A 72089-nucleotide genomic window follows, 5' to 3' on the forward strand; every position below is an offset into this window, starting at 1 on the left:
TATACTTTCCAGATACAGTGAGTTTGGGTTTGATAAGTCATTAGGAATAGAGCATAATGGCCTAAGTGAATTATTAAAAATCTGTTAGTTGTTGTGCTTTCAAGAGCTAGTGTGCTGAACCTTTACTGTTTTAGGTTCACTGGTGGCTACTGGACTATTGGCCTGAGTCATGCTGAACCTTTACTGTTTTAGATTCATCCATGGTTACTAGGCTGCAAGGGTATAGCCAGGCATACTCTTTGTAGTCTAAAGAGTACAATTTCTTTCTGTACATGTTAGAAACATTGGGGCTGTATCAAGCCATGTGATGTCTTCTCCATCTAGACTGATGCTTGTAAAAACATGTATATAGCTTGCTTACAGAGATAATTGCTACTCTAACAATACCTGCAATAGTTTTTGACTGAGCAGCTGAAAATGTTTCACACATTAAGTCTGGGGTGAGGTGGAGCAACAGCTAAAGTGTTGCTATGTGACCACTTTTTAAATGCCAGGTAGATGGGGTGTAGCAATAAGCATTTGTGAGTACAACATGGAATTCACTGGCTACACCCCTGCTGGGCTATTAGCCTAAGAGCCATTTTAAGCTTAGCCAAGTTTACCTCAGATTTACTAAAATATTGCTTGACGTGTCAATACCTCAAAGAATTTTATGGTTATGATATAGGCTTGTACATATCAAGTGTTCACAGGCATTTTTTTTTTTACTGGGAAACCTTGCATATGTCCCATAATTCTGCAAGCAGCACCTTTGTACTCAGGGTCTTTCTGGTTGAGAACTTTGTACTTTTGCTATATGATCTTTACTTCTTTCATTTCACCTTATTTGATTGCTTCCCATAGGCTTCTTTTTAATTTAAAACTTTTAGAACATTCCTAGGTTCCCCTCTAATGCTTTACTGATGAGCTCAAATAAACCCTCCACTTACAGTGGACTAATGAGTCCAAAGAAAGGTGAAGACACACACAGCTATTTAAGTATGAATTATTGTCTTCAGTTCATTAAAAACCTGTGCATAATTGTATATTTCTGGCTCAGTATGACAAAGCATTTTTTTTTGCAAAAATTTTCATACATCTCTTGATGCCTTTAAAATTTTTATACACATTTTTAAGTCTGATCAAGATTTTTTCAGGTAGAGGAATATTTTGTTCTCTTTATTGCAAGAGCTTGGGGCACAATTCCTAGGTTTTAATGGATTCCACAGCTATGAAGTACCAAGTTTGAATGTGATGTTAAAGTCTGAGACAAGGAGTACAAGGGTAAGACATCATTCTGCTCAGCTCATATACCCATATATGGGTTCATAGCTATTAAACTGATAAGGGTTTGGGTGTGGGCAAAATGTTTAAGGTGCTTTTCTTACAGACACAAGGTATAGGGTTTAATTCTTATCTTTATCACTGACTTTATAGTGGCTAGATGTGTAATAATCTGCAGAATGATTGCCTAGTATTTACCTATGAACCTTTACATGTAATTGCAAGCTATCACCAAACCTCATTAACCTCTATAGTTTCTCCCAAATGAAAAACACCTCATAAACTTGAGAATCTATCCTTGACTGGATACTACCGACCATAACAATATTGCTACATCCAGTAGTATGCCTGATAACTTAAGTGATCACTTACCCACTTTTATTCTAAGATACCACAATGACCCCAGCAAATTGACTACCTAAAGCAAAGTTTGCAAACTGAACTAATTCTGCAAAGACATATTTAATGAAATACTAAAACAGTGTGAATGGTCCCATCCTAAAAAATCTTCTATTTCATGAGGTGGTCACTTTCTTCAACTCAGCTTTTCTAAATCTATTTGATCAGCTGGCCCATACCTCTCAACCTCTTACAGCAAGAAATCTGGACAAAGCTATAAATAAAAGTGGAATAAATGCCCAAAAATAGGGACAGTTTTGGCATATTTGTCCACAGAGTCTGCATCAGAAACAACTACATCCTGTACTTCAGCACAGCAGACTGATGTTGACAGCAAATGGTTGTCGACAATGATGCCGTAACTGTCATATTCGTGACACAGCCTGAGGACATTGGCAGACAGCTGCAAAGTATACTTAGCAGAACCTTTAACTCAGAGCAGGTGGATAACTACATGGACTATGACAATGACTTACTCACACACTTAGCAGAATGGGGACATTACATTTGGGGAGATGATATGATGTAGCTCAACACCTTCTTCTTGTACACATCCTGAACTCTTTGATGAAGATACTACTCTTTCAGAGGTGGCAGTACCCACTGTCACACTGTGCACACAGGTGTCAAGTGAAATCATATTTTACTGTTTTCTCCAGAGACATGCAAGTACTTGGCTGCCCAGCACCAAATATTTTGTGACATACTTCTGGCACTGAGAGTCAGATAAAGATAATTAGGGTACTGTAGGATATGTGTGTGGAATTTAGCCAGTATATGGGAATAGTGGAGGCCAGGGACAATGCCTTTGTGACTCTCATGCACAGTGTGGTTGCACACACAGCATCCATGTCAGCCAAAATTTGCACAGTAGTACAGACTTACCAGACACACATTGAGAGTACCACTGTAAGTGGACAAGAGACTTTCCTCATACGTGTTGAGTAGGCCAGAAATCACATGTATGTTAAGAAAGTGCTGAAATCACAGTTGTGAATTCATCCAAGAAGAAGGCAGCCAGGCTTTGTCAGACTTCCACAGTACATAGTAGGAACTCTCTGTCACAGTCATGGTCCCACAGCATTGTTAGGTCAATGTCAAATGATTTCCCTAAATCCAGTTGATCACTTCACTGGAGCAACTTAGCATTAAAATTATATGCCAGCATTCACTCCTGATCTTTGGGACTGTCACGCACTATCACCTTACAAAAATAACTGAGATTTTCATCATCAGTAACACAGAGACAGTATTCACCCAGGAGTCACCTTCAGTGCTGCAGTTCTGCCTTATACCTAAAAAAAATAGTAAACACACAATAGAGGAAAAAAGTACAGGCTTCTTATAGGTTCATAGGTTCATAGGTTCATACTAGGCTATCTGCCCAAGGGCATTTATAAGCCTAGCCCATAGTTATGTGGCTTTCGCCACCCCTTTAGTTTGAATAAAAACTATGCCTATCATTTTGCTGTGCCTCTGTCAAGCAGTGACACTGAAGTAATCCCTGGGGTATATCTGCAATCTCCCATCCATTGGTCAAGATTCCTCTTGAACAAGGCCAGAGAGGTGCTCTGCCTCACATGTACCGGGATTTTGTTCCACAGCATAGGGAGTCTCTGGGTGATGAATCTGTCCCTCCAGCACGTTCTATTTATAACCGTGTCAAGGTTTAAGTCTCCCGCCCTTGTGGTTCTGAGGGATCTAGATTTTTGAGGTGAAGCATATTCATCAAATCTGGGTTTGACATGGCCTTATATGTCAGGCACAGGTCACCTCTGAGCAAGCGGTATGAGACTGAATAGAGCTGGAGTTCTTTCAGTCGGGCAGCATAAGACATATTTTTGAGACCCTTTATCCTTTTGGTGAGGAACTTTTGGGGCCTTTCAAGCTGCAGCAGGTGTCTGGTCAGATACATTCTGAACGGGCATTGTACTCAATCATAGGTCTAATGAGTGATGAGTACAGGGGACGATGACCTCCCTTGATCTAGATGTGAATCCCTTCATGATCAGGTGGGCGATATAGAAGGTTTTCCTAACTACTTTAGCAACATGAGTGTCAAAGCGAAGGCTACTGTCAACCTGGGTCCCCAGATCCCTGATGACTTTTCTGTGCTCAGTGGATTGCCACCTATATGGTAGCTAGGGGTAACCTTGTTTTTCCCGAAGGGTATGACTAGGCATTTTTGGCGTTTAACTTCAGGCCATGGCTCTGGCACCAGTTATCCATTTCTGTGAGGCCCTTCTGGAGGATATCTGTGTCAGATGTGTTTTCGACTATGGCCCAGTTTGCAGTCATCTGCAAACTTTGTCAGCCATAACCCTCCTGTGTTTGCTTGTACTTCAGAAAAGTAGATGCTGAACAAGAGTGGACCCAGGACTGAGCCCTGTGGGACACCACTTGTGACAGGCTTTGAGTCTGACATGGCTCCAGCAACTCTGACCCTGTGGGTTCTGTCACTTAGCCAGTTTGCAACCCATCTTGTGATGTATGGATTTACATTCAAGCTGATGAGTTTTTCGATGATACCTGAGTGGGGTATTGTGTCGAAGGCCTTTGCCAGGTCGAGGTAGGCTGTATGGACTGCCTTTCCCTCATCAATGGCCTTGGTGACTGTCTCGAAAAAGTCAACCGAGTTTAAGAGGCAGGATCTGCCTTTGACAAAGCCAAACTGGGTTGGATCCAAAGTCTGCAAGTTCCCTATGTCTTTATTTATGAGTTCCATTATGATCCTCTCCATGGCTTTGCAGATAAGGCTTGTCAAGCTAATGGGGCGGTAATTTCCAGGGTCTGTGGAGGCACTGCCCTTATGAAGTGGGACTACAGTCGCCGTGCGCCACTCCTTGGGTACGTATCCTGAGGTGAGGCTAAGATTAAACAGCTGTCCTAACTGTGGGTTTAATTCCTCATTGAGTTCGTGAAGCACACAGCCGGGGACACCATCCGGTCCCATGGATGCTGTGTTTTTTGCCTTAGTGAGGGCAGTTCTCACCTGGGCGTTGGAGATGTTTAGGGGGCTACAATCCTCTGGAATAGATATCTCTCCTTTTGGGGGAGGGGAGAAGTTTGCACTGAACCTGTCAGCCAGTATGTTGGCAATGTGTGTAGGTTCAGTAATTTTCACATCATTTTGAACTAATTCTGAGCATATCTGGGAGTTTCCTCCTAGGTTTCTAACATAGCTAAAGAAGGCCTTATGATTCTCTTTAGAGTCCTTGGCGATTTTTCTCTCAAAATTTGCCTTGGATGATTTTATGAGAGCTCTTAGTTTTTTACTTATAATGATCAAAGGTGTCTTACCTTTCAAGGATTTTGCTCTATCTTGTAGTAGCTTCCTCCTTTTGTTGTAGAGCTTGTTTATGGCTGGGGTCCACCAGACTGGACGCTTGCCTTTGGTACAGAGAGTCTTAGTTTTGTTTGGGATTGCCTGATCCATGCAGTCCTGTAGGTGCTGGTAGAAGGCATTTGTTGTTTTAAAGGCAGTAATAATTTTTTTCTGTAGACCTTTACGTCCATCATATTTTGTTTTTAGCGCTGCAGAGAATCAGGGTCACAGTATTGCCCTAAGCAAGTTATCATAACACCTGCTATTCTGCACTGTAAAAATGATGACTGTAAATGCATTATGAAAATAAAGTACTTGATATGCGGTGAAATGTCTGATGTACAGTGTAAATTGAACATCCATCACTAAGCATAGCCCATAATTAAAACCGTATGCATTAAATATTATATGTGTCACGTTGTACTGTTATGAAGTGAATGTCGTGGCTCATAGTTGTGAACTAGATGCCATCTCTTAACATTCACAGCTGTATACCATGCACAAGCTTGCTGAAGGAGTTGCTGTGCTACTGCCATTGTCTGTCCACCATTGCTGTTGTCACTGGTGGGGGAAATGACAGAATGAGCTGCACTGCCATTATCAGTGACTGGCTGTGACAGATGCACAGCAGACTGATGCATGATCATGTTTTGCAGAATACAGCAGTCAGTAAACATTCTGCACGCAGAAGCAGGTTCATACTGAATGGCAGCTCCGGACTAGTCCAGACAAAGGAAACAGGCTATGAGCAGGCTAAACAGTTACTCAGTGATTAGATATGTCTGGGCAGGGTGCTCAGGGTAGTGTTAAAGCATTTCTTGGCTTCTTCCAGGGGGTTATAGACTAGTGTTATCAGCTAAGGTTCAAATAGGTAACCTGTGTTATCTGGAAAACAAAATAAGGGAGGGAACTCATAACAAAAAAGGGAGAGTGACTATCCAGGGCTATCTAAGCCATTCTATAGCTAAAGAAATGATTTTGGTTAGAAATAGTATTAGTAATTTATACTTGCCATCTAAATGACCCTAAGGAATCCTGCCATGCAGTTAGAGGTGGTACAGTGAACTTGTATGCCAAATATGGGAACAGTGGTCACTGTTAGTATGCTGGGTGTAATTATTGGTTATGCACCCCCCTCCCCCCAGAATTACTTACTACCTGATAGCTGATGGAATGCTAGCCCTTCCTGTTGTGGTACCACTATACCTGTGGCTTAGATGGGGCCTTAATAATAATGTGGGTGTAATTTATCACACCAAGTGCTTAGAAAGTTGCATAGGAGGCATGCATGGTACTGGCTGAGTCCTGATGCGACACTGGTAAATAGATGTACTGATCCACATGTGTCGAGAAGAAATGCTGAAGTATTCTCAAAGCAGAAGCCTGTAAGGTACTAGCATGTGCAAGGTTTGTCTCTGGAAGGTGCCCATGACAGTTATAGTGAGGGTTATACATGTCTTGATAACCACAAGTATATGAAAGCCACAAATCCTGCAGTCCCCATTTGTGGACCATACAAACTCATCAAATCCAGTACTATTTCTCTGTCCACAATGAAATGGTCCTAGTTTCGTTGGGTTAGCCTTTGTGTATATATCTTCATCTTCAGCTTCTTAGCTAGAAAACACTGTGAGGTGCACCTGGTTTTGGTGCTACTAAGACAAGTTCTTTAGAATGGGAGACAACTAAAACACCTAAAACAAGCATCTTCATAGATTCCAAATTGTTTGGAAAAGGTCAGACTTGGCTTTTTATAAGCCTTATGCATACAGTACAATTGCCCATCAAAAAGTGACTGTGACTTGCACAAAGTTGAGACGAGCTCCTTACTTGCATAATGCAGTTGCAGATTTTTCACGCATTCCTCATTTACATCTCATTATTTCTCATTTGAATAAGATGTTCTCAAGTTGGTTCAAACCGCTGTGCCTAAGCCTGTCTCTGAAACATACCATTGCCTCGCTTAGGCATTATCAGCACAGATACCCACTATGCCTAAGTGTAATGACTATGAATACTACACATTGTCTTCACTATTCCAGGAGTCTATATTAGAACACCGAACATTCGAAATGTCGAGTGTTCTAATATTGACCCGCTGAAAATATCGAAGAAAGAGAAGACCAAATTTTTTCCTAGAGAAAGAATTTGGTCATCCATTTCTGTTGCTTCGGTATTTTCAGCGCTCTGGTGGAAAGTTACAGGTCGGGTTCAGGTAATTGTGTGATTGTGTGGATGTGTGGGTTAGGGTGGGTTAGGTGAGTTAGGGTTAAGGCACGGGTCAGGTAAGTGTGCGATTGTGTGGACGTGAGAGTTAGGGCGGGGTAGGTGAGTTAGGGTTAGGGCGCGGGTGAGGTGACTGTGTGATAGTGAAGGACCTTAGGGTTAGGGTTTGAGTTAAGGTAAGTGGATAGTTAGTGGTGTATGTATAGTTTAGTGTAGGGTTAGGTGTAAGAATGTAGGTGTATGTGTGTGGATTGCTGTTTGTTTGGTGTGCTTGTGTTGTGTGTATGTGTCTTGGAACAGCAAATTTTTTTCCTAGGAAAAGATTTGCTGTTCTGAATGTTCAATGTTTTGTATTTTCGATTGCTAGGGTTCAATATTAGAACACTCGACATTTTGAATGTTCGGTGTTCTAATATAGACCCCTATTCCAGGACCTACAGTTATGGTTCTTAGGAATTCAATTGGTTACCACAGGATATACAATTGTATTGACATCTGATTCCATCAGTTCCTTGTTTTGCTATTTTAATGACCCCCGCCCATACCACCACTACTAAAAACATAAATAAAATGTTATAAATTCAATGCTGGCAGATACATAAAGTAGCATCCACCTTAAAATAAGCTCAAAGTTATTTATTCATTTAATATTTGTTTACCGGGGAAGTCTGACTGGGCAAATTTGCCCATTTTCAGCCGAGGTCCTAGGAGAAAAGCTCCACATAATAACATGACAGTCAGTATTTTAAACAATAGTGAAACAATCAGAGAAATGATAGTAATAAATCACATAATAACATAGTATCACTGTTCAAGTTAGTAATAAAGCTAACAGGATCACTTACTAACACATATTTTGACAGTTACACTTAGTAACAAGAAATCATTCTGTGGAGAAGTGCCACAGAGGTACAACAGCTTAATATACAATGGAGTAGTGTCTCAGATATACCTGTTTGGTACTGTAAATTGTTAATGTTATACTTATAATCACATGGGATTAGTAAGCAAACAGAGATGCATTGAAAGTGGAGAGTAGGAAGACAGGGTGAGGATAGGAGTAATGTATTCAGTAAGCATAGAGATATAGTGCAAGTGGAGAATAGGAAGAGATTGTGAGGAGAGGAGAAATGAGTTCAGCCTGGTGAGGAGCAGGAGCATAACCAGTTGTCATTTAGGTGGGAGTTTAGCAGTTTTTTTTAAGTGCATTAGGTTTGCTGTGTTTAGTATGTTCTGGGGGTGGAGTTCCATGATTTAGTTATGCAGTTAGAATATAGTGAGTCTCCAAAACCGTTATTGGATTTTGTAACTTCGAATAGTAATTTTTTTTAACATTTTTTTACATTACAGTGACCTTTTCTAAAGTTGGATGTGCTTTAGCTTTCAGGACTGCAGTGTTACTACTACTTTGGTTTCTCAATTGAATCAAGTACTATGAACAAAGCCTGGAATGTGGAAGACAGCATACAGCTTTTGTCCATATTTCTTCAAAACAGTTTATTTATACACTACAAAGAAAACATGCAAACATCTGACAAACAGAGGTGGTCCATGGTATTGCTGTGGTTACAGACCCTCCAAATACATTTGTTTGAATAATTTTGTGTTTTTTTTTATTATTTTGTAAAGTTTTCACTTAAAGAACAATGGCTTTTCTCATTTCAATACTCTGAAGCTCCAAATGTGCTTTCTACAGCTAGGCTAGTTTCAAAATAGCCTAGCATTTAGATTTATACTCCAAAAGAAAATAAGGAGACTATATCTTATTACAGGTACTCCTGACATTTCAGAGGGGCAAAAATGGTATTTCATTGGGAGATGGATTGGCTGCAAGATAAAACAGGGAGAAATAATGTCCCATTGACTCAGACTGCTTCAGATGGCTAGTGCCTGAGGCAGCCTGAGAATTAAAAGTGAAAGAAAGTTATGGATGCAATCAGACAGAGCAGTGCATGGTATTAAAAATACAAAAATTGTTTTATTTTAAGTCAAATACTATTTTAACCAAATATTAATCTGCCTTATGACCTGTGATCCATCTGGTTCAATGTCTACTTCCAGATAACTTTTGCTTGTAGGGTGATATTTTTCCTATATAAAGTAACTTGAGTTACAATTGTATGTCTATGTGTGTGTTTATGTGCTTTTTGTGTCTGTATGCAAGAGAGTGTGCTGGGGTTGCAGACCCGTGAGAGCAGAGAGCTGGAATACATTACTGTGACCAATACTGATGTATCTTTTCATTCATTTGTTCATGATCAAACAGTCAATAAAGTGTCTCTGATTAGTAAACATGTGTGTGTGTGTGTGTGTGTGTGTGTGTGTGTGTGTGTGTGTGTGTGTGTGTGTGTGTGTGTGTGTGTGTGTGCTTACTGAATGCAAGTGAATGCAGTCTGTGTCTGACAATAACAATCTGAAATTCATTACTGTAGCCATTATTTATTCATTTGTACACTTAAGCATTACAAGCACATACCTGAGATGTACACAGTAAGTAAAGTATCTGTAATTGATGGGGACATCTGTTTGCGTGTATGTGGGGTGTGCAATGAGTTGTATCAGATGCATTGGACAACAAGAAGCTAAAATAAAATACTGTAGCCAATATTCATATACCTATTCATTCATTTAATCACAGTCAAACACGTGACGTGTACGTAGTTAATACAATGCATGTAATTGGTAAGCTAATGTGTCTGTGATGTAATGGATTATTTTATGTGAGTGTCTGACAGCAACAATTCTAAATACATTACTGTGGTCATTACATGTTTTTCACTTGAGTATCACAGACATTGGAGGTACACACACTGTCAGTAAAATAGCTCTAATTGGTGGGCCATCTGTGTGTGTGTGTGTGTGTGTGTGTGTGTGTGTGTGTGTGTGTGTGTGTGTGTGTGTGTGTGTGTGTGTGTGAGAAAAAGAGAGAGAGAGAGAGTATGAGTGAATGTGTGAAAATCTCTCACTGAAACTACCTTCCATGAACAAAAGAAAACATTTTTGCAGGGTGCAGTGCCCCTGCACCCCCATGTGGAGAGACACCGCGTACCCTCCAAACTTTTATACAGCAATGCAATATCACACAGCAGTGGAGAAAAAGGCATAATCAAATGTTGATGAATTTAGTTTTGCTGAAAAGCATTTAAATATTTTACAGTCAGCAGAACTAACTACACTGATTTGATAAATTCCTCCTCTCTCTCTCTCTCTCTCTCTCTATATATATATATATATATATATATAGAGAGAGAGAGAGTCAGTAAAGTGAGTGTAATTTCGGTGCTCATGAGTGTGAGCATGTGTGTGTGTGTGTGTGTGTGTGTGTGTGTGTGTGTGTGTGTGTGTGTGTGTGTGTGTGTGTGTGTTCTTGTCTGATAGATATTGCTGTGGCCATCATTTATGTATTCATTTTACAACAATCAGACATCTGAGATGTACACAGTCAATAAAGTGGTTGTAATTGGTGAGCACAAAGGCAGTCTACTAATGAAAACTCCTGACCACCCTGTTGTCATTTGATCACAGTTAAATACTTGTTGATCTGTTTTAACCCACCTTATATGTCAGTAAAACAAGCTGAAATACATTACTTTGAGCCTTCTTATCATTTTTTTATTTTATCCTAGCTGGACATCTGAGGTACAGTATATACAGCATTAAATTGGCTCTAAAGATGGGGTACTGAGACAGTTGTGAATTAAAGCAAGTAATCACAATTGTTGAGTGAACATACTTCAACTAGCTTCCTCAACTTCTTTGCTTTCACTGCCCAGGTTTCTGTACTATAAAGAAGTACTGATCACATCACTGTTTTGTGCACCTTACTTTTCATTTTCTTGGTCCTAGCATAATATAATCCCACAGTATTCCACTTAGCTCCTGACATTCAGTTATTTATTGCAACCCCCTTTGCTTTGAATTCACCAGCTGCCCCTTTTGTCCAAAACCATATTTTCATACTTATGTTTCACAAATTGTCCAATTTCCTACCCTTTCTACTAAAATAGTATTTTTTGTACTTACTTGCAATAAGTAACAAACCATCCCATAAAACTGATGATAAATTTCATTATAGTTTTATTTTCCTACTTTGTGCAGTCACACACACACACACAGACACACACACACACACACACACACACACACACACACACACACACACACACACACACACACACAGTATTTCAGAGTATGGATTAAAATAAGCTGCTATTATAGCAGGTATGGATATGTGGGAAGAAATTAAACAAGCGATAATACATAAACTGTGAAATGGGAAGCTGTTGCTTATGGATATATATTCATAGTTTTATCAGTGTGTACTCACAGCAAGAGGTTCTCCCGTTTAATTCCCGGCTGGAGTGCGGGGAGTACTTTCTGTGTGGAGTCTACATGTCCTCCCCGCGGTTGGGTGGGTGTTTGAAAGACGTACATAAATGGGCATGCCTTTGTTGAAGGTTGAACGTCGAGCTGGCACTTCGGTGTTCGTGAAAATCTACTGCCTATCATTAGCGGACCGGAGTTCCGCTGTGGTGACCCCTAACCGGGAAAAGCCGAAAGACAACAACAACTAGGATAATGACCACTGTGGCCTTTTTAAGCCTATCTATATATCCCAAATCTCTGATAAGTTCTTGATAAGGGTAAGAAGGGGCTTGGGAGATGAAACATTTACAAACAGGGGCCTGGAAGATGAACCATTTACAGGCTGCCTTTGTCTAATACAGACATAGATGCCAAACCAGGGATGAAGTTCCCATTCCCCATCATATTGACCAAGTTGTACTTGAATTTGGTTAGGCAGGAACTCTGCTTCATGTGGATGAGAAACCTGTTCCAGAAAAGGGGTAGTTTCTGGGATACAAACCTGTCTGTCCAGCAGGTCCTGTTTATATCACAGGCAAGGTTTTTAAAACAGGAAATTCTAGGACTGTTTGCTTTGCAGATATGCAGGAGGTCCATTAGAGTGGAGTCTGATGATGCATTGTAGGCCAGGAATAGATCTTCCCTCAACAGTCTGTAGGAAACAGCATGGGATAAGGCTTTGAGGCTGACTGCATAGGACATGTTATGTACATGCTGTATTCTTTTACTGAGGAATCTCTGTGGACATTCCAATTGTTAGTTGTGCCTGGTTAAGTACATGCCAAAGGGGGCAGATAATAATAATACCCATACCCATTTGTTAACCATTTATGCCCATTGGACACATAGTCCTTTATCTGGTGTGGCCCCAGGAGGAATGTCTGGTTAAGTGACTTACTTAGGTTCACACAGTAGGCAATGAGGACTGAAGGAATCAAACCCTGTACCACAGGAACTACAGCTCAAAGCCATAAACCTCTAAGCCAACTTCCAGGCATATTGATAGTAAGATACAAGCAGTGAAAGTGTTTTTTTGTCCCTTTAGTTTTACATACTGGTCAGGCATACTTTGTCAACAAAAGGAGAAGTTTTGGACAATAATTGATAAAGAGTTGAAGGTATTTATCTAGGAGAGGAAGATGGCAACAGTTATTTGGGATAAGCTGAGCCTCCCCAGTAGAGCAAAGTGATTAAGGATAGCCAGATATTAAGTGATATTTTAGACCTATGCAATTAAGCCATCTATATATAACATTTTATTTTATTTATTTAAGATTTGTTGACTGGGAAAGTCCAACTAGGACAGAGCCTATTTTCAGGGGAGGCCCAGGGAAAATTCCAGATGCATACCTTTGGAATGTGGGAATAAACGAGAGAACCCAGAGGAAACCCACACGAATGCAGGGAGGACATGCAGACTCCACAGAGAAGGCAACCCAGCTGAGAATCAAACTGGAGAACCTCTTGATGTGAGGTGACAATGTTAACCTCTGCACCACTGTGCTGCACATAAGCAAAAGGTTAAAATTCAAACTGGAAAGGGATGATGATGAAGCAGGGTGGAGCAAGAAGTAAGGACAGAGTGAGGTTTTGAATTCAGATCCTAAATGAGTATGATAACAGCCATACATATTATATTCATAAAGTTGCAGAAAGTATTCTTTCTAAAAACTAATCCAACACAGGAATGGAAAAATGAGATTTTGTCAGTACTGTTGACTGCAAGAAGGGGTAGAGAAAACAGCCAAGCAGGAGCTGGAATTTACTGCAGAAAACTGGCAAAGTTACCAATGTCTTGGGAACAAATAATTAGAGAAGGAAAAGTAATAGAATGGGATGAGGCCAAGAAGAAATTTGGACTGCAATTTAGACACTGCCTTCCCTACCAAGGATTAATATTAGAATATAGTTAAATAGAAAGGGTTAGGGGAATACTGAGTGAAAGACCTGCTCTGGAAGAGATTTTAGATGAATCTAGAAAAGAAACTGCTATTAAAAAGGAATAATTATTAGTGCATATAAAATATAGAATGGGGACTATAAGAATCAATCAGCGAAGGTTAGAAAGGATTGGAAAGAGAGAATGGAAAAGCAATTTTCAAGGGAACAATGGGAGGACATTTGTATGACTCCCAAATATGCAACAAAGTCAAGAAGGTTTAGGATTTTTGCTTGGAAGTGTTTGCTTAGGTGTTTTATACCCCAAACCTTTCCTCAGGTAGACAGCAAGAGTTGGAGGTATGATGGAATAGAAAGCAGTAACTGGGAACATGTTTTTTGGGAGTGTAATCAGTATGTATATTTTAAACATTTCCTACAGAGCACTCTGTCAGAAATATGGGGTGAGCAAATGGCTATAAATTAGATAATGATTCTTTTGAGCTGCGACACAGGATCTAAATTGTCTAGACATAATAAGGCCTTATTAAGTTTAATTGTATTGGCTGCCAAAAAAAAGCAGTTACTAGAAAATAGAAATAAAAAATGTAAACTAACTTTACTGAAGTTTTGCATATCGTAAAAGAGATAAAAGAGATGGAAGTGGGGTCTTTAGAAAAAAAAGGAGCAAAGTACATAGAAATAAATGGAATTTGTAAGAGCAATACATGCAGAATAATGTTCAGGAGGAGGAGTGAGGTTTAAAGGAAGGCAGGAACCAAACTATTTTTTATAATGTTGGACTGAATGACTGCTTTTATAAAGAGAGAAAATATCTATGTAATGTATTATGTATGTAAATGAAAAAAATTGTATACAGATCTATTAAGTATGTGTGCCTTTGTCATAAGTGGTAATTTAATAAAGGTGTTTAAAAAATACAGAAGCTAATTAAAAGATGCAGACCATAAATCCATCATCAGCATCCTTCCCTGACAACTGTGAAACCAAAATGAAATGAAACAAAAAATATAAGTGCATTCATCCTTTTGCAATAATACCTTAAACTTGATTCTTTTTGATGTTGCATTCTGGTGGCCAGACTGAACGTCGGGTCATTGTGGTGATTAGGTTGGGCATTGGTCAGTTTAGCTTTGATAATACAGAATAGACCCTATTACACAAGTTTATCATGTTCTTGTGTTGCTTATAATTGAATTTACTCACATCAGCAGATATCGGACCATGAAAGTAAAGCCTGGTTGACCAGAATTTAAAGTAGTGTTTTCAACCCCATGTGGCACACATCACAACATTGACCCCACTCAATTTGGATTTGTCAAAGGGAGATCATGCCTGTTAAGTCTGGTGGACTTCTTCAAGACAGTCACCAAGGCCCTTGATGAGGGGAAATCTGTGCATACAGCCTACCTAGGCTTTTGACACTATCCTCTACTCAGGCATAATTGACAAACTCACCCAGCTAGGTATCAACCTGTATACCATTAGATGGGTTGCTAACTGGCTCACTGATAGGACACATAGAGTCAAAATAGGGGAATCCACCTCCAACAGCAGTTCTGTAACCAATGGTGTTCCACAGAGATCAGTCCTGGGACCTCTACTGTTTGGAATCTACTTCTACTCTGAAGTGCAAGCTAAAACTAAAGATCTGTGGCTGACAAAGTTTGCTGATAACTGTCATAGAATCTCCTAACGATGTCAACATCCTATAAGAGGGTCTTGCACAAACAAATGATTGGTGCCACAAAAAATGTGTTATCATCCCTTTCGGTAATAGCAATGTTCCTGATAACTAGCACATTAGTAACAACACCCTAAGTATGCAGTCAGTGGTGAGAGACCTGGGAACACAGGTTGACAGAACCTTACCTTTGATCACCATGTCTCCACAGTGATAGGAAGGGCATTCTACATTGCTCATCTTATAAGTAAGGGCATTGCCTCCAAAAAAAAAAAGTTATAACCTCCTTATACTCTTCCCTCATCAGGCCAATAACTGAGTGCAATACCCCTTATGGTGTGTAGCTTTCCAAGCACCTGCAGCAATTGAAGAGACCATATAGGTTCCTCAGAATGAAAATTCAAGGTCTTTAGCATCTGTCCTCTGAAGATCATTTGAAATCACTGTCACTTTATTCTGTTTCATACAGACTACTCAGAGGTGACCTCTGCCTTGCATATAAGGCAATCTTTGACTCTGCTTTACTGGAAATGTTGCATATCCATAAGTCAAATGGTACACGGGTTACTCACTCTAATGGACATAACTTGGTATGTGACATTGATAGAAACTGCTAGAGGGTCAGATTTGTCTCCCAGGGGTTACTACACCTTTAGAACAGACTCCCGCTTCATGTTAAGCAGAGCATGCAATCTGGACAGTTAGATGGGTAAATGTAAATTCATCCAGGTTCCCACCTATGTCTCTCTTGGGCAGGGGGTGATAGGTGCTGAACATGGAAATAAAGTTTAAACTTGGCTAGGCTTGTAAGGGCCCTAGGGTCATTAGCCTAGTAACCTCCTATGATCCTATATATTGCTGTTATATCATGACCTTTTTTTACTGAGTCAGTTTTAGCAGTCTGTCTATATCTAGAAAGATATAACTGAGTCAAATAAATAAGGTCATGGTGTGTGTGTGTGTGTGTGTGTGTGTGTGTGTGTGTGTGTGTGTGTGTGTGTGTGTGTGTGTGTGTGTGTGTGTGTGTATATTTATATATATATATATATATATATATATATATATATATATATATATATATATATATATATATATATATATATATAAACAAATAGCCAACAGCGATTACAATGTAGCACAACCACCACAATGTGAAGCATAAAAATTTAATACTTTAATAAAAAGTTAAAAGTCCATCATAATAACAGTAAAAACGATGAGCGCTTTTGGGTATTCATTAGATCTAATTCACTCATTTTAGTTAGAATTTTTTAAAGGAATTTTTTTTTTACAGTATATATATATATATATATATATATATATATATATATATATATATATATATATATATATATATATATATATATATATATATATATATATATATGGGTCTACTTCTAAAGACCGAACCGACGATTCCCCGACACAGAAATCACCGACGCCAGAAAACCGACAACACACAAACCCGACAACGCGAAACACCGAACACCATAACACCGACAACGGAACGTAAACAACACACTACACTACATAGCATACACACTAGCCCTGACCCAAACCCTAACCCTAAGGTCCGACACTATCGCACACTTCACCTACCTGCACCCTAACCCTAACTCACTTACCCACCCCTAGCCCAAGCTCCGACACTAACACACACTTCACCTACCTGCACCCTAACCCTAACTCACTTACCCACCCCTAGCCCAAGCTCCGACACTAACGCACACTTCACCTACCTGCACCCTAACCCTAACTCACTTACCTGACCACTCCTACCTCCGTCACTGTCGCACACTTACCGGGTCGCGATCACACATTACCCTTGTCGGTCTTTCCGCTGTCGGCGAATCACCCTGTCGGTATACGTACCTGTCGGTTATCTGGCGTCGGTGATTTCTGTGTCGGGGGATCGGCGGCTCGGTCTTTAGAAGGGGACCCATATATATATATAGGGTCTGTATGTATTAGTTTGCCGAAATTTATTTTCAGTGAACACGTATTCATTGACCACATTCACCAAAAATCACTTACGTGATTCGCTGAATATTCCAAGTGTAAAGATGTAGCTGGCCAACTACACAACTTTGCCCTTTTCTCCACTGTAGTGCGATCTCAGAGTCAGTATATATGGTTGGGGGGTATGGGGGGCAAAGGCCAAACTTGGTTAGGTTCGATTTAGCTAGATGTGGGTCTGTTGTGCTGCGGGACAAGTATTTCTTTGCCCTTGGCTCATTCAGCAAATTATGGAAGGGATTTTCACTGAATAGGGGTCGACAAATAAGTGTTTGCTGAAAATAAATTTGGGTGAAATAATATAGACCCTATATATATATATATATATATATATATATATACACACACACATATGAATAAATATCTATATGTGTGTGTGTGTGTGTGTGTGTGTGTGTGTGTGTGTGTGTGTGTGTGTGTGTGTGTGTGTGTGTGTGTGTGTGTGTGTGTGTGTGTGTGTGTGTGTGTATACATATGTATGTATATATATATATATATATATATATATATATATATATATATATATATATATATATATATATATATAAACATTTATATAAGTTTAGAGCAGCTGGTTGAATGGATAGCAATGTCCACACCTATTTGGTCACCTGAAACAGAAGCTCAGCAGATATGCAGCATCAACATCCTCCGGGTAGGAGAATACTCTCCTTCCTGAGGACTGACCAGTCTCAGAGTTGCTACTTATAATTAACAAAAGGTATAGGATATAGCCTCCCCCCCATGAGCATGCAGCGGGGGCTTGCCCCCTTACCAAAACACTTGGCATTTGGTTTACTCTGCATAGGGATAACTCCCAGAGCATGCACAAAATGTGATGATGTTAGGTATTTTTAGGTAATACAGACTATATCCTGTTCATCGACATTGATGGTCATTCGCTCAGCTGTCCCACAGCCATATATATAGAAAGATAGATAGATATATGTCATAGGTTCATAGGTTCATAGGCTGATACTAGGCTATCTGCCCTAGGGCATTTATAAGCCTAGCCAGAGTGTGTTTGGCTTTCGCCACCCTTTTAGATTAGTTGACTCTGCCTCTGTATAGTAGGTCATAGAAGATAGCCCTTTTGAGGTTAGTTTACTGTGCCTCTGTCTAGTAGGGACATCATGCTGTGCTGCAAAGTAATCCATTTTGATACTGTCATCTGTTTTAAAAGTAGATGTCCAACCCAGTCTCTCTTTCCCATTTTGACACATGGGGTCATGGGGTCATATCAGCAGTGCTGATCATCTACACACTATCTTCATACCACCAGGTAGCTAGCCATGCCATGGTTGTTGTTCCATACCACAGACACAGACTTGCACACTAAAATCGACAACCAATTGTTTGTGTCCAGTTCACCTACTGCCATGTCCTTGGAATGTTGGAGCAAACTAGAACACACAGAGAAAACCCACCCAAATATGGGAAGGACATGCAGTCTCCATGCAGAAGGCACCCCATCTGAGAATCATACCTTAAAACCTCTTGCTGCAAAGCAACAACACTATTAGCTGCACTACTATGCCACCAATATATATATATATGTGTATATGTATATGTATATATATATATATATATATATATATATATATATATATATATATATATATATGGGTCTACTTGAGATTACCGAAATCCCAGTAGACCGATATTTAAAACACCGAGGCCATAACACCAACACTACACAAAACTGACACCTCACATACCCAACAGACACAACCCCAACACTACAAAATCCTAACAAACCTCCCTTCAACATACAAACAACATATATAAAAAAACCACAACATTCCAAATAAAACTACCTACTTCCCCTCACCCATCATCTAAACCCTTCCCATTCATACATAAAATACACTTTAAATAAAAAACCTTACGTATAAGTCTTTACATTTCACAATTTTTGCAGGGGGGGCTATGCAACCCCTCACCCCCCAAACCCCTTGCTACTTATAGATTCCAACTCCGAGATCACACTACAATGTCCACAAGAGAGGATTTCCTGTTCTGTTCAACTTGGACTGTCAAGCATTCGGTAGTCAGCATTCTGAAGTTTCACTCGTGAAACATCGAGCTTTTCGGCTTGGTGTTTCAAATGTCGGTCTACTGAGATTTCAGTAATACACACACACACACACACACACACACACACACACACACACACACGCATATATATATATATATATATATATATATATATATATATATATATATATATATACATGCATGTATAATATGTATGAATGCAATGTGTTTGGTTGAACATTCATTGTATTGAACATGGGCTGTTTTATTCAGCTTCTGTTGATTTCAAGATTCCAGAGCTTCTTTTACTGGATTGCTATGCAGTGGGTAGTGAGATTATACCTTTCCCCACTGTTCTATATTCTCGGAAATGGTATATATACTTAACAGGAAGGGGTGTGCAGGGGTTTGTCCCTTCCTACATAAAATGTGATTTTTCTCTTTTTTATAGGTTCATAGGTTCATACTAGGCTATCTGCCCTAGGGCATTTATAAGCCTAGCCAGAATGTGTTTGGCTTTCGCCACCCATTTTAAATTTATTTTGCTATGCCCTTTTTCGAGGTTAGTATACTGTGCCTCTGTCTAACAGTGACACAGAAGTGATACCCGGGGTAAACCTACGATCTCCCATCCACTCATCAAGATTCCTCTTGAAGAGAGTCAATGAGGGACTCTGCCTAACCTGGACTGGGATTTTATTCCAGAGTGAAGGGAGCCTCTGGGTTATGAATCTGTCCCTCCAGCATGTTCTATTTATTTCAGTGCTGAGGTTCAAGTCTCTCGAGCACGTAGCTCGATGAGATTTGGATTTTCTGAGGTGCAGCATGTCCATTAATTCCGGGTTGGACATGACTTTATACGTCAGGCACAGATCGCCTCTGAACAGGCGTATGCCACTGAGTAGAGCTGGAGTTTCTTTAACCGGGCAGCAAATGGCATCTGTTTCAGCCCTTTGATCTTCTTGGTGAGGTACTTTTGGGGTCTTTCCAGTTGCTGCAGGTGTCTGGTAAGGTACATCCCAAAAGGGGCATTGTACTCAATTATGAGCCTGATGAGGGATGAGTAAAGAGGCACGATGACCTCCCCTGATCTAGATGTGAATCCCTTCATGATTAGGTGGGCTATATAAAATGTTTTTCTAACCACTTTGGCCACGTGGTTGTCAAATGAGAGATTGCTATCAACTTGGGTCCCCAGGTCCCTAATTACTTCTTCTGTACTTAATGGATTACCACCTATGTGGTAATTTGTGGGCACTTTGTTTTTGCCAAAGGGGATGACTATACACTTTTTGGCATTTAGCTTGAGGCCATGGCTCTGGCACCAGTTGTCTGTTTCTATGAGGCCCTTTTGGAGGATGCATGTGTCGGATGGAGAGTCGATTTTGGCGCCCAGTTTGCAGTCATCTGTGAACTTGGTCAGCCACAGTCCTTCCGTGTTGGCCTGTACCTCCGAGAAATATATACCGAACAAGAGTGGTCCCAGGACTGAGCGTTGTGGGACACCACTTGTAACTGGTTTGGCGTCTGACATGGCTCCAGCAATTCTAACCATGTGGATTCTGTCCTTGAGCCAGTTTGCAATCCATCTAGTGACATAGGGGTTTATATTTAAGCTGGTGAGCTTATCTATAATGCCCGAGTGGGGTATTGTATCGAAGGCTTTTGAGAGGTCCAGGTAGGCTGTGTGGACCACCTTCCCCTTGTCAATGGCCTTGGTGACTGTTTCAAAGAAATCAACCAGGTTTAAGAGGCAGGATCTGCCCTTAACAAAGCCGAACTGGGTAGGATCCAGTGTCTGTAGGTCCCCAATATCTTTATTTATGAGGTCCATGATGATCCTTTCCATAGCTTTGCAGACCAAGCTAGTCAGGCTTATGGGGCGATAGTTTCCAGGATCCGTTGAGGCACCACTTTTATGTTAGTTTTGCATCTGCTGAGGTTCTAGCTTGGTTGATGCATACATGAATGTCAGTAGACTGAGTTTTGACCATTTCTGGTCATTGTACTGTTTGGCAATGTAGTGAAATACACACACACACACACACACACACACACACACACACACACACACACACTCACACACACACACACACACACACACACACACACACACACACACACACACACACACACACACACACACACAAACACTCAAACACTGCAATGCAGAGAAACAAGAGACAAATATTCTGGATGTGCAACCTTTTTCCCCAGCTCCCAGCTACATTGCTGTTTCTTCTAATCCGTAGCTGGTTAGCTAGCTTGGTGCATTTGATATTACAGGAAGAAAACGTTTCATTTTTTTTTTTTTTTATTTGTATTTTGCATTTCTGATTTTTTTATTAAAAAAATCTGCTTTGTTATGTCTGCTTTTCATTAGCTTCATGTGAAATGTCAATTTATTTCACTTACTGCCACAGCTTGAATTGGACTGTGGTGGTGGTGCTGCGGTAGCGTTGTCGCCTCACAGTAAGACGTTGTCCTGTTCGATTCTCAGCTAGAGTGTCTTCTGTGTGAAGACATGCGTGAATGGGCGTACCTTCATTGAAGGTTGTACGTCAGGGCTGGCAACTGAGCACATAAAAATCTACTGCCAATCATTAGCGGACCGGAGTTCCGCTGTGGTGATCCCTAACCGGGAAAAGCCGAAAAACACAACAACTGCCGCAGCTTGCATTACAAGACAAAAAATAGTATAAACATAGCCTAGCACAATTTACATGTGTGGTGACACACCTCTCCCTTTATTTTATTGTAGTTCACCAGAAGAATTTTAGATATTTATTGATATGAGATGATTATAATGGTTTACCTTCATGTGTGTTTATTGCACAAGGGCAAACAGCAATTGTCCAAAATGCCATTTTCAAAGTTTGCAAATGCGGAATGGAAAAAGATTTGAATGTGCAATGAGTGAATGCACAGTGACATTCGCTCATTGCACATTCAGCATTTTGGGGCAGATTGCACTATAGTGAGGATCAGAAAATGGTCCCTTTCCCCAATGCAGTGCAATCTCGGAGTTAGTATATAAAAGTGGGGGGGTGTGGGAGGCTATGGGGGGTGCAGGAGTGCTTGCCTTTTGATTTGCTGATTTTCAAACATGTAAAATTGTCGCTGTTATGACTTTCATGGTTACGATTCGCCCATATCAGCAATCGCACCAGTGTGATTTGGTGTTATAAAGGTAAACCGATTATAATAAAAGATCATATTTGATGGGAACATATAGTGGTTATGTTCAGTTGCTGTGGCCTGTTTGAGCTTCTGACTCATGAAATATCTATTATCTGTTGGAGGAAGTGACACATTAACTATTATTTATACCTTTGTCTCTTTTGTTACTGAAGTTAAAATTCAGCTGCAGGAATTCCCATGCTGTTTTTTTGACTTGTGCCAAGTCATCAGATTGACTGTTTTTGACAGTTGTAGTTAGACCAAAAAACTGCTGATCCAGAATTAGTATTTGTTTGGTATGGTTTGTAGCAATCTAGTACTGGTGGACAGTTAACAATGCTGGATGTGTGTAACAGCGTAATAGTTAACAGTGTTTTGAAAATGCTGATTTGTTTATATGCAGCATTTCTGCTGAAAGGAATTGCTGACCACCTGAATCTCTTACAAATTTTTATTGGGAAATATCTAGAAAGTGGAAACTATACATTGTTTTCTAACTAGTTTATTTTGAGGTTTTTCTGTCTAAACATAGGTTTGTACTTTATATAGTAAGTGATTAAATTAAAAGTGATTAGAATCATATATATATATATATATATATATATATATATATATGATTATATTTAATTTGTTCTAATCACATTTTGTCAGAAGATTGCTGACAAAATTGCTCGAAAACACGTTTCATCAGAAACACAAATCACGAAACACATTTCACAGAAAATATCCTGTACACTAAATATACTTCTGAAAACTTTGTTTGCAAGGGGGCAAGCACCTTTGCACTCCACCCCTGATTTTTGTATACTAGACCATAGTCGCTCATTCCAGAGAAAATCAAAAGCGCCTCACAAACTGAATCACTGCTGGTACACAAACATAAAATTCTATTGATGGACATATGATGTAAGAGTGTAAAGTAGTAAGGTGAAAATACTCATAAACACTAATTTACATTGTTATTCCTATGGCACAAAACAGCTGAGATTGTCCATACCCTTACATAGTTTTCTTTCAAGTGTGATTCAGTGATCTGTCTTTGATGAAATGTGTTTTCAAACAATTGCGTCAAGTTTTTTTTTTTTTTGATGAGATGAGATTAGATCGAATGACACATAACCATACATATTGTATGTAGTAAAGGCAGTGAGTGATTTCAGAAATGGTTTTAATTAGCAGCTTCTTAATTTCTTCACTTTGTTATGAAAACATATTCCATCTCTTTGTGTTAATCTCATAATTAAATGTCTATAGTAAAATTATCCTACATGCTAAAACATGAAACTGTAAGAAAACTCTAGCTGTGGGCAGACATGTTACTGGAGTCTCCAGGTCTAGTTAATCAAGAAGTGCTTTAAAGGTTTGGGAGCTTTAAAAGACAGACAATCATATTTGCACCGTGCTTTTGGTGGAGACTAACACATCCTTACTGTAGCACCTGGGCTTGTATCTATGTTAATGTAAATCACAAATATATTATACTTTCTACTCCATTAACTTCCAGCATGTTGCACAGTGCAAGACTTCCATATTCATTGCATCCTGCCCAGTGTTGCAGCAGAATAAAGCCCATGCTGAGCCTCAGCAGTCTGTGTTCAACTAGCTGTACAGGAGCTGGAGAGACAAGATGAGCGGAGGTTAGGCATTAGCAGCTGATGCCAACTTACCCATCCTGGGGGAGTGAGGCTGCATAGGCTTGCTGCAGTAGAAGCATTCAGAGCTTGGTTAGCTCCACACTGTGAGCAGTGTACCACATGGGCAGGAAGCTGAGTACATACAACTCCTTTAGGCAGGGATTGTAGAGATTGCAAGGCTGCAGCAGAATGGTAGGTGGTTAGGGCACACTTCCTGGCAGAAGTATGATGTTGCACCGATTTACCTATAAAATGTCGACAGCACGTACACGAATGTGCATACCACCACAACATTTAAACTAAACCCAAACTGCCAAATCTTCCGAAACTCGAAAAAACATCAAACATCGACATTTCAAAAGGGGGCAGGTCAAAAAGGGGGCGAGGTGATTTTGCGGTTCAGAACATCTGTATTCGATGTTTTGAGAAGACGCAGTTTGAAGTACGCAGATGCGGTTCAGTGTTCCGACCATCAACAGTTTGAAGGTAAACCTGTTGCACCAGTGTCCACAGTCTCTTCCCTAGCCTTGGACAAGGGTTGGATTGAGCACTGAGGAAACAAAGGCAGGCCTGGTAGACCTGCTGAACAAGGAGAGGACCTAGTGGCAGCTGATGGTCAGCTGTGAGGAAAGGGGGCAATAAAAAAAAGAAGAGTTCCATCTTCATCCACTGACCAACAGCTATACTAATCTTAGGCTTAACTAGTTTACTTGCAGAAATGTTACTCTTCACTCATCTACATCTGACAGAGTGTAAAACCCAGGCTATCCTGTAGACAATATAACAATTATAAAGCACTGTGTTCAGAGAAATACATATTAGTAAGTTTAATCTTAATGATTTTTGTATTATTGCAATGGAATTAATAAGAATATGTAATAAAATGGGCTGTAAAAAACAGGAAGTCATTACTTGGGTAGGCCCTGTCAAATCAGCTTTTTAAAATTTATTCTAAGGTAAGTTATCCTGCTGCTGACTGCTGTGGTGAACTGTCTTTTCAATTCCATTACCAGGGTATCTTCTTGGTATGTATCTGGACCAGAGAAGATGTTTGCAAGATACAGTCCCTCCTACAAGCGTTATTCTGCCAGCTTGTAAAGCCTTTTCTATCTATTTTTCCTTGCATAATGGGATTGCAGAAGTTCAGAAATGTTATTGTTGTGGATTTTGGTTCTACATATAACCATATAATATCCATCAATGCCCCTCAGTGTATTTCTGTTTTTTTTTGGGTATATGAATGCTCCACTGAAGGTTCCCACAATTAGGAGGAAATGGCACATAATCTCCCCAGATCCCTAAAAAAGAGCTGTCTTGCAGTTGCTTCCTTCAACCTGCTGTACACCGTTGACTTGGTCTCGTACTTAAAGCTGGAGTTCTACCAATGAACAAGTTAAGAACAGTGATTTCTGATCTTTTTCCCAGACTAATATCTTACAACAGACCACATGCATTCTTCGATATTAAATAGAGTTGCAGCCTGGGACATTGGACATAATGTGTTAGATGTTACCATTTAGTAGATTAATTCAACTAGAAAAAGTGCGAGTGAAGCAGAGAAGAAATGGTGGAACCTTTATTTTCATACTGACATCAACAAGTTGATAAGCAGGGTGTGTTTTAGATAGCTTAAATCAAACACTGCACTGTCAGACCTGACCATACCCATGATCTCCCTAACAGGTCATGCATTATGGTAGCATAGGCATCACAAACATGTGCATGTAGTCACACACTCACACATACATATACATTCAAACACTTGTACACCCACACAAATATCCATGCAGCCATATTCATGCCCCACAGACACAGACACATACCCATACACACACGATCCCCCATACCTGCTTGTAGTCAAAGTAGGAGCTGCAGCCATTCCAGCAGGAGTGAATGAGTGAACACCAAAACTCGTAGTTCACTTTTTCCTCTAAGCAAGAAAATTACCTCTGTTGAGCAATTATCTGGATCACTGTACAGCATTAATCTGCTGGCACTACCATTTCCTGAGGAGAATACTTGATTGATTTGCATTTGACACCAGACAGCTACATTAGTATGCGGCTTTGCCACTGAGATCTCTCTCAAAGCCATGGCCACTGCCAGCAGAAAACAGTAGCATAAGTGTAATCTGTGAATCAGTCAAGCTTATTGCAATGTGCAAACCTGAGTTAAAGATTCCACATCACAGTAAGCTTTTTAGAATCCCAGGGTGTAAACAGAAAGTATATCAACAGCAAGTATTCTGCTTGAAAAATCAGTAGAAATGCAAGTATACAACACATAGACTAAGTGATGGTGGAAAAGGGGAAGAGTAACAGACAACAGTTACAACCCAGTATTGGGTTGATTATGTTAATATTCAGTAGACCTTAAAAGAATATGCAGGAAGAGTTAACCATTTGAAACATCAAAACCTACTAGGTAGAGTAAGTCCCGAAACACATAACTGAAAGAATGAAAAACAGGCTTACATATACCAAGTCCAAGATGGCTATTTCCTGCGATATTTCCTTTTTTCCGAGGTATGATAATTTCAGTGTTGGTATATATAAGTTCAGTGGGTGTGGGAAGCTTGGTCCCCACATTGGGCCCCCCCCACCCTGCAAAAAAGGAAGTTTAAAGAAGAAGAGTGATTTTCAAGATTTGCTCTTTTCCTGGGTTTCAGATGTTTTTGGCATGTTGGTACTCAACATTTTGAGTACTGACATTTCAATAGGCAGAGGAGGGAAATAGCAGGTGCCAAGGATGTATGTCAGGAAAGTATGCATGTTGGGGTGTGTGAAGATGTCTGAGGAGGGGGTACAAGAAAGTACTGATAGTATGTTTGATATGAGTGAAGGAGACACAAAGTGCACAAATATAGAGGAGGGACATAGCGATGAATTAAAGAATGTGAAGGACACAGAGGGAAGCAGAAATAGCTGAAAAGGAAATTTAGAGACCTGTGACAGTCTGTTAACTAACTCCACAGTTACAAGAAGTGTTATTTCTAGATGCAGTTTGATTACTATTTTGAAAATACTTGTTTAAAGGTAAATTCCCATATGTTCAGAGGAAGTTTATATTATTATTTGGCTATTTAGGCACTATATATTAAATCTCCTTGTCTCTTTGTAGATGGTTTCACTTGTACTAATGAAACCCATGCTGTGTGAAGTAGTGTTAAGATAGTTACAGTGTCATTATCTTAGCTAATACTAGGAAGTTATTGAAATTTACTAGCCTGTGAACCTTGTTAACTGAATGAGTTTCAAATAATTGCATCATTCTACCCGTATAAGCTTGCAAAGCTTGCTTAAGGCTTCACTACTAGCAGAAGTAGGAAGAAAAACTTGCAGTTAATGACCAGCACAAGTTTTTGTGTGATGTTTCTCAGAAAGTTACTTAGAAGATAGGGAGATACAGAGACTGGATGGTAGGAACTGTAACTTTTATGGTGAACTAGTCTTACAGGCCTGGCTCTCAAAAGCACACAGAGCCTCTGGTCCTTTTTTTGTAATGAGAAATTTGTTATGGAGGACAGGCATGAGCTGTCCAAAATGAGAATAAGAAGACTTGCAGATTTCTCAGCTTAAATGGGTGAATGATCCAAAGAGTAAGTCAGGAACAGGTGAAGAAGAGGCTGGTATATACCCAAGCAAAATGTATTTTGTTTTTAGGACATTCCAATTCAGACCTGTGTAGGACATCTAGACTTGAACTAGGTTAAATTCATGCTGAAGCCCTGACTGTGCAACTTACAAAGTAAAGGCTGAACAAAGCAAATTGTAGTAGTCATTATAGTAAGTTAACATGGCAGAACCACAGTGCCTCCTTATATAATTTGCAAAGGTGGAAAATCAAAGTGGCCCGACACATAGTCCTGTGGAGACACCCAGAGGGATTGGTAAAGATGGAAGCTAATACTGTTCCATCTGACAACTGAAATCTGCTTTCATGATAGCTGCTAAAACACTAGGTGCTATTTGTTAGCAGTGTACAGACATCATTGCAATTGTTAAATTCAGTGCATGTATTTTAATGCATGTCATGAAGAGCTGCAGTTGCTCCATAAACAGAATGGTGTCCATACTGAGAGTCATATAATAAGTTTAAAAAGTGGTGAGATAATGGTGTAGCTGGAGAGGTGCACATCTGCCCAGCATTTTAGAAAGATGGCACCGGAAAGTAGTAGACTAGTTGGCTAGAACTAAATTGACTGCACCTGAAGGACCACCCTTATATAAAGAGATTATTACTATTTCTGAATTTCAGAACGTAGTAACATATATATCAAGTATATAGTAGTTTAGAGCTGTCCAGTGGTGCAGACAGAGGGTGTCCAGTCATACTACTGGTAACTGTATCTCATGAAAAAACCCAGAGGGCCATTAAAGCTCATCAGGATAGGGGAGGAAACAAGGAGAAGCCTTTGACCTGCTCCCTTTTCTCTTAAGTTGGTTACAAGGTCCCCAAGCTACACCTCCAGCACTTTAAGACACAGAGTGTTTGTTGATGTAGGCCCCCATAAAACAAGGTTGTAACACAGGCAGGTGCTTTAGATAAATGTGAACATGGTGACATATGTTTCTCACTATGGCTCCATTGTGCATAAGAGAGGGGAGTGCTTAAGAAGAAGAAAAAAAATCTCTCTTTACAGAGTGGCAGTAGCCATAAGTACCTTCTGCACCAGAGGGTAGCACCATAGAGTGCAACTAGCACTGAATTCCTATATATATATATATATATATATATATATATATATATATATATATATATATATCTATAAACATACCTACTGTATTGGGAAGAACACCACCACCAATGCTTTGGTGAGACACATTATAGAACATCCCAACCATCAATTTCAGTTTGGGTACTACAACAGGTAGAGCATAATATTAGGGTGGGCCTTGGTAACTCAGACTGGAGGAATGTGAATTGAGATGGCAGGTACATACCTCAGCTCATGTGCCCTCAAGGCTTAATTAAATGCCTTCTCAAACTCAAGGCTCTGAATAGATAAGGCTATTCTATCTATAGCCTGTTTAATTTAATAACATGGAGTGTGGGGAGTGCCTTCTGTGTGGAGTCTCCATGTCCTCCCCTTGGTTGGGTGGGCGTGCAAAAGACATGCGTAAAGGGGCATGCCTTCATTGAAGGTTGAATATCGAGCTGGCACCTCGGCGTTTGTGAAAATCTACTGCCAATCATTAGCGGACCGGAGTTCCACTGTGGAGAACCCTAACCGGGAAAAGCCAAAAGACAACAACATTAATACAACTACATTTATAGCATAATAAAAAAACACAAAACTACTGGCAAATCTTGGGATAAAAGCTCCGTGACACTAAGTCAAAAGTACAATTATTAAAATGAAATAAACAGTTCACGGAGCTAACAGGGCAAATAAATCTTTTGTCACAGCTGCAACTGCATATAACAATCCATAGAAATGAAGTTCAATTCTGTTTCTGTATAAAAAACTCAGGTATATTCATCGATGGTAAGCACTTTCACTTAGGAGCTTCTTCAGACCAAGTAACCATAAGAGCAAAGAACACACACATATATATATATATATATATATATATATATATATATGTATGTATATATATATATATATATATATATATATATATATATATATATATAAGCACAACCACATCAATCATTCAATGAACTAATATTAAAGCTACAGACCCAGCACAAACCTATAACTTGAATGCCTATATGCACTTAAAATATATTTCAAAACAAAAACATAATAATATAATAATTTAATATCTAACATCGACATAGCATAGCGCAAAATGATAAATACATAACTTACATGTTAAAACAACATACAAACCACAATGTTTATTTATTTATGTAACCTCCTCCTTTTCAAAGCAGGTCTAATTGATGCTCTCTCATTTAAGCCCTTACCCCTATCTGCTTTCAAAATGATGTTCCAACATGTTTCTCTATACTCAGTATATGTTCTAATGTCTCCCTCCCTTACACTCAAACCTATTGCGTCTATAACCCTAAATCTAAAAGTGTGTTTCACTCCCTCTTCCATGACATGTTTAGACAGGGCATTATTAGGAGACTTCTTTTTTATATCATACAAATGTTCTCTCATTCTATCACGTAGTACTCTATTGGTTTTTCCTACATAAAAAACCCCACATGATTCACACTCCACTAAATAAACCACGTTGGGGGTCATGCAATTATGTACACCTCTAAACCAAAACTCTTTACCTGAATCTGGATGATGGAACACCTCTATAGTATTTATATAACGGCAGAAATTACAGGAGCCACATGGTTCAGTATGACCAAAATCTATCTTCTCCAGATCCCTATTACCCGTGCATAAAATTCTCTTCAGGTTCTTATGATTCCTAAATCTGAACCTTGGAACATTACCTACTATTTCCCCAATGTCATCGTTAACTAACAAAATAGGCCAATATTGTTGAAACAATTTAGTGACATACCCTGTATCACTAGAATAATGTAATGGAATCTTAGTGATATTAAAATCACCTTTCTTTGATCCTTCAACTTGGTATGACGGGCCATAGTATGGTTACGCAATAGTCTCTCTCAAATTAGCAAAGTCCTGCCATTGTTTTTCTAACTCTATTTGAGTGTACCCTCTATCTAACAAATTCTTCTCAATGTTAGCTAACTCAGCATGGAACCCAGCCTCTGAGGAATTCATCCTAGAGGCCCTCATACCTTGTCCTCTGACAAGATTTTTTAAAATATAACCTAGATGCATGCTCAACCTGAAAAGAAAGGCATTCCTATGACAGGTTTTACAAAAAACTCCTTTATTAATCATCCCTTCGTCGAGCTTCTCAACATATACATCCAAATATTCTATAAATGTATAGGAAAACTGATATGTAAATTTTAAGCATTCCAATAAACTATTCATAACCTTAAAAAAGCTAGTAATTTCCAATTGAGACCCTTTCCATAAAATAAACAAATCATCCACGAAACACCTATAGAACAAAACATGTTCTTTAAATTCAGCCCGAGAAAATAACATATCTTCCTCTCATTGAGCTAGAAACATATTGGCGTAGCTATTGGCACACATAGTGCCCATAGCTGCGCCATGTTTCTGTAAATAAATACACTCTCCAAACATAAAAACATTATTATAGGTTCATAGGTTGGTACTGGGCTATCTGCCCGAAGACATATATTAGCCCAGCCACGTTGTGCAGTATTCACTGCCCCTTTAGTAGTTCCCTAGACCCTTGTACTAGCAGCTAGTACCCTTGGCCCCTATCTAGTAGTGCTGTTGGTGTGATCCCCGGTGTGAACTTTTTGTTACCCATCCACTCATCAAGGTTCCTCTTGAAGAGTGATAGTGAGGGGCTCTGTCTTATGTAGATCGGGACCCTGTTCCATAGTAAGGGACGTCTCTGCGAAGGGAATCTATCCCTCCAGCATGTTCTACTCATTGTTGTGTTGACATTTATATCCCTAGAGCGTGTAGCTGGAGTAGATTTGGTTTTGCTAAGATGGAGCATGTTCAACAATTCTGGGTTGGACATGGCTCTGTACGTTAGACAGAGATCACCTCTGAGAAAGCGGTATGCAACAGAGAACAGTCTTAGCTTTTTCAATTGTGTTGCATAGGGCAACTGTTTGAGGCCAGTAATCCTCTTGGTTAGGTACCTTTGTGGTCTCTCCAGCTGCTGGAGATGTCTAGCCAGGTACATTCCAATTGGTGCATTGTACTCATTAATGGGTCTGATGAGGGAAGAGTAGAGGGGCACCATTACATCCTTAGATCTTGATGCGAACCCTTTCGTGAACAGATGGGTCACATAGAAGGATTTTCTAACCACTTTGGCAACATGGTTATCAAAGGAAAGCTGACTATCTACTTGGGTCCCTAGATCCCTTATTTCTTCTTCAGATTTCAGGGGATTACCTCCTATGTTGTAGTTTGCGGGTACTCTGTTTTTTCCAAAGGGGATTACTACGCATTTTTTTTGCATTTAGCTTGAGACCATGGCTTTGACACCATGCATCAGTCTCATTTAAGCCCTTCTGGAGGATCTCCATGTCGGCCGGAGACTCTATTATAGCACCCAGTTTGCAGTTGTCCGCAAACTTAGTCAGCCACAGCCCTTCCGTGCTTGCCTGTAGTTCTGAGAAGTATATGCCAAACAGGAGGGGCCCCAGGACAGAGCCCTGCAGCACACCACTCATTACTGGTCTGGATTTGGACATAGATCCCGCTACTCTTACTTTATGGGATCTGTCTGAGCGCCAGTTTGCGATCCATCTTGTGACGTAAGGGTTTATGCCCAGGCTGGTGAGTTTATCAATAATACCTGAATGGGGAATGGTGTCAAATGCTGTAACAAGGTCAAGGTAAGCCGTGTGTACCTCCTTATTGAGTACTGTTTCCAAAAAGAAACAGATCAGGTCAACCTGTGAGGCCCAATATTCACTGTGCATATTTAAATACTTCTGTACAAATTGTATACCTAGCTCATTGGGTATCATAGTAAACAAAGACTGTACGTCTAAAGTGACAAAAGCTATACTATGAACATCTCCCATCTCTTTCAAACTTTCATACAGGTCCACTAGAAATTGTTTGGAGTCCATCAACACGATTGGATTCATATTAATCACCGGGCGTAAATGCTTCTCTATATACAGAGAAAGGGGTTCAGTGACCCACCCTCCTCCTGCAACTATGGGCCTCATTAGTGGAATGCTTGTGTATTTTAGGGAGGCCTTGAATAATAGGAATTAATGGAAACTCAACATTCATAAAATTAAACATCTCATCAGAGATAAGGGCAGCTATCTTAATATCTGTTATATCATTCCTCACAGTGTGTATAATCCTATGTACATCATTTATCAATATCTTATTATAAAATGTAACATCATTCAACAGGTGTACATAATTGCATGACCCCCCCACGTGGTTTATTTAGCGGAGTGTGAATCATGTGGGGTTTTTATGTAGGAAAAACCAATAGAGTACTACGTGATAGCATGAGAGAACATTTGTATAATATAAAAAAGAAGTCTCCTAATAATGCCCTGTCTAAAAACATGTCATAGAAGAGGGAGTGCAACACACTTTTAGATTTAGGGTTATAGAAGCAATAGGTTTGAGTGTAAGGGAGGGAGACATTAGAACATATACTGAGTATAGAGAAACATGTTGGATCATCATTTTGAAAGCAGATAGGGGTAAGGGCTTAAATGAGAGAGCATCAATTAGACCTGCTTTGAAAAGGAGGAGGTAACATAAATAAATAAAAATTGTGGTTTGTATGTTGTTTTAACATGTAAGTTATGTATTTATACATTTTGCATTATGCTATGTCGATGTTTTATATCATTATGTTTTTGTTTTGAAATATATTTTAAGTGCATATAGGCCTTCAAGTTATAGGTTTGTGCTGGGTCTGTAGCTTTAATATTAGTTAATTGAATGATTGATGTAGTTGTGCCTATATATATATATATATATATATATATATATATATATATATATATATATATGTGTGTTCTTTGTTCTTATCGATTACTTGGTCTGAAGAAGCTCCTAAGTGAAAGCGCTTACCATCGATGAATATACCTGAGTTTGTTATACAGAAACAGAATTGGACTTCATTTTTATGGATTGTTATATGCAGTTGCAGCTTTGACAAAAGATTTATTTGCCCTGTTAGCTCCGTGAACTGTTTATTTCATTTTACATTTATAACATAATTTACATTACACACTTTGCATGTTTTAGTGTATTTTCTGGTGCATTATTAGAACTACAATATATGGTGTAAGTCTTCTGTAAGTATTGGGTTTGGGCTCTAACAACATCCATAAACTTCTAACTCAATTCACTTAAACATAAGCATAGTGGATTAGCTCCAGATATATGGTTTTGCTGTTGGTTCGCATCAAAGTTTTTGGACACAAATAGGCATACAGAGAAGAAACAAAAACTCTTACTAGGTAATACTGTTGTCATACTGGTCGACTGGTTTTAACCATATATTTTTCTGTTTTTAACCATATATAATTTTCTGTTTCTATTTATGATAATGACTTTGCAATGTTCTGCTAATGTAAAGAACTCATTCATATTTAACTATGTTACAGGACTAGTAATGTAGTTTTTATTCCCACTTTGGCATTCTGTGTTGCAAAATGTTTTTTTCTGGGAATATCTCTTTAATTTAAAAAAAATGGTTTTAATTGTGTAATTGATATGGCAGTTTGAAAGTATTTAAACTGCAACTATATGTTATGTCATTTGTCTGATGAAGTTGGTGGAGTACACCGACGAAAGCGCTTTCTTTATCCACAATAAAAACAGTGTTGCTGTGGTTCTGCTGCTACTGTTTTTCTGTTTTTTAACTGTTTTGGTTTCACAATTCGAGGAGTTTGTTTTGGTCTGCTTTGATGGCAAGTGGTGGTCTGACACAGTCGCAGGCGCTGTTTTCAGGAGAGGATAATACCCGGGATACTTCTGATGCTGCCCAAGAGACGAACACCGTGGGAAACTTAACCTTACTAGTCCAGGAGCTCATGAGGAAGGTTGATTCCCTGAGCCAACAGAATTTGAGTGTAAATGCATCTGGCTCCTTCAGAATCAACAGTAAGGTACCTACTCAGTCAGATTTGCATGAGTCTTCCGGTCCAGCAGCTGACAATCTCAGCAGCCCAGTGGCAACATTGTTTAATTGGGGAAACAGCAATGGTGCTAATGGTACGGACGGCCGGCAGCAACTGGGTGCTATGCAGAGACTGTCACCAACTACTATACATCAAACTAGGAACGGACTTCTTCCAAACACTAATATTTTTTTAAGAGACATTGCCTTCTTTGGGAGCAACCTGATAGACACAATTGGAGCCAACAATGAATCTAACTCGGTAAGTGCACAACTTAATTTATTTGACAATAAGTTGTACAAATGCTGCAAGTTCCAATTGGAGGTGTCTTACCTGCAGGAATGCATAAACAAGAAAGTTGTCCCTAAAGGACTTCGCCAATGGCGATATCCAGTAGGACTTGTTAATAATTCCACTTTCCACAAGGAATTGATTGTATTATTTGATCAACAAGGTTTTGATTTTCTGGCTTTACTTATCCAGCATTATGGAGCACAGATTGTTGTCTTAAAATCTGAACTGGATCTGTTAGAACAAGCTATCATTAACAACAATGACTTTGATGGATAAAAGTATGACTACACTCATATCTTTTCTAGCATCGAGGCTAGTTTAAACAAAGTAATAGAAACAAAAAAGAAACAGCTTGCAAGGGACATTCATGATTATGGGAGAGGCACTGCCTACCCTCCACCCACTCCATTGTATAACACTAACACTAACGAGGATTGTTTTGGTTTAAGGGACTCCCTTGATAATGGGGCTGCAAGTTTTAGTCCAGAGCACGCCAACAATAGTGCCTCTACACCGGGGGTTCGCAGAAGTGAGCGAATTAGAAATAACCAGCAAGCTAATAATGGTGTACAACAGGGCAATGCTGAGGGAGCCTATAACAGTAATGGGCAGTCCAACTCCATGAACCAACAGGATTTTCACAACAACCAAGGGAACCAGCAGAGGCACAACCAAAGCAATTACAACAGGTCCCAAGGTGCACGCAGGTAGCGTCAAAACTGGAGAAGGAGGTAGACTATGATTTACCTGAAATTTTGACAAACAATGAGGGTGACTTCAAGATATACAGTTTTAGCACCCTAAATATTAATGAAGAGATTGTTAATGTTTTTGCAAAGGGGCTGACATTTGTGCCTGATAGAAGGGCCGATCTAGTCAAAACTATTCTGGAACTGAGAATGTTTGTGCGTAAGCTTAATTTAACTGCACTTTTTGGTAACAACCCAGCACCTACAAGCACACTGAGGGTATCTAGTTTATTCATCCCACCTATGCAAGCATCCTTAGCTATGTTTGAGAAAGTAAGTGAGATGGACATTAGAGCGTTACTTGCTAAGGAAGTTTCAAGATCTGCTCCAACAACTAACTGTTCCAAGAGCGAGTTGAAATATATTGACTTACTGAACTACTGTAACATTCGAGGTATGAAACTTGATAAGGGTGGGGGTTTGGTTTTCGTGGATCAGTTTGATTACATAGATAGAATGGAAGCTCATGTGACATCAGATGTATATGAAACAGGTTGAATGAGCTTAATACTGCACATAAGAGGGTGAATAATGTACTTAATGATCTATTCCTTGATGGTAACATTGATATAGATACCTTGCAGTATTTAATTATGCCAGCTCCCATTTTACCTAAACTATTCGGGTCTCCAAAATTGCATAAAAATATCTACAACCCCCCTTTTAGACCCATAGTGGATGGAAGAGGCTCAGTCACATATGCATGTGCCAAGTTTATTGATTGTAAACTCAAACCTTACATAAAGTCTGAATCACAAATATGCCATGATTCATGGAGTTTTCGTTATTGTATCAATAATTTAGCTTACCAAGATGGTTTTACCTTACTCACAGTGGACATAAAAGATCTTTATACAGTTATCCCACAGACACTAGGTAATGAATGGGTCAGAGAATTCCTATATCTTAAAGGCATGGCTAGTAGTGATATAAACACCATTGAAGCCTTGTTGGAGTTAGTACTGACTAACAACTTCTTGTGGTTCAACAGAACCATCTGTCTACATCAGACGGGGATTGTCATGGGGTCTCCTTGTGGCAGTAGTTTTGCCAATTGTGTAATGGCTTTTTGGGAGAGGCATTATTTATTTAATGATGCTCTTTACAAGGAGAATGTTGTTTGGTACACAAGGTACCAGGATGATATGTGTTTCATCTGGAAAGGGGAAGTTGAGCTTATCGAGTCCTTTATTTGTAACATCAAAACATTCACTACATTTTTGGATTTCACTTATCAGATAGAACATAAGGATATCAACTACTTGGACGTGCTTCTAAGTAAGGATAGTTTGAACCAAATATATAGAACAACTATGTACCGCAAGCCCACTTATTCTAATGCCTTTCTACATTTTACCAGCAGCCACCCACTACATCAGAAAAAGGCAATTGTGAAGGGGCAAGCGGTTAGGGCTACTAGAATGATCTCCTGCTATGGTTGATTTATAGATGAATGTACACTACTGAAGTCCATGTTTTTGAAAAGAGGTTACCCACTGGGGTTCCTCAATAACATCTTTGAGGAAGTTGATAGGAAAAGAGTGATAGGTCACTTCCACCCGATTGTTTGTAAAGGGTATGAGCAGGAGCACACTGAATGGGCAGTTAACGGTGCAGTGATTAGGGATCACACTAATGACAACACAACTAGCAGGTTCATTACATTTTCCCTAGATGCCACATACATTAGGGATATACTTAACAAAAACTGGTCCCTTATCAACGAGGATACCAGTCTTACCAAACTGGGACAATTACCTCTCATGACTTTTCAAAGGGGCCCTAACTTAAAAACCCTAATGGAAAGAAACAAGATAAATAAAAGAGGTACGGGAATGGCGAAATGTGGCAGAGGCCCACAATGCAGATTCATTAGAATCACAAATAAGATTAGACTAAGTGATAAAGAATATCATATAAGTGATAGGTTTAATTGTGAATCCCAAGGTGTGGTCTATGCAGCAACTTCTGTCTCCTGTGATGCATACTATATTGAGAAAACGGAGAGAAATATCAAACAAAGGGTATATGAACATACCTACTGTATTGGGAAGAACACCACCACCAATGCTTTGGCGAGACACATTATAGAACATCCCAACCATCAATTTCAGTTTGTGGTACTACAACAGGTAGAACACAATATTAGGGGTGGGCCTTGGGAAATCAGACTGGAGGAATGTGAACTGAGATGGCAGGTACTTACCTCGGCTCATGTGCCCCCAGGGCATATTGGTTACATTTCTATTAAATGCCTTCTCAAACTCAAGGCTCTGAATAGATAAGACTATTCTATATATGGCCTGTTTAATTTAATAACATTATTAATACAACTACATTTATAGCATAATTTACATTACACACTTTGTATGTTTTAGTATATTTTCTGGTGCATTATTAGAACCACAATATATGGTGTAAGTCTTCTTAAAGTATTGGGTTTGGGCTCTAACAACACCCATAAACTTCTAACTCAATTCATTTAAACATAAGCATAGTGGATTAACGCCAGATATATGGTTTTGCTGTTGGTTCGCATCAAAGTTTTTGGATGAAGAATTTTAGGACACAAATAGGCATACAGAGAAGGGACAAAAACTCTAACTAGGTAATACTGTTGTCATGCTGGTCGACTGGTTTTAACCATATATTTTTCTGTTTTTAACCATATATATTTTTTTGTTTCTATTTATGATAAAGACTTTGCAATGTTCTGCTAATGTAAAGAACTCATTCATATTTAACTATGTTACAGGACTAGTAATGTAGTTTTTATTCCCACTTTGGCATTCTGCATTGCAAAATGTTTTTTCTGGGAATATCTCTTTAATTTAAAAAAAAAATGGTTTTAATTGTGTAATTGATATGGCAGTTTGAAAGTATTTAAACTGCAACTATATGTTATGTCATTTGTCTGATGAAGTTGGTGGAGTACACCGACGGAAGCGCTTACTTTATCTACAATAAAAACAGTGTTGCTGTCGTTCCACTGCTACCGTTTTTCTGCTTTTTAACTGTTTTGGTTTCATAATTTAAGAAGTTTATAGCACAGGCAGGTGCTTTAGATAAATGTGAACATGGTGACATATGTTTCTCCCTATGGCTCCATTGTGCATAAGAGAGAGGAGTGCTTAAGAAGAAGAAAAAAAAATCTCTCTCTTTACAGAGTGGCAGTAGCCATAAGCACCTTCTGTACCAGAGGGCCGCACCATAGAGTATAACTAGCACTGAATTCCTGCATCCAGGAAGACACAGCCAAGGTGGAAAGAGTAATCCTGCAATCCCACTTTAAAGAGTAGCATTCTTGCTAAAGCTGCAGAAAGATGCACCCAAGTGCACTCAGTGAGGGATTGGATAAGTGCTTCTGGACCTGCATGCCCTAGGTAGCTGTGAGCACTTTGGCCTCAGGTGTCATTTGTTTTCCAATTGGTTCTTTAATTTTCTTGTTTACTATTTGTTACACAGAGCTGCACCCCAGTAGTGGTAGTTCTGTACCTGGTAGTGCATTAAAATATTTTCCTTCACTTACACACTGTTTGTGAAAGTGTACCTTCCTCTAAATCCTGTGAATTAGATGCCTGCTTCTGCTCTGTGTAAACAGTTTGGGCTCCCTCTTACCTGCACAGTCTGGCCACTAGCTGCACTGTTCTATACAGAGGTGCACGTAAAGCATCACCAGTCCAACAAACGTCTCCCTCTGATTAATCCCAGAAAACCTCTTCATATCCCTCACTGTCTCCTGGCACACAGTTGCCTTGGTCGTCACAGGGAGACAGCTTACCTGGCACACAGTTGCCTTGGTCATCACAGGGAGACAGCTTACTTATCCTTTTCTGTTGCTGGCCTTTTAGTACTCAGTCTCTAACGGCATTGTAAGAACTGCCACCTGCTCCTGGAAAACAAACTCTTGCTCAGCCCAAGGGATTCTGTTTGTGAGAGGTGTAGATACTTAATTAAACTGTAGGCATCCTTGCCAGTTGTATATAGTGAACATAACACTGTCATACCTCAGCCCACACCTTTGCAACATCCCCATGCTGTCACCACTGAATTTTCATATGTTGATGCTTCTAAAAATCTGTACAAAAGCCTCCTAAAACTCCTAGGTCTAGGCATCAGGTAAAACTTTCAAACCTACCTCCTGCACATGACCCCGAACAAATCATAATCAACAAACAGTACCCTCTGACATAACTAGAGCAAGGGGTTGCTCATCTGGCTAGCAGCAGTAAGGCCAAGAAAATACATTTGGCAACATCCTGATCATAGGTTATTGGTGACTCCATAGTTAGACATGCAGGTGCACCACTTACCAGGCAAGGTGCCAGGATGTACAGTATCTCTTGGACTCTCAAGTCCCTTCATTCTTGGCAACAAATATGAACTGGTCATTGTGCACGTGGGAATGAATGACTTGAGACACATCCCCTTGGATCATAAAAAGAGGGACAGGATGGACTTCTCTGAAAATGCATCAGAACTTGGTGTGAAATTGACCCTTTTTTAAAAAACAATTAAATTTTAACTTTTAAACAATGATATAGGTACACATATTAATAAAAAAGAAAACAATGTTTAAATTGTTCATTATTTTCATACATTACACATATTTAACAACTGTCAATCACTCCAACATGACATAAGCTGCTCAATTCTTGCCATCTCTTAAACCTCACTCCTTCTCCTGAAAATTACTCTGCATCTATTTTTGCACAAATTCAGTTTATTTTGTATGTAATTTGCACCTTCCATTGTCTAAAGACCCCACCTATGGTTCTTTTATCTACTTAACAATTTTTAGTAGTTAAATTGCAATTGGTTTAGATTTTGATTTCCGTTTTCTAGTAATTGTTTTTTGGTAGCTCATAGCATTAAACTTAGTAAGGTCTTAAGTATGCCTGACAATTCAGATCATATATCCCAGCTGAAAAGAATCATTTCCTTTGTTACAACCATTTGCCTCACTAACACTTCTGACAGAGTATTCTGCAGGGGATTTTTAAAATCTGACACCTCATTACATTCTTCAAAAAGTTGTTCCAAATTGCCTCTTTCCCTTTCCGATCACACCTCCTGCATTTGCTGTCTACTGGAGAAAAAAAATTCTGCTAAGTCTGCTTGGAGTATAAAAATATGCACACAAACACTTCCAAGCAAAAGTCATAAACCTTCTGGACTTCAAGGTGTTAGATTAGCTTTGAGAAGTATCCTGCCATCACCAACAATGATGCCATAATACAATCAAAATGAAATTGACTTTAATTATTACCTTAGCTATTGTTGTTATTTAAGGTAGGGTATAATATATATATATATATATATATATATATATATATATATATATATATATATATATATATATATATGGATCTACTTCTGATTTCTGAAATCCCACTTTGTCGTACTTCATAACAATGAGACAAAGTTGTCAAAGATGTAGTTTCACAAACACCCAGATCACTGTAAAAATAACTCTGGGAAATGACCCACTTGTCTAGCAGCACTTCAGCAACAAACCGAAGTAAATCAAACCCACCCAAGTGGGGGGTTTTGCCCCCCCCAACTAAATATACAACTACAAGAACACACTATAGTGGAGAAAAGGACAAAGTTCACCATAGTGGCCATGGATTTGGGTAAGTGAAGTAGATCCGTGTGTGTGTGTGTGTGTGTGTGTGTGTGTGTGTGTGTGTGTGTGTGTGTGTGTGTGTGTGTGTGTGTGTGTGTGTGTATGGGAGGAGGTAATTAACAGACCTAACTGCTTTACTAGAGATGGCCTGCCCCTTTGTCTTCATGACTTTTGTATATTGTCCAAAACTTTCTCTTACCCCATAGTGCCTTTTTAGGCAAGATCTGTCTCCAATTGCATACATACTAAAAAAAAATCCAGACTACATAAAGTTATTGCTGCTCAATCAAATCCTCCAAATATCAATACAATCTAAAAATTGCCACCCATGCAAAGGATAACTGCAAAGCCTTCCTCAGCTATATCAGAACTCTTTGAACCAATGCCCAGCATATTCAGGGTTATATAATAAATTATAAGTTCTGATATAATGGTGCAACGGGAGAAGTTCACATTTTTCGAGACATCTAAATTTATCCTGAAATTTAGGTAGGACCTGCTGGCACGATAAACACTTCTGCTACAGAATCCCTCTTTTATGGAATATAATTCCCTTGGATGTAAAACAAAGTAGCTTCCTGACCTTCTTTAAGCATAACCTGGACAAATAGATGGGCTGTCGTAAATGCACGGATCTGGTTTCTCAATACCTTGTTGGAAACGACCGAAGTTAGGTATTAAATACACTCCAGTTTCTAACTGTATGTAAAAAGGTACAGGTTTGTGTGAAGGTTCCTGCTCTCTAGTGCAACTAACTTCACTGGTTAATCTAAGGTTAAGCAGATGACCGAATTCTAGATGTGGGGAATACATCTAGCTAGCTTCATACCACAGAGATAAAAAACCTTATTGATGACAACTCAGATGATCTGAGATTATTTAATGACCCAGAAACTGGAGAAACCAGTAAGAGAGGGTTAGAATGAGTGCATAATACCAACTTGCCCATCCTGGGAGAAAGGAAGGCTGCTCACTCCTCAGTATTTTTCACACCTTTTAGAAAATGGTCTGTATGAATGCAGTAGATGAACTTGAGATGTACATTTAGCTTTTCGTAGCAGTGCCTGTGTGGCAGTAGTTGGTGCATGTGTGCTGAAGCATGCTTATGCATGAGGCAAGCATAGCAGGTGATGCTTTGGTGAGAAGGCACACATCAGTTATGGGGAGAGGCTGGGAAACTAGAAAAAAATGAGCCTGGGTGGATGATCGCCCTTTGACATTCAACTCTTGCTCCTTCAGCATAGATGAAGTTATGGCTACCAATAAAGTACCCCCCCCCCCAGAAGAAAAATACCTGCTGATTGATGTGGACTCTCATACTTGGCTGGAAGGGGGAAGATTGGGTCACTAGGGAGAACATTCAGGATCTCTGGTCATAGCAAGTTTTAGGAAAACAGAATATGAAAAAAATATAGGAAATTGAATACAGGCCCTCAATAAGTACATTTTTATTACAGCTTTCTAAGGGAAGAGTGGGTTGTCTACATGTTCCTTATTTTCAAACATTTCTAAGTCAAGTAGAAGACAGACAAGGATGATAATGAAAAGATATTTTACTAGCATAATGTTGTATTTTCCTAAACATGATAAACAAGCTGTAAGTTTACCCTCCTGCCACCTTCAGGAGTGCGTATTTGAAAAAGCTTACAAAAGAATTTGTTACATTCTGAAATTGTATAGTGGCAAAGTTGAAATGAAGACTAGGGAATGCTATGCATACACTCTTTTAAAGAATTGCTTGAAGCCACTAGAAGTGGAGGTATAAACCAACCCCCAAAAACGGGGATGTGAATCCTAAATAACTGCACTAAAATACAAGAGAGATGAGTACATCATACTGTGCCACACTTACTGTATAATTTTATATTGTAAACAATGAGTGTGTAGTTTACAAATATAGGCAACTGTTTTGTTGACTAAGTTTGAAAACACCAGTGAAGCTGCATGTACGTTACTAAACAAGGATGTAAATTACTGCATAGAATTATTAAAACATTTTTAAGATGATGTAAACCAACGTGTAGTTATGCCTATTATGGTTGTGTGATGTGTTGTATACAGGTGCAGAAGCAATAGTTTACAGCCTGTCATTTGTCATCCTCAGATGACATTTTGGGTAATGACATCTTTGCTGTTAATTACTAGCTAACATTGATGGTATGTAATCACAGCAAACCAATTTGTCTCAAGGGTGGGGGGGGGGGTTGTACGTGGTAGGACAACAGCTGTTTCACTGTAAGTCAGATAAATGTTTCAACTGACATCTCTGCATGCTTCTTAGTGAAATTATTGCTAACTGCTAATATGTTTGCTTTTAAAGTAAATGTATTTGAAGATTATGACATTTGTTTTGTTGCTAAAGTCAAGGCTCTGCTGCTAACACTCAGTGCTGAATTAATGAGAATTATTGCTGTAAAAAGGGGAGGGGGTGTTCACTAGCTATACTCTTTCAAACTGAGTGCAGACCTCTTGAATTACATGAAAAGAAATAGTTTGGTGGTTTCTGAAGCTCAGAGCGTGTCCTTCAACATGAGTGAATTATAAAATGAAGCTTAGAAGGATGTGTATTGTAATGCACGATTCCCTTTCAATGTTAGTAAGAAGTTGAAAGTTAATTAAAAAATAGAATGTAACTGCCTGCTTCCCCCTCATATATAATTGAAGTGCTCTCAGATACTGTTGGTAAATGCTTATGTAAGACTTGAAAACGTCTGCTTTTTTCTGTCAGTGTGTACATGTTTTTAATAATCCCTTGTTAATGCTTTATTATCTATCAACATTCCTTGTTTTCCAATTAGAATCTCCTGTATTAGTCAGAGGAGTGCATTTTTAGCCTTTATCATTGGCTTGTGGCGTTGGAAGAAATAATAGCAGAAATGGGGCCTTATATTCCCTTGACAAGTAACTATTAGCTGAGCTGTGATTACATGATGCAGAAGTTTCTTCTTCAGCTGGGAAGGTCTGTCTAGTAGTTTCAGACACAGTTTTACCCATCTGCTCTTTCTTATCCCGCTGATTTACTACATTAGTATAGTTTTCATTTGTCAAACACAGATTAGGATGTCTGATGTAACAGCACTACTGAATGTGACCCAAGTTAATACTATACTACCAATTATTACCAGTAGATAAGTTATGGATTTGAATGTAGTTGTGTGTCACAATGCTCAAATAGATGAAGCAAACTTTTTTTTAGTTCTAGTATACTTGTTCAGAAAAGTACAGTTGTGTAAGTTGAACAGTAGATGTTCGAATGACCACTGCTGCCTTAGCTATATGGGTTATGTCCTACCAAGCATATAAAAGTCAGGCAGCTTCCAAAGCTTCAAGGCACTTTACAAAGACCCAAATTGTCAGGCAGCTCAATCTGAGCTGATTGAAAGACAAGTCTGGGCACAAAGCCTTCACAGCTTTCCTGGCAGCTGCTGCGGTAGCCTTAGCTATATGGGTAGATTACTATAGCTAAGTATATTTGGGATGTGGAAGGAGAAGTGTTCAGGAGCTCCTGGAGAATCATCCTACCAAAACAGGATCTAGAACTAGAGAAAGAATCCATCTTATACTGCTTTCTGAAAGTATAGACAGAGGACAGAGTAGCAGGTTCTAGAATCCAACACTTTCCAGAAAGCCATAGAAGAAGTCAAGGTCTATGTAGAATGGGCCTAGACCCTGCCTCGAATAGATTTGTCATGGTGAGTACAACAAAAAAGGTAATAGCCTTAGACAACCATTTGAAAATAGTCTGTTTTGACACCATTTGTCCCTTCTTCTTACCTTCACAAGAAATTAACACTTGATCTGATGATCTGAAAGTTTTAGTTTTGTCAGGACAGTACATGAATTGTATGTGGACATCCAAGGCATGGAGTATCTTTTCTCCTTCATTTTTGGGTTCAGGAAACAAAACAGAGAGATGAATAGTCTTGACTTAAACTCAGATACCATTTTAGGCATAAAAGAAGGATTAGTTCTCATAGAAACCCTGCCTCTATGGAAAATGAGGTAGGGTTGACTGACCATAAGAGCTTGCAACTCAGATACCCTTCTTGCAGAGGTCAGAGCAACCAATAAAATTATTTTCAATATTAAGACCATCAAGTCAGCCAAATCATCTGATTCTGATGGAGCAAGTGTTAGCTTCCCTAACAGAAAATTAGAATCCTAAGGAGGGGCCAGTTTACTTGGAGGCCTCTTAAGCAAAACCCATTTCAAAAACATTTTGACATTTGATTGCCTTAAAAGAGAAGGATCCATGGCAGACATGTTGAAATGAGTGATAAATGAACCTTGATAGCAAAATAAGAAAGGCCATAGGATAATAACTCACGCAAATATTGTAAAACCAGAGAACAACTAGCCTTGAATGAGTGCTGGTTATTTCGTTTGTCTCAACTAGAAAACCTTTTCCATTTGCTAATACATGATTTTCTAGTAGCAGGCTTTCTTGCCTCCATTAGTACCTGCTACATGTCCTCAGAAAACAGCTGCCTGAAAGGAATTAAGACTTTATCATTCAGGCAGTCAATTGAAGATGATTAGTACTGGGGTGTATCAAGTACCCCTGTTCTTGTGTGAGTAGATCCATTCTGTGAGGAAGCTTGTGTAATTGCCCCTGGCCATTTCCAAAAGAGGGAAGAGCCATGGTTGCCTGGGCCAGAAGGGAGTCACAACAATGATCCTGGGGGATTCCTCCTGAATTTTCAGAAATACCCTGGATTTTAGTGGAAAGGGATACAGGAACATTGCTGTCCAAAGAAAAGGTATCTGTCTTGCAGGCCTTCTTGCATGGAATCCTGGAACAGAATTTTGCCAGTTGATTGTTCAGAGAGGAGGCAAAGAGGTCTACTTGAGGAACTCCCCACAGATGGATCAAATTTTGGTAGACCCCTGGATCTAGTTTCCAGTCATGAGGGTTTGCTCTGGTCCTGCTCAGCTGGTCTTTCATACAGTTTTTGCTTTAATAGAATGTATGATGCCTGTAGAGACACATTGTGCTGTGAAGCTGCATCCCAAGCTAACATGGCTAGTCTGAAAAGAGGGTATGGCCTGGTTCCCCCTTGCTTGTTGATGTACTACATCACTGTGGTATTATCTGTAACCACTTGAAGAGGTCCCAGGGACCAAATATGGTTCAGAGCATACCTCTCTACCATACCAAATTCCTCAGTGTTACTGGTTTTGAGGGAAAAATAATAGAATGCCACGAATTCTTGAGCGACTCCCTTCAAGTCCTGATTTAAAATTTTTTTTTTTTTTTTTTACAATTTTAAATTTATGGCTGCCATGTGCTACCAGCAGCAGCAGTGAGTGGAGCTGTACACAATACAAGTTAAGTTCTGCCCGCCCCCCACCATGTCTGCAGGATGAGAAAATTTACCTCAACCTCCAGATATGTAAAAAGGAATATAAAAAAATACGTATGCATACCAGTCAATTCCTAATAGAAACTGCAGTGCAGCAAAGGAATCAGAAATGATTCTGCAATCTGCTGCAGCTTGCAAAATTATTTTATTTTTAAAAATAGTTAGGGGTGAGGCACATTTCAGAGGTATGAGTATTAAGTGACAATGAGGGCAGAGATCTCAACCTTTCATCTCCATAATGTGGAACAGTTTGCTAAAAACAAAGAAAAAAAGAAACAAACAGAATGGTTAAAATGCATTACTTTATACTTAAGTTATTTTGATGACTTAATACAGTCCTGTACTCTGAGACAATGTACTCTCCATTATCCCCATACAATGTTTACCATGGAGGTCAGTTAAAAAATTCTAACAATAACTGTTTCAGTGTAACATACTTTTTCGATTGGGTTTGGGGAACTGCAAGGACTATTAAGTTTTCAAGACCCAAAGGAGGATGGCTCCTCCTGAAAATGAGATACAGATACACTTGTGTGGTATGATTATAAAGATATCAAAGCACCATTTAGTCACCAGGACATTTAGTACGAAATTACGTCATCATGCAAGATTCAGAATGCGCCAGTTTTACATTTTGAGTTTCCTACAGCTGTTGTCATTGCTGCTTATGTTATAGTGGTGGGACTTGGATAATTTTTGATTGTCTTTTTATATAGACTATTTTGTTGTGCGGGATGTTAGAGAGATAGAGAGTCCCAAGGAAATTTTTGGCTGCTTTCTGTTTCGGAGTGCTGCTGATGGTTTGTGTGTTTTACTGCTGTTTAATTCTGTCCTTTAATTCTCATCATGTCTGATCACTCACTACCAAGTTATCCAGATTATTCTCCCAGCTTTAAAAAAAATGACCGAGATCCTGTAGCTATGGAAAAGAACTTGGAGTATGGGATTTGGTTCTTCACCTAATGTGGAAAATCAGCAGGAAAACGATAATGGGAGAGTTGTACCAAGAGTGGGATAAGAGAATTCGGGGGTCAGACCCTTTTCTCCTGGATATGTTGTAGTAGGGGAGAAAGAAGAAACCCTTTCACCAGCCTTGACAACAAAAGGAACAGTCCCAGAAAGTGAGGCACTTCTGACAGCAGCAGTCATGCCGAGTCCAGATCACTTTGTTTAAAAGTGATTGAGCGTGATCTGGAAAATCGAGGAAAGAACCAGAGTTTTCACAGGACAGGCAAAAAGGTCAGTGCGTGCAGTGATGGAGATTTCACACAGGGGTAGGAGAGAAACATAAGTGGCTCTTTTGTGTGAATAATGTGTGAATGTGATTTGTGATGTGATGTGAGCTAAAATCCAAATAGTGGATCTGGTTTGGAAAAAAGTGCACTATATTAATAGAATTAAAGATAAAAAATATTATTTACTGATGTTATACCTACAGCCAGACTGTTTGGTACTCTGGGGCATGAAGTACAGCAAAATTCTAGAGACGTGAAGCTCAGTAGATATATGTGAGGTAACTATGAAATTAACTAAGGGCCATCCTTTGAGAAATAACTATTTCCCTAGCAATTGCAATAGATGTGTAAATGGCTCAGGTCAGTAGAATGTGGGTTTGCTCCCTCTCATTTAATTAGGGTATCATCATCTGAAGTTAACAGAAGAATCAAGCAAAATGAAACCAGGTTTGTAAACATACGTAAAAAAAAAGTTTTATGAAATATTACTGTGTAAGATGTCTTAACTGTAATAGATATTGCTACAAGTAGTGTTTTTATGTGCCTTTTTGCATGGGCTTGGACATTTTGGAGGAGATGTATTTGATGTACACATTTTCTTGAAGGGTAAGGGTTCAGTGTGGCAAGGAAGAGGTCTACAGTGTTGCTGACAAATGGTATAGCTGATTTGAGAAACTATTTTGCCCCAGTTGCTTTCCATTGTTGCCTTTGTGCACGTAATCCTGTAGGTGTGTGTAAGTATATGTAGTTTACATAAAAGTACATTCGTATAGATAATAATGCTCTCTCTGTTATACAGTACTAACCATTTAAATAACTCTGTAGGTGTCTGTCTATCTGCAGCTAAACTTAGCCTTGTGCTTCATTATTGCACTTTTTGTCATACTTGTGGCTCGTAATTTGCTATAACTGTTTCGCTATATATATTTGCAATAACTAAGTGCAATATTAAGGTGGCTCACCTGGGTTCCTATTGGAACATCGAATATTGAATCGTTTCAAATCACTAAAGGTCGACCTTTAATGATCGAACAATTAAATATTCAAATGTTCGTAAAAAATTATTAAAAAAAAAAAGAAAAAGTAAAGGGTGTAGGCAGGGAGTCAAGCCCCCCCCCCTGCACCCCCACATGGGGAGCTGTGCCCCCCACACCCCCCACTACTTAAATATACTAACTCCGAGATCGCACTACAGTGTTAGAAAGGGAAACCTTCCCTTTCCTGCACTTAACTCCATTAAAGTGTGATCTCAGAGTTGGTATATTTATGTAAGGGGGATGTGGGGGGTGCAGGGTGGCTTGCCCCTCTGCTCACAGCAGTAACTTTTGTTTGTTTTGCCTTTACATTTTTGAAGTTTTAGTACTTCGATCATATGGTTTCGAACATATGGTATTCGGAGTACTGAAACTTCGATAATGTAATATGTAACTGGCTCACCTACACACTGAAGGGCTGTAAAGTGCAATATACAAACTGTGCAATAATTCAGTCTAATCATAGATATGCTGCTATTGTTTCAATATTACTTTGACAATATTACCTTCATATTATTTCTTGTCTTCCTTGTCTCCTGTTCTGGGATGGGTGTGGATCACTGCTGTCCTACTTTACTTACATATTGCTACTTATTAAATTTCTACAGTGATATTTTGTTAATTTTTCTCTATCTATTTTCCTGCATTGAGAATGAAGCACTGTTATTTCGTTCAGCTACACTGCTGTGTAGTTCTGAATGACAATAAGGTTTTCTTTGACTTTGACTTTTTTGACTTTGATGTACTTGTGTTTGTAGGGAATACCTAACAAGCAATAATGAACAAGGAACATCTTGATTTATTAATGATAGGACCAGTCTGCTAAAAGAAGGGATGACTGTTGTTGCTGTACTGCATCAGTTGGTCACCTGCACTAACAAGCAGATGGGCACAGCTGCAATATTTATTTCATACCATCTATTTAATTTAAACTAAGGAAACAAATATTTTACCTAGTGAAGACAGCTGGGATAGAACCTCAAGTGTTTTGCATAGTAAAATAAACATTCTATGAACTAATATGATGCTGCAGAGACTTCATGTGATAATGCTATTATTTGTATTAAAAGATTAAGACCACTATGCATATACACACTATATGTATGTGCCGTTTAATATTATTGTAGAAGCAGTTAATTTTATTTTTATAAAAGAAAAGTGTATTTTAGTTTTACACCAATTTAAAGTTTGATACAAGTTCAAATGTTATTATAAATAAAATGCTATTGCTCTGGTTATATTTTGTGTTTAATATTTTGTCATTTCTTCAATTTGCATTTGAATGTCGATATCCCACAATTCCATTGGAGTGTGTAAAGTTACATAATTATGCATGCAAATTTTATGTTAATCAGCATATAGAATTTTAGCCAGTTGTACTTACTTTTCATGTGCCTTTGTCCAGATTTTTGATGTTTCCAGGATGAGAGGTATGGTTCAGAGATCTGAGTGTCTTGATCAGGGTAAGCATCTCCTTGATATTTATGTGCTTGCACCTGTCCATGGTATTCAAAACCTACTGTACTTTTATGTCTCCTGAAAATGTTTCCCTAAGCAACATCTGAAACGTCGGTGGTGACTGACTGCTTTGGAGCAAGGAGGGAGAAGAGGAGTCTTTGATTTAAGAATATCTGTTGTCTCCACCAAGTAATTTTTCCTCTGACAAAGGGATCTGCAAAGATAAATGGTGTTGATGCTGGAACCAAAGAGATTTCAGATACTACTGTATCTTTCTCATGTGGAGTCCTGACAGAGGTATAATGAGAATCATAGATGCCATGAGGCCTGAGGTATTCCTTTACAGTGACTGGAGTTTGAGTGGAAAACCTTAGAAATAGACCTTAATAAAGATCTATTTTTTTTCCTGTGGAAGAAAAACTCTTTGAACTGAGGTGTCTAGTTGGCATCCCAGGAACACAAACCTATGTGAGGTAGTCAAGAAAGAATTTTAAATGTTCTTTTGGAATCCCAGCTTGTGCAAGAGATCTCTCTCCCAAGAGAGAGATCCCTGACATTTTGAAAAAGACTTTGCAAAGATAAGCAAGTCATCTAAATACAGAAAAATTTGGATACCCTGTAGGCTGCAAAGAGCTATAACTGAAGCTAGAAACTTTGTGAACACTCTTGGTACAGTGAATAGTCCAAATGGTAAGGCAGAAAACTGACAATGTGATCCAGACACACAAAACCTTATGAAACAGCTGATGTCTGGATGATAAGCATCTTTTAAGTCTATTGTTACCAGGAAACTTGAAAGAGGAGGTAAAAGGTTGTGAAGTGACATTTTGAATTTGGGCACAATCACAAACAGGTTTAGGAAAGAACGATTCAGAACTGGTCTCCAGTCATTTTCTTTCTTTGGGACTAGAAACATTCTTGAATAAAACCCGTTCTCCACTTAAGAAGGAACTGGTTCTATCATTCCTTGGGACAGTATGTGATGAAGAACAGGTGGAAATAGAACAGTCTGATCTTCTGCAGGAAAGAGGAATGACCCCTTGGGAAGGAGGAATTTCTTCCCACTGCCGTCTGTAACCTTGATGAATGATTTTCAGAACCCATTTATCTGAAATAATTTGTTCCCTAAGAGATTTTCTTGAAGAGAAAGAGTGCCATAGTGGGAGGCTGTATCAAGGTCTCTTAATCATTAAGACTTGTTGGAGTGTCCTTGCTTTTGGGAGGTTTGCCACTTCTTCTTAAACATCTGTTTACCTCAATACTGTTCAAACTGTTTTTGCCAAAATTGGATGAGGAGAAAGAAAATCCCTTGGACAATTTAGAAAAGGAAGGCTGAAAAATCTCCCTGGATCAGCTTGCCCCTTTCATCACACTTTTTGATCACCTCTGTGGGGTGGGGGGGGGGGGGCGGGGGCAAACAATAAACCTCTATCCAAGGTAAAATTTAAAATCGCTTTTTTTATCATCACCTGGAAGGTTCTGAGAATGAAGCCAAGCAAACCTCCTTATAACTGTACCAGTCACCAAACACTGAAGAACAACAGATTCATGCTCTCACACTCTGCAAACAATGGCTAGTGACCTGTGCAAGAGGAGGAACTTAAGTTATTTAAAGCATTTTTTCTTCACAAGAAGAAACTGTAGATAAAACATTCCTCATACGTTCACAATATGTCAGAATAAACGTTAACATAGGAGCCTGACAATTTAAAGTTCTGAAATTCAAAGTTGCAGAATTATATACTTTTTCCCCATACCTATCAATAATTCTCCCATGCTTATTAGAAAAAGTAGAATTGAAATTAACTACGTTCTTAGCAGCAGAGGAATCAGTTAAGGCTGTAGCTGCTTGGTCAGGTTTGAGAATAGGGTATAAACATTTAAAAGACTGAGGAGCTTTATACATCCTACCTGCCTTTTTAGGGACAGCTGCTTAACTATCTGGAAAATTCTAGGCAGTAAGACACACATCCTCTAAAGCAGACAGGACAAGAAGAATGGGTGTAGGTTCTGAAAAACCCTTCTGTAGCAACTCATATTATTTTTTGAGGGACTAAGAAACCTCAGTGTTCTCCCATTGAAAACACTGGGACATTCTAATAATAGTGTCAGAGAAATTAAAACTAAGGGGACCTTCATTGTGTCACTACTAGACAGAGGCACAGTATTCTAGATTTATTCTGTACATTTTTGTACCATTTCATGGGGTGGCAAAAGCCACATCACTATGGCTAGGCTTACAAATGCCCCAGGGCAGATAGCCTAGTACTATACTATGAAACTATGAAACATAGGGAGAATCAGAAAAGTGAACTCTCCTCTGAGTCTGAATCTGAAATCTGAGGACAAAATCTTGAGTCTGCCCCTGCATGTTCCTGTTCAGATTCAGAATCTTGAACCTTTTCACGAAAAGAGGCATTCCTCTTTCTTTTAGCTGAAACTACTCTACAAGAAGGATTAATACCTTGAATCCAATCTTGAACCATTCCCAGTAAACTACTAGCCAAAGAAATTTGAGGATGACTATATGCATACTTTGTTTTCTGTTCCTTTTTGACAAGAAAAATGGGGTCAACCGTGTTACTAAGGGCAGCCGCTACTTCCCCAGGTGTGGACACAGCATTCTGACACAACAGGAGAAACCTTCTCTGTTCCTTCTCCCAGGACTAACAAAAATGGTTCTCCCTTGCCAACTGAGAGGACTCCAACAGCCGCAGAGGTCATGGCTAACCCGTGGTAAATAGTGGCTGTAGGCGCTGCCCCAGAGGGATCCAGGGTAAAAGATGAGTGGTCTGAAGTTCAAAAAATGGCCACAGCAGGGTCACCCACCTGCGGCTGAGGCAAATTACTAGCCTAGTGTAGTGGCAAAAGCTTTTTGTTTAAGTTTTTCTTTTTGTAGCTGGAAGAAGGACCAACCATGGGAGTGACAATCTGTTCCGTATTCAAGCTGAAAATGCTGCCTCTATCCTGGGGAAAAATAAACTATACCACTAAAACTACCAGTCCACAAATTTACTTTTTTGACAGAAAAAAAACACAAGAAAAAGCAGTTTCAAGCACTACAGCAGCCCCACATTTTTAGGTGAGCAAAATTTCTCCACGGAAAATATTTTATCAGTTAGATTACACTACTTTTAAACTGACAGAAACAATGAGTGCTCCATTTAGAAGTATGTTAAGTCTCAAGACATTTCATTAAATCACAACTCCTAGCTTTAAAATAACTTTCCTGAAGAGGAAAGTAATAAAACATTGGTAAAAAATAAGAAAATATAAGCTTTTCCCCCAAAGGGAATGTATCTGGCCAGCTAAGGAAAGCATAAGCTATCCACAAAAGCCTCAGAGGAGCATATTCTTTAGCGGCAGCAAAGCTCTGAAGGGCTTTGCTCCCAGACATGTCTTTTAGTCAGCTCAGCTCAGGCTGCTTGAGAGTTTGGGTGTGTGGAAGATGCCCTGAAGCTTTGGAAGCTGGTCAGCTGTTATATCCTTAGCAGGTTATTGCCCATATAGCTAAGGCTACTGCAGCAGACATCAGTACGAAGAGTATCATGGTCGCACTTTGCCAGTGCATTAACTAGGCAGTCTGCAACATTCTGAGCCGACCTCTTCCCTTGTTCCTTTCTGCTCTTAGTTCTACTGCATGTTCCATGATGTTATTTTTAAGACAAAGACAGCAAACCTGTAAAGCTCACATGAACATACACCATGTTATCCTTAAAGTGGCAGACACATTTCAAAAACTTGTAATTCTAAATTTGAAAACTAGAATTTTACCTCAGGCATAATGCCAAATGCACAGTTTTCATGTGTGCTTTTTTTGGCTTGCTAGTACTGTGATTTATCCACAGTTTTCCCTCCTCTGACCTGGCTTCCTGTTCTTCCACATATTGCCTTTTTTCTGTCTACTTTTTCTTCTCTATTGCGATACTCTAATATGGGGGGGGGGGGGGTGGCATTGCTGGCAAGCAGGGAAATTTGAAGCCATTTTATATGCAGGTGACAGATAACTTCTGATACTTCTTTTTTTAAATCCTGTCAAGCCTATAGTATGCAAGTGTGTCAGAGCACTTCAGGTACATGTACTTTCTCCGATATGCTGTTATGCAGATCTGCTGGCCTCCTCCCTGACAAACCCAAGCTGTTTCTGTGAGGAAAAGAGCTACCACTGGCAACTCAATTGTGGACTGGGACATTAATGAATCTGGGTCAACATTACAAAAAGATGACATTGGGCTCAGATTACAGTTTGACACTGTTACCAAGTTATGTATGATTCCTGTCATACTGCTAGTGTTTCAGTATGAAATCTAGACTATTTTTAAAAAAAAAAAAAATCATAGACCTAGTAGTGGTGTCTTATCAAACCTAATTTAAAAATGCTTCTAAGCATACCTAGTGATCCAAGAAAACCTTAAAAAGGTCATAATTGGCTGGTGACTTGGTAGGCATGTTTAAAGAAACTGACCGACTACCGCTAAATCATATCTGGTGATCCTAGGAAAAAACTTAAAGATTATAATTGTAAGGTTGCTAGTTTCATTATAATGCAGTGAGGTGGACCACCTTGTAACAAGTCTGTAAATGTATTTGGATCACCTTGCACAGAAATAAAAATTAAAATCTAAAAGGCTTACAGAGTTGTGTTTTGAGGAAGCCTGCCAATTTTGGGACAGAAAAGTAATCTCTACCATTTTATATTAGTAGGCAGGCTGACATTCACTGTTGAGAACTAAACAGCAAAACATTTAATACATTTGCTGATAGTGAACACAGACTTGCCCAATTAGAGTCTAATGCTCCATCAAAGAATAAGACCTCTGAGTAGGGACTATTTTGGAAAGTGCAAGTACTCCACACAGCATTTCATACCTGTCCAAGTTATTTTGGCCACTGCTGTAAATACATATGTTCTCAGACACAGAAGATGTACCCCACTACAGTGGCTACAGAAGCAGGCATGAATATTCAAAAAGTTGTGAACAAGTTAAAAGCTACCAAAAATTTAAAATTTTTGGATAAATTATTTATCGTACCTGTGGTGGTGGTGCTGCGGTAGCGTTGTCGCCTCACAGTAAGACGCTGTCCGGTTCGATTCTCAGCTAGAACATCTTCTGCATGGAGACATGCATGAATGGGCATACCTTCGTTGAAGGTTGTGCGTCAGAGCTGGTAACTCGGCATGTAAAAATCAACTACCAATCATTAGCGAACCCTAACTGGGAAAAGCCGAAAGACACAACATTTATTCAGGCTTGTATATTATTTTAAGTGAAAAATTTTAAAAAATTGATGATGGAATGGAGAATTTATATTTAAATGTATGTAAAAGTATAGCACATATCTTTCTGTCACAAAGTCATCACCATCATTTTCTAAAGCGCTTGCCTTGGTGAGGGTTAAAGTGGTGTCAACCTGAAGAGGATGGAAAGTCCCCAGGCCTTTCCCAGCAAGCTGAGAGAGAGAGAATCTTTCCAATGTGCAGAACGTTTGCCTCTTGTCCTTATTGTATTCAGCTTTGTCAGGTATATCCCTTGTGGGAGGCAATCAGGGAGAAGCTTCTCAAGGCACCCAGACCACCTGATCTGACTGGATTATTTTAGACAAAGAGTCATAGAGGCTGTTGTCGTAGCATGCTGCATGTTCTGTTAAGTATCTGTCTTTGAGAGTGGTTCAGTTAACTCTGTAAAGGAACCACATTTCTGCCTGTTGTATCGGTGATCTCATCATTTTTGTCATTATCCAAAGCTCACCATCATAGGTGATGATGGGGACATAGACTGACTCATCTCTTGCTTCTCTTCCACAATCCAGTACAAAGCCCATTGTATTATTGTCACTGCACCCACCTTCTGGACAGTCTACTTATACCCTGTATCCTTACTGGGAAGGAAGACCCCAGGATACTTTAAATCACCTCCATGTGATGTAGCTGTTGATCTTCGCCTGCAGAGAGCACTCCACTCTTGATAGAGAGATAATAATGATCTGAGTTGCTGATTTTGAAATCATCTGCTTCATACTTGGCAGCGGATCACTCCATTGCATACTGGAGATCACAAACAGTTGAGGTTGAGAGGACATCATCATCGTCTACAAATAACAAGGATGCATTCTTTATGTCTCCAAACAAATCTGGATATTCTGCCATCTTTGACTGCAGCTTCATATCATATCCAAGAAAATTACAAACAGGAAGGAAGGCAAGACACACCTTTACTGGATTCCTACTCTTGCATGAATGTATTCAACTGTACACTGAGAATGAGAACACATGTACACGTTTACTGGAGCCCTACACTCGCTTGAATGAATTTGACTTTACACTGAGAATGAGGATGCAGCACTTCCTCCTCATTTGTAGAGACCAAATGGTATACAATAACTACCTGTGACTCTATACTGTTGTACAGTCTCCCACAAAACATTCTGGGGTACGCAATCATATGTGTTCTGTAAGTTCAGAAACTTCATGTAGAGTGCATACTGCACTGGCACTTTCCATGACCCCATCATTATCTGTGCTTACACAAAGAGTTAATCCACTGTTCCTTGGCCAAACAGAAACTGCATTGCCCCTCCTAAATCAGAGGCTTGACTGTTGGATAAACTCTTATTTCCAATGTTTAGGTATACTCTTTCCCAGAGATGCTGAGAATTGTGAGTGCTGTTTAACTTGAATACACACTACTGTCCCCTTTTTATGAAAATTGGGAAAACTACCCGAGTGTGCCAATGTAAAGGTAATGCCCCAGCTTTCTACACAATGCTGAAAAGGTGCATTTACCACAAAAATCCAGCAGTGTCAAGTGCCTTTTAGCTTGATCTGCCTACTTCCATAACCTTTCTCCAGCTGAACACTGCTTAATTTCCTCAGAAACAGCACATTACCTTTTCAGAGGAAGGCATGTCCACTGGATTCAGGAGTTCCTCACAGTGTTCCATCAGGAGCTCATCTGTTCACAGTTAAAGACAGTGTTTTTCTACCTTTGCTAATAAAAGCCAGGTTAATACACAGCAGGTCCTTATGAATTGTTGGATGGTTTGCTAGAACCTCTTTGAGGCCATACAAGTAATGTTCGGTGGCCTCACCTAAATCCCTCTATAAATGGGTCTTTGTTTAGGTGAGCACCACAGCTGCTGCCCTCCTGGCTTGTTTGGAACTATCAGTCATGAGCAGAGAACCTTGCCAGCACTGCATTAAAAGCCTATTTCTTTAACATGACAACTTTACTCGCAGATAATATATATCAGCAAGATACGAGAGTTACCACCATGAAAAGCACTGACCACTTTTGGTCACAGGTCCTTGCCACCAACTCAGCTTTTCAAATGTTGAACGTGGTCTATTTAGACACCACACATTATCAACATTAGCACAGATATATGCAAGAAGCTATTCTGGAAGTTGGTGCTGAACTCATCCCACACAGAAGTGCTAGACAGGGCATTTCCAGGGCACCCACAATATATGTTTGGACATCCTGGGATTGTCCACACCACTGTCCACTCACTTATGCAAACCACTGGGCTTAAGTGACTACCAACTTATGATCAGTATGATAGAAAAGAAAAAGATGAAAATATTGGTCCTGGAGATAGTGAATAGTTTATTTATCACATTTCTTAAATGCATCCCATTCAAATGCTTAGTGTGCTCCCTTTATGCAGTCAGAAATAATATTTAAAAAACCTACATCATTTTTAGAACAGTCTTTATCAGTATTTGACTAAAACATTTCATTACTGGAAACTTTTTCATTCTGAGTACACAAAACAGGCCTGGGCCTACCCAGGAAACAAAGGGTACAATGCAAGATGCAGTCATGTTCAGCACAGTGAAGTATAGATCTGACTTCTGAATCTCCTTCCACATTACAGAATTATCTGGTTTACCTATATCAGGCAGGCCTAGTTTACTCCTTCTTTAAGCCTCTAACACTGGGTCTTGCATTATCTTGGCACCTCTGTAAAAGGAATTAAATGAGGATGCAGTGATAAACATATTTTGTATTTTAAAAATTGGTATGAACCAATTTTAAAATAAAAAACTTTTTTCTGGTGTCTGGAACACCATCAGAGCAATTAATTGGCTAGCTCAGTAAGTGCACTAGCCATATAATAAGCCTGAAACTTCCTATTAATATGCAACTTAAAAGTAAGAAGCCATGCTATTTATTAGTTTGACTTTTTACATGTACTCTGCTAATGTCTCATGCTCTATTACTCTGTAGTCTAACCATCTAAGATCATTTAATCACTCGAGTTGTGCTTTCCAACAATATCTAGTCATGCGAACTAGACACTGCAAGGAGCAGCACATGTTGTGATCTTCAGAGACAGTTTTCTTTTCAGGTAATTTTTTTTCTTTTTTTTATTCATTGGTAGAAAAAACAGATATTTCTGTGGTCATTGGTAATATTATTTATGCATTGCTCACAGTTTTGCCCTGTTTATTGTAAGTATGTATTTATGCTTTGGATTTTTGGGGTGATCAGTTGTAATACTTCTTTGCTGAGTTGTCATTATGTTAGAAGCAAAGATCCAATATATTTTGCCACATCATTGATAACATGCCATAGGTTGGAACAACTAAAGTGATGTGGTCAAATTCAACATACTCCTGGACTAAACCCTTAAGGGTAGAATATCAATTGTATATGCTTTTAGTTGCTCAACGTGCTTTGGGTGTCCTGTAAAAAATATCATGATATCTGTAAGGGGAAGGAACCTGAAATATGGCCTTTATTATATATAGGTAGAAGTTTAGTGCCACAGTTTACTATTTTTCATTTCAATCATGGGTGTTATATTGAACTTCTGTTTACTATGCCAACTACAATAATGGCTTAAAATACATCTTGAGTTGTCATTGCATCATAACTAAAAATCCTGATTACTTCTGAATATAGAAGTGGTTTGTCACTGGACTTATGACCCACCCACCCCTGGGTCTCTCGGATTTCTCCTTGAAATGTAAGAATATGTTAAAGCAGTTGAGGGAAAATACCATGTAAAGTTACGGTGAAATTCAAGTTAGAATGGCCATTGTAAACTGAGAAGCTGCAACACTAATCAGTCAGATGAAATTGCATAAGGTTTAGTTATCTTCAGCATAAAATAAACAAACATATCTCCCAATCGTTCCACATTTGGCAGAGTGCTCTGATTTCTCTTTCTAAAAAAATCTGCTTTGTCATTCTGCTTTTGCCCTTGACATCACTGATTTCTGTTCTTTCACTGACTGTGTTTCATAGCCAATCAAAGACTAACATTCTGGAACTCATCATGGTCTTGTTGAAAGGGACCAATGTAAGGCACTGCTAGATGCTCCGTGGTCTTGCAGTATGTTCAAAAGTTAAGGCACAGCTTAGCATCTAATTTTGTAGCTCTACTTCTGTTAAAGCAGTCACAGTGACTGTTAGTTCTACTACTGGTATGATAAGACTGAAGAAAGAATAAAAACAAATTAAGAAATATGGTGATCACACCACTTCTCAACTCTGATGGCAAATGCAAGAGAGGGAACTTCTATGTTTTTACAGAGCTATTCTGTAAGTTATTCCTTTCCATCTATACCTGGTTTTGCAGAGTATTCTCTATTTTGCTTCATATATTTGTTGTGTCCCTCTTAAATTTATTGATTTTCTTGTAAACCACTAAGGATTACAGCCAATGATGCAGGGGTGTTTCATGCTTATTCTTCATAAAATCCATATTAAAGTAAAACCTGTTTTATTATTTTTAAGGGAATTAGAGTCATATTTAAAACATTGCATTTTTTGGGGGTTGTCTCCCTGTTATGTTTGGTTCTGTCTGTAATTTGGTCTGTTCTTCATTAAATATGTGGTTTTCTAGCAGTTGTTGCAGATTGTATTCAAACTTCATGTACCTTAGAAAACATTTGTGAATGCAAAGCTTGTTATACTAGCAACTTTCTAAGTATATAAAAGCAATATTTAAAACCTGTCCCTGAGTTTAGGTCTTTGTGTTCTGTGAGCTAAGAAGTTGGGGGGGGGGGGGGTATTGTGCAGTTCTGACATCCACAAGATGAAATATATTTCTAGGTTTCTTCTTCTTTCTTTTTCTTTTGGCTGCTCCCATTAGGGGTCGCCACAGCAGATCATCTGTTTCCATTTCTTCCTGTCCTCTGCATTTTGCTCTGTCACACCAACCACCTGCATGTCCTCTCTCACCACATCCATAAACCTTATCTTAGGCGTTCCTCTTTTTCTCTTACCTGACAGCTCCATCTATAGCATCCTTCTCCCAAAATACCTAGCATTCCTGTTCAGCACATGTCCAAACCAATGCAATCTCATCTCTCTGGCTTTGCCTCAAAAACTGTCCAACCTCAGCAGACCCTCTAATATACTAATTTCTAATCCTGTCCACCCTTGTCATACCCAATGCAAATCTTAACATCTTTAACTCTACCACCTCCAGCTCTAACTCCTGTGTTTTCATCAGTGCCACTGCCTCCAACCCATGTAACATAGCTGGTCTCACTACCATCTTGTAGTGCTTCCCTTTCACTATTACTGGTACCCATCTGTCACAAATCACTCCTGATACTCTTCTCTACCCACTCCACCCTGCCTGCACTCTCTTCTTCACCTGTCTTCCATACTCACCATTACTATAAACTGTTGATCCCAAGTATTTAAACTCATACACCTTCGCCAACTCTGCTCCCTGCATCCTCACCATTCCTCTGTCCGCTCTCTCATTCACACACATATATTCTGTCTTAGTCCTGCTGACCTTCATTCTTCTCCTCTCTAGAGCATATCTCCATCTCTCCAGGGTCTCCTCAACCCATTCCCTACTCACACTACAAATCACAATGTCATCCGCAAACATCATAGTCCAGGGAGAGTCTTGTCTGATCTCGTCTGTCAACATGTCCATCACCATTGCAAATAAAAAGGGCCCAGAGCTGATCTTTGATGTAATCCCACCTCCGCCTATATTTCTAGGCTATATATATATATATATATATATATATATATATATATATATATATATATCTATATATATATATATATTATCTCTCTCTCTCTCTCTCTTTATATATATATATATATATATATATATATATATATATATATAGATATATAGATATATAGATACACGTATGTGTGTGTGAGCGTGTGTGTATATAGACACACACACACACACACACACATATACATTCATTTGATCTCAAGCAGACATCTAACTGGAACACAGTAATACTGATGATTTTATGTGTGTGTGTGTGTGTGTGTGTGTGTGTGTGTGTGTGTGTGTGTGTGTGTGTGTGTGTGTGTGTGTGTGTGTGTGATTATACTCTGCAAATCTTCTATACAATTATGTTGAGCAGGAAGGACACAGGGCTGTGAAAAAATGCAGTACATTTTATTCAAAAAATGGAAGAGTTCATAAACTATATTTTGGCCGAAGGACACAGGGCTGTGAAAAAATGAGTACATTTTATTCAAAAAATGGAAGAGTTCATAAACTATATTTTGGCCAGGTGGCAGGACAGTTTTGGAATGCTGCACTAAGAAAAGTTTAGACTGCATGTGGCACTGTTAGAAATACTTGGAGCCCACATTCATTTCCAGTCTGAGGTGTCTTCTGTGTTGTTATTTTTCTGCATTGTACAGATGAGAAAATATCACAACCTCGTAGTCGACAAATACAAATATACAAAGTTTATACTAATTCTAAGAACAAAATTACAGTTGTCTGGTACATATAGCAAGCTAAGAAAACATGCATAGGTGTCTTTTTACAGTGCAGCAAGGATGTATTTTTCTGGTGCAGCTGCTTAGATGTAGATCAGTTAACACCACAAGGGTTTCAGTGTTGTAGGCGGTCCCTGACAAAAGGGTGCATTTACACTTTGTGTCCTCTCCTCCAGTGTTGCAAATTTACACATTTTCAAATTTTAACTAATATGATTTTGGGCCCTCTGATATGATTTTGAAAGCTGGGAGGTTGAGAGGTATGTAAACAAAAGCTATCAAAAACAAATACATAGTGTTGGTTTGATTTCCAACCTCAAAAGAGTATGTGCTTCTGTATAAAACTCGACTTTTTATTATGCTGAGACAGAAACTGATTTTAAAACTTTTTCATTAAAAGTCACACTGCAACTGTTCCTTTAACTTTGAGAAAAGGAGCCCAATCTGTGGCTGTGTTATGTGCAACTGTGCCTAACATTTATTGACAATTTCATGAAAAAAAATAAAAATTTAAACCATTTTGGAGGTGCAGGCTTTATATACAAAGAACAAATAGCAGGAAACAGCAATAAAAAGACTGTCCTTTGGAAAATGGTAATTTGTTAAGGGATTAAAATACATATGTCAGATGTGTCTGCATGTTTAAATTGGAAATCTCCAGTGGCTTCCACTGTGCAGATGAGGTTTATCTTGAAGTTTTATTTATTTATTTATTTATTGCTTTTGAGTCCTCCATTGAGGAATATATTTTCAGTATAAGATATAAATATTAAGCTAATGAAGCTGGCATGACACCTTTTCAAACTAATACATTTTTCATACTAAAATATATTTTTTGGAAAGTTTTGTTCTTAACAGCCATCTCCTATGCCAAGAGAATATATGGATTTACCTGAGTTCATTGAAATCCCACATTACTGAATCCCAGTTTGTTGACACTGAAAATATTGAAATCCCACATCATCAAATGAAAGGAACAACGAAGATCCACCCAGGGTAAGTAACCAGTTACCTCCACAAAAGAAAACCACCATCCCTAACCCACCCAGGTGATGGGCCACGGCCCCCAGACCCCCCCAATTAAATATACTAACTCTGAGATCGCACTGCAGTTGAGAAAAGGGCAAAGTTCACAGTGTCATACAACAGATTACTTACCCTGTGAAGAGCTTCATTATTCTGCTGCTTCGATGAAGTGAAGTTTGATATTCTGAGTGTCAACAAAATGGGATGCTATAATCTGAGATTTTGACAAAGTCAGTTCAACCCATATATATATATATATATATATATATATATATATATATATAAGATAGATAGATAGATATTGTTTTTCCACAGACTTCTTTTATGCTAAAGGTGTCTGGCAAGAACTTAAACTAACCTGTAAGGAATCTGGCTACATTCCAAAAGCAGGAGAACAATGGAAAGAGACTTTCACATTATTTGGATGTGCTCACATAACTGTTACCTGGACTGCCTCTTTCAGGAGGACAGATCAATAATGTGTTTTTCCAAAGGTGAAGACAGAAAGGCAGTAGGCAATCCAATTCTGTTTCAGTGGTTAAGCATATGCTTTTCCTTTTGCTGTGAAAAGCAGAGCAGAACTCTGCAGAAGTAGCATCGTTTTACCATGTGAGAACACTAACCTCAGATGTGTTAGCGCAAGACTGACATGAGGCTGCTGCTTGGCACAGTATGCCCACATGTATCAGGCATATTGTGACATGATATTTTTCAGAGTATTCCAGAAAGGGGAACCAGGCTTTTTCATGAAATACTAGTGATCAGCACTCATTTGTATGATCACTAGTATATGACTGCCCAGCATTTCCCCGCAAGTTCAAATTACTGGTGCACTGGGGATTCCCCCTTTCCCTGTAATGGTGCAACCTCAGAGTTTGTATATAAAAATAATGGATTGGGAAGGTACAGCTGCTCACATTTGGGGATACTGGCAGCACTGCTACCAAGCAAAAACATGTTTTTGTTTCATTTTTGAATGCTGTTTGTATTCCCATAATTCCATTCATTTGTGATCACACTTGTGTGAGGCAATTACAAATGAATCAGTGTCTTGCCAGGAAAAGCCTTAATAGGCTGCTTTGACTTCATTTCATAGATGAGTGAGGTACACAGTACATTTTAGCAGATAAATAATACATCATCATTTAGGTTACTGTTACATTTTTCTATGTTCTTTTTGATTATTTTTTTTATATATGGTTATAAAGATCTGTTGTGTTATTAAATCATCATTACTACATGGAGTGCCATGGTTATTCTCCAAATAAGGAAGAAGGACAACTTTGCTGAATTTAGATATCATATAAGGAGTGATAAACATTCTATGTAGATACTTCCATGTGGATAGTTTCCAGTACAGATTAGTTGATGATAAACTAATTGATTTTAATAAGTTTTCCTTTCTCATTATCCAACTGCTCTAAATCAGTTATTTACAAGAATTGTTTTCAAATTTATTATTACTAAGGATAATTAATTTATATAACTTAGATCAATTTCCTTTACTTGTAATATTTCATTCAGCAATGAAAATCATGTTTTTATAAAATTGTGGTATATTTTTCTGTTCTTTCTTATTTAATAATAAAAAAATACCTGTTTATTTGTTCTCTTATTGTAGGTAATAGTAATCTATGCAAAATATTATGTTTAGAGTTACTTAAAACATTCTCTAAAGAAATTACTTCTCATTTCTCTATCCAATTGTACCACATTACCAAGTTACTATTTTCAATATTTCCATATTTATAAGAAGATGACTTTCAATAAAACCAATTGTGTGAGATAAGAAACACCAAAAACTTCTGATTTTAAAAGATGGAACTTTATAATATAATTTTTAAACCATTTTAGAGTTGTTTTACGTAGGGGTTTATACCTAATTCTATGAGTTTGTTTACGATGCTAGAGTCGGGTATTGTATCAAATACTTTAACCAGGTCTAGGTAAGCAGTATGCACTATTGTGCTCTCATCCACTTCCTTGTTAATCTTCTCAAAGAAATCCACCAGGTTTAATAGACATGACTTGTTTTTGATGAAACCAGACTGGGTGGAGTCCAGTGTCTGAAGGTTTTCTATTTCATTGTTAATCATTTCTCTAGTAATTCTTTCCATGGCTTTGCATATGAGACTAGTCACACTACTGGGTCTGTATTTCCCAGGATCTGTTGACGGTCCACCTTTGTGCAGAGGGTTGACAGTTGAGGTTCTTCATTCACATGGAACAAAGCCTGTTCAGCGGCTGTAGCTATATAGTGACTCTAGTGGCCCTGATAGGTCATATTTCAGGTCATTTAGCAAACGTCCCAGGATATTATCAGGATCAATCAAAGCTGAGTTATTGGCCTTAGAGAGTACAGCAAGGACCTGCTCCCTATTGAGGGTTGGAGGTATTATGTTAGTGTTTCCTTGGAGGTGGCTAGGTATGAGTTGGAGGTAAAGCAGGAGCTAAATTTGGGTGGCCAGCAGATTTAGTGCATCTCCTAGTGCTGTGAACATGGCTCCATTTACAACCAGTTCAGTACACTGCTGTGTTCTACCTTTGAGGTGTCTGAAATAACTAAAGAAGGCTTTATGATTGTACTTGACCTGGGTAGTTATCTTTCTCTCAGAATTGGCATTTTTGGACTTAATTTGTCCTCTTGTCTATTTAGTTTCATGACAGAGTTTTATTCATTTGGGTATTAGTATTCCTAATTGTAACTAAGACCTTTTTTTCTTTTTTAAAAGCTCTTTATTAGAATTTTTAACATATCTTCAATTTATAGAAAATGAAATATTGGAAGATGTTCAAAAGTACATAGCAGTAAGGAACAACATTCATTTAAATTAACTTGTAACTTTGCAGATGTTACAAATTATATGTTTTCAACATATTTTGCAATTACTGTCTTTAAATTATCCAAACCATAGTTCACTGTACCATTTATAAATATTAATTTTAATGCATCTTTTCTTTTTTAACACAAATCAGCAGCAAGTTCTAAAATTTCTTTAAACAAATGACTATTATCTGACTTCCACATTTTAGTAATTACTTTCTTAGCAACAGTTAGAACACTCCAAAGAATAGAATATTGTGTAGTGGTTATTACATTACTGGAACATTCACAAGTATTGTAACTATTGATAAGTTGCAATTTTAAGACCATAACCTCTTAAAAAATTGATGATACATTTCCTGAAAAGTAACAATTTTTTCACAATCAGCAAACATATGTATCCAATCTGCTTATATTGATTTATGATGTCTTCAACAGAATGGATTGAGACATCAGAATTTCTGAATTTAGATGTCATATAAATAGTGATAAAGCTTCTATGAGGATATTCCCATTTGATAGCTTCTAATACAGACTAGTTGATGATAAGCTAATTGATTTTAATAATAGTTTTCCCTCCTCATTAACCAACTGCTCTAAGTCACTTATTGCCAAGAATTTCAAGTTTTTTTTTTATCAACATTATTATTACTAAGGATAATAAATTTATATAACTTCGATAAATGTCCTTTACTTGTAGGATTTTCTACATAAATGGAAATCATGTGTTTATAAAATTGTGGTATATTTTCCTGTTCTTACTTATTTAATAATAGCAAATAACCGTTTAATTTTTCTCTTAGTGTATGTCATAGTAATCTATGTGAAGTATTAAGTTTAGAGGTACTTAAGACATCCTCTAGAGAAATTATTTCTCTTATCTGATTGTACTACATTACCAAGTTACTATCTTTCAATATTTCCAGATCTTTAAGAAGATGACTTCTAATAAAACAAATTGTGTGAGATATCGTTAACAGTAGAAACTTCCATTTTTCTCAAAGATGGAAATTTGTAGCATCATTTTTAAAATGTTTCAGTTGTTTTTATATATGAGGAATGAAACATTATAAGAGGTCTCCCTGAAATATAACCTTTTAATATCCACAAAAACACATTATTATTTTTAGTTTATTTATATCAATTTATGTGAAGGAATTTTTAATAATATGTTCAAGTAAACTTTTCCATTTATAAGCGTAAAGGTATCTAACCAGAAAGTGATCATACAAAAATAGCAGCGAGTGAATACGATTTAAATCAGGAAATTAATTCCTCCATATTCTGATGGTCTAATTTGATTTTTATATGAAATATTTGGTCGTGTCGAGGTTCATAGGAAGGATATTTTTTTTCCAATTTGTTAACTAATATTTTCCTGGTCATTAAAGATGTTGACAGGAATAAATAGAAAATCTTAGGTATTATCATTTTGATAAAAATTAATCTTTCTTCAAATGCGAAAATATTTATATTCCATTGTATAGTTAAACATTTTATTTCCTCATTTAGATTTTCAAAATTATTATTGATAATTGAATTAAAATGTGGTAGATTTTTTTTTGAAAATATTTTATCTCGCTGTTCCCATTTGCAACAATACTTATTTTTAATGAGGATTCTATTTATTGGTTTAAAAACAATGTTTCAGTTTTATTATCATTAAATTTCATTGATGAGTTTTGTTGAAATCTGTTAACTTCCATATGTAATTCCTCAGTTTTATTATTTGATATTTGATATTTACTTTAAAGCCTTCATTTTTTTTTTATTTAATGTTATACTATTGCAAGAGGATCAATTACTGAGGAAGTAGCGAAGACAACTAGAGTACGTAGCTGTTTAGTTCCTTTACTCAGTATAATGAATTACTAATTGTAATGACCAATTTTAATATATGCTTTAGAGTCAATGTAAAGACTATTTATAATGGCAAAAATTCTTCTGGTAAACCAAAAATTCTTAACATTTTAAAGGGCCTGTCAATATCAAGACATGTTAAAGCTAATCCTTTATTCATATTGTTGGCTAATTCTAAGATAGTAACTACTCTTTTAATATTATTTATTAATAAAGCCTCCCTGACCTTTATCAACAATATTACATGTAATACATCTTAGCCTAGTAATTAATGTAGTAATGGCGATTTTATAATAAATATTAAGAAGAGAAATAGGTCTATAAGAAGAATACTTTTCTTTGCCCTGTTTATGAATGGGTGTTATTAATGAATATTTTAACAATGACAGGATTACATATGAATTCTATATTAGTAAGAAAGCCTCATGAATTAAATTTAAAACATTAGAAAGAAAAACTTTATATACCTCTGCTGTTAGACCAAACACACCAGGAGCTTTACCATTTTTACCATTTTAATAGCATCCTTAATTTCTTTTATTGAAATAATTTTATCAACATTTTTGATGCTCATTAAGCTTAATAGTATTTTTTTAAATAACTCTCTAACGTGTCATCATCCACAACATTAACTGCTTTTTTATTTAAATCTTCATGGTAAAGATAAGAAGCACTTCTTCTATGTCAGATGTTTCATTTTTACAGGGATTTAACATGTTAATATTCACATGTTTATTCATTAATTTACTTCTGTTAGCTAATTTATATTAATTTCTTGGTGATATTGAATAATTGTGATTTATAAGTTTTCAAGCACTAATTCAATCCTATGAGTTATAATTTCCTAGTACTGTTCTTGTCAAAGTTTTGATGTCATATAGAGCATTCATATCCTTTCTTTGTAAATATAGTTTGACTTTTTGCAACTTTTCTTGTGTATTTAAAATTTCATTATTCCATTATTTGATTTTGTTTTGACACCACTTCCCCAGTTTGTTTGACTTACATACATTTTTAACTATTTGATTATTATTTCATGTAAGATATTCTTTATAAGTTTATAGGTTCATAGAAGGTTACAAGGCAAGCACCTCTAGAACCCTTACAAGCCTGGCCATATTTATCCTGAGTTGCCACAATTGTCAGTGGTTAAGTGAGTGAAGTTTACAGAGGTAAGGGTCTATAGTAGTTAATACCAACTTCCCCTGTCTAGGAGGAATATGGGTGCTACCCCAGCCATGTTCTTGTGGTCACCCATCCATTGATCTAGGTTGCATTTGAAGAGGGTCAGGGAGGGATTCTGTTTCACATGAAGCTTGTTCCAGTGAACTGGCAGTCTCTTGGAGATGTATCTATCTCTCCAGCATGACTTATTCATGTCAGATACTAGGCTAACATCCCCAAAGAGAGTGATCCTTGCACAGTTTGATTTATGGATTTGTATCATTTCCATATTGACTGGGTTAGAGACTGCCCTGTAAGTCAGGTACAGACCACCCCAAGGTAGGTGACAGTATACAGTGCCAGGGGTTTCAATCTTTTCACGTAAGACTTGTTTTTTTTGTACCCTGTAATTTCTTGGTGAGAAACCTCTGTGGTCTCTCAAATTGTTGCAGGTGTTTGGTGAGGTACATGCAAAAATGAGCACTGTACTCGATTATTGTTCTGATGAGGGCCGGGTATAATGGAATTATAACATCCTCAGATCCAGATGTGATGCCTTTATTTATAAGATGTGCCACACACAAGGATATCCATATCACTGTGGATACATGATGGTCAAAGTTCAGATTGCTATCAAACTGAGTACTCAGATCATGTACCACTGGTTCTACTCTTAGGGGGATGCTGTCTATAATGTAATTAGCAAGAATGTCAGCCTTCCCAAAGGGAAACATAATGCATTTTTTGCATTTAGCTTTAATCTGTGACTTTGGTACCAATCATTTGTCTGCATTAAGCCTGCCTGCTTTATATTAACATTGCTAGGGGAGTCAAAGATTGCTCCCAATTTGAAATCATCAGTAAACTTGGTCAGCCACAGGCCATCCAAGTTTGTCTGGACTTCTGGGAAATAAATTCTGAACATTAAAGGGCCAACACAGAGCCCTGTGGTATGCCACTGGTGACTAGTCTTTTGCTAGATGTGAAGTCACCCACTTTGCCAGTATGTGACCTGTTTATGAGCCATTTGGCTACCCATCTGGTAATGTAGGGGTTAATTCCCAATTGGGAGAGTTTCTCTATGATACCTGAGCATGGAATTGTGTTGAATTCCTTGTCTAGATCAAGATAGGCAGTATGCACTGTTTTTCCTTCATCCAGGGCCTTGGTGACTTTCTCAGAGAAGTATTACTTGAGCAAAATATCTGTCTTTAGACCTGATATTAAAGGGAGTGGCTCATCTTTTAGATGTTTCTGGAATTCTTTTATTTTTGTCACTTATGACAAAATTTTATGTATAATCTGATAATTCCTTAAATCCTTTATTAATTAAGCACATACTGAATTGTGATCTGACAGAGGACAAGTCATAATTTTAAGGTTTGCTATCATATTTTCTGATTGTACTTTGTGGTATTTACATTAGTGTGAAACTACCATTTTGTAGAATTGGAAAAACAATTCCCAAAATGTAGAAAAATGCAATACAGTATTTGCTGTTGTGAATTTATACATTTTGATGCAGATTGCACTATATTGGGGATTGGGAAATGTACCCTTTCCCTCACTATAATACAATCCCAGAGTTTGTATAGCTAAGTAACATGGGGTGTGGGGAACACCGGGGGGCTTACCCCCCTGCAAACACTTTCTTTATTGTGCAACACACAATAATGCTGTTCCAGAAGTGTGGTGAATGTTCAAATTATGTTGAATTTGAACATTTACCACTTCTGAGTTCGAGATTTTTGTCGTTTGCTGTAGTGAATTTCATTTTTCATTTCATAGAAGTGATAATTTGCCTACTATGAACTCGACAAAATGATAGTAAACCTAATTTTAAAGATATTAACCTTATTTATTAAATCGAGAGGTATAAATTCTGGCTATATGAGTTTGAGTGTAGTGAAAAAATGAGTAGAGAATAAAGTATAGATTTATTTCTTAGTTCATTGCTAAATCTTTGAGATTATTGTTCATTATCTAGTTATTGAAACTTTAAATCCCCTGATAAAATAAGACTACCTTTCCAAAATCTTTGTAATAACTCTAGATATTTCCTTATTACTTTTTTATTTGCTCTTATTCCAGATATCCAATAAAAAATTCACTAGGGTGTATAATTTATTATTGCATAACAGATTTAAAATAGAATACATCTCTTTAGGGTCATTTATTTTGTTTAATTTTTTGGTATAATCTGTGGTCTCTTCCATAAAATAGTTGTACCCTTTTTTTTCAAAAAAGGATGCAGATATTACTTCATTACCGGTATTATTTAAATAATGAGCATATTTCTCAATTACATGAGTTTGTGGTAGAAAAATAATATTTCCCTTGTTTACCATTAAATATCTCATTAATTGATTTAGTTACTGCTGTTCATACCATTTACATTAATGTGTATAATGTTCGCTGTGTTCATATATAGACAAGAATAAGGAAATAAAAATAAGACTGTAAAAAGTTGTTAAAAACAGTATTTATCATGTAATTAATGTTTAGTTTCTTTTTCATTTTATTATATTTTCTATTTGTTGTCCCTTTGGAACAAAAACAATAAAAAATAAAAACTGTCAAAAACAAGATCTGTTTTTTTTTTCTTTCAGAATAAACTATATACAAACTTTGACCCACAAAAAATCATGGAAATAGCAATTCCTAATCTGTCTATTAATCTAGGCAGATAATTTATTATGCACTTCCTCCTTACAAGCACCATTATAGTAGTTATTGTAACCACATTTTTCAGTCTAACAGTATATTAAAAATTTTTGAAACAAATGTGATATTAAAGTTTGCATAGAACTATAAACAGATTTTAATACTGAACTTATACAACATCCACATTAAATAACTTAGTAAGTGCATTTCTCATTATGCTATATACCTTAAAAACAAGAAGATTTGTATCATTAAAACACAAGATAACAAAACTTGACATTTGAAGTAAAATCCATAAATGCTGATATCATTTTTACAATTCTCCAATCACCTGTCTTAAGAATAAGACTATTTCATTATTAATTAAGAATAATCCTACTTT

The sequence above is a fragment of the Protopterus annectens genome, chromosome 13.part0 (genome assembly GCF_019279795.1).
Source record: "Protopterus annectens isolate FY-2018-M chromosome 13.part0, PAN1.0, whole genome shotgun sequence".
NCBI lineage: Eukaryota > Metazoa > Chordata > Ceratodontiformes > Protopteridae > Protopterus > Protopterus annectens.